We start from the raw sequence: 71,417 nt of genomic DNA on the forward strand, positions 1-71,417 counted from the left end.
GGAGGCACATAATGGAGGACAGAGGAGGCTATGCCTCCCCAAAGCTCTGCTCATGCTCTCCACCACAGCCCTGGGGGAGGGCTAGAGTGGGGCTGAGAGCTCCTCCAGGTGACCAGGGCTCGGGGTGAATTGGGTAGGTGGGCCAGAAGCAGCTGGTGAATTGGGTAGGTGGGCAGACTGGTGCTCAGGGCAGCCCAGGCCAGCCAGCTGGGGCTCCTCTAACAAGGGTGGGGGCACTTCAGGCAGATAGTTCAGCAGTTTGAGCATTAGCCTGCTAAACTCAAGGTTGTGAGTTCAATCCTTGAGGGGGCCATTTAGGGCTCTGGGGCAAAAATCTGACTGGGGATTCAAGCAGGGGGTTGAACTACATGACTTCCAACCCTGACATTCTATGATTCTGGTGACAGTGAGGGGATAGGGCCTCAGATGGAAGGGGTGGGGCAGGAGACTAGCCTCCCAGAACAGGGGGTTCACACACCACCCACAATCTGTTACTTATACACCATCATTTTGTATGTATAGTTGGGATTATTCTTTCCAACATGCATTACTTTGCAATACAGAGGAAAGCATCTATTTTCCTCTTTTCTTCATCTGTCTTAAATGCCCCTGTAAGTTTCCAAACTTTCTTCTTCCCTGGCTGTCTTGTGTAGTAACATTGTCTTCCTGTGAGTTTTAAGAGAAGGGAACCTTATGACCCTTCTCTGTACCTATATCTAGGCTTGACAACAATTCTCCCTTTCCATGTCTCTAGATGAACCAAGTCTACTGATTACTGTACTGTACAAAAGAAAGTGTTAGATGTTACATACAGAAAGGGGAGTTCAAATGCATGGCAAGGTTGAAATTTCCACAGAGACCTGAAAAGATTCTTGTAACAAAAGGTATGTTTGTATGGGAACAACAATGTAAAACAATTGCCTCTCTAAACAGGGAGGATATAGTTGTCCTAAACACTTTAAACAACTCTCACAAAGTGATCAGGAAGGCACTTATGGCAGTCACTTCCTAACCAGCAGAGAGGAACCACCACTATGGAAATGTTTTATGCTGAGGATTTTTAGCAAAAGTGGTAAAAACGTAAATCTAATGTCATTGAAATAAATAATGGTCATGGGCAACTGTAGATACACCTGGCTGAGCATCAATTTGAGTTAATGGAAAATCCCAGGGGGAATAATCAGCACCATCAGACTACATAGGCCAACTCCAGCTCTAGCGGAAGAATTGAATCGAAATAGGCTTCTTTTTGTTTCACAAAGTAGTTAGAGAGAGGGGGGGGGACACCCCCCACACACCCCTAGGGCTGGATCCAAGAAGAAACCCACTCCGGGAGCCTCCCCTTTTCCTGGGCTGCTTGGCTGCCCTGCGCCAGGTACAATCACAGATTTTCAAGTGGGGAAAGCCCATGGTGATGATCTGCTCTGATTTCCCCCGCCCGCTGGCAGGGAGCAGGGCCCCGCGAGAGACAAGCGGCGGGTGCAGCCCTGGGGTCCCTGGGTACCGGGCTATTCCGCTCGATGCCCCGCCCCAAGGCCCGCGCTGCAGCCAGGCAGCCACGCCCCTTTCCTCGCGGCCACTGCCGGCGGGGGGAGGGGGCGTCCCAACGCTGCCCACACTGGGACGCGAGGACGCCTCCTCAGCGAGGCGGGCGGGCACGAGACAGGACCGAGGCGGGCCCCCAAGGCGCCTTCCGCGCGCGCCGGGCCCTACGATTGGCTGGCGCCTGGCGGGCTGGGGCTGGCGCCAATTCGAAGAGCGGGAGCGGAGCGGCAGCTAGTCCCGTCCCGCCCAGCCATGCCCGCCGCGTCCCGTCCCGCCGCGCCCGAGCAGCAGAGCCCGGCGCCCCCGCCGCACGGGGAGCTGCACTACCTGGGGCAGGTCGAGCACATCCTGCAGCGCGGCCACCGGAAGGAGGATCGGACCGGGACCGGCACCATCTCCGTGTTCGGGCTGCAGGCGCGGTACAGCCTGAGAGGTGACTGCGCCGGCCCGGCCCAGAGCCACTCTCGTGGCGGGGACTTCCCGGCCCGCTCCCCGCAGCCTCCCTCGCCTTTGGGCCCCCTCCCCAGAACCCTCCCCAGAACCCTCCTGCCCCTCCCCAGACCTCCACCCCAGGTGCCCCTCCAGTCCCTCACCACATCCCACCAGCTGCCCCCCGGCCTGGTGACTGGCAGACCTGCCAAGCGCTGCACATCCCTCCTGAGCTGGCTGCCAGCATCCGTCTCCTCTTGCCCCCAGACTCCCCCCACATTGCTGTTTGCCCCACTCTTGCTGAACCCCCCCAACTTGTCATAGGCGTCTGAGGCAGTGCTGCTGAACCCCCTCCTGTTGTCTTCTGGGTGACAGCCTCTGTCATTCCCGCGGGGGGAGGCCATTGTGCCACATCACAGAGGGCAGCACTATCTACGGGCCTGGCCTTTGCTCTGCTGCCTCTGCTGAACTCTGCTCTAGCCTAGACCCCGTCTTTATAGGCAGGTAATCCAGATATGGGCAGGTGTAACTCCTACCTACAGGGTAGAGCCTCCAGTTGCTCTACTTCCTTACACATAAGGTCCCTAAAGCCATCTGCGTCTCTTCTTTTAATTTATTGCCCTAGGTGGGGGGGTGGCTGAGTCCCCTTGCATCTGTCCCCCATAGTTGTCTTATGGAGAAAAAACAAGAGAAGAGGATAGGCCTGATCCAGGCTAACCTCCTGAGACAGTTTTACCACTTCCCTGTCTATCAGGTATCCTAGGTCTAATTCGCCTCCATGTTAGTAAAGTAGGTTTGACCAGAACTTTATCTTGAGCTTCTGAATTCAACTGCATGTATGCATATTTTACCTTGCCATAGGCTCTTAATTGCACCCCATGGTTGAGTTTTATGAATGATCCATTTCTAATTAATCTCTGCCTTTATCTGGCAATGTACTTGGCCCCAAAGACCATTTTTTAGGAATAAGGTTGGGTGTCTGTGTTCCTTGCCCTAGCAAAGCAGTAGTAGAATTTACACTCACCACTGCATGCTTTGCTGACTATTACAGTGCTGTACTAAGTTCTAAACAAGTGCTCCAATAAACTAGGCTCTTACTGTGATAGTACATAATGCACAACAGATCAATATCTAAGTTTTAACACTTTTGGTCTTTATAAGTGAAAAGCAATCCATGGTATTTGATGAGTGAGAATTGATTTTGCTGCTTTGACACTTTAAAACTCTTTTTCAGATCAGTTTCCTTTGCTGACGACAAAACGAGTGTTCTGGAAGGGAGTGCTGGAAGAGGTGCTATGGTTTATCAAGGTATGATGTATGGTTGTTTAAATTTAGTTATGTGCATTGATAGTGCTGTCTATAGAATATATCATATTATGGACTGGTGTATTTGAAACACTTACAGATGTTTCCATTCATACAGGGAACAAACAAGTTATGACATTTTAGTATTTTTCCAACTTATAAATTTATAAGTCCATTATCTTCAAAACATTTTGTTAATTTTGGTTAAGGCGCTAGTACAATCTGGGGGGAATGTTGGTTAAATCTTACCTTGCTTCTTTTTAGTCTAATATTGTGACGTGATGAAGGACTTGTGTACACTAGAAAGTTTTGCTCCTTAAACTATACTGCTGTAGTTAAAACAGGAAAACCCTGTATGAATGCTTTTATACTGGTATAGCTTATTCCTGTTGTGTAACCAAAATGAGATACTCCAGTATAAGGGACTCTTATACTGGTATAATTGCATCTATCCTAGGCTTTTTACCAATACAACTGTTGGTCAAAAAAACCCAAAACAAAACTAAAATAAAAACCCCAACCCACACTTCTAATAGACGATCACACCTCTAACAACCATATTTTATACTGGTAAAACTTGTGTAGACAAATGCTAAGATGGTGTGTTGCCCTATAGATGTTCCCTGATGCAGTTATGAGTAGCATTTGATTAAATGCTGGTACATCGGGACTTGAAAAATCAACTTATCCAGATATCAGGTTTTTTTGAAGAACACTTTAAAAAAAAAAAAAGAAAAGAAAATGAAGGCTTATCTTTTCAACTGTAAGGGCTAGAACCTTTCAGACGGCAACCAGCACAGTGCTGTACTCTGAGACTGTAGATGTGTTTTGGTAGCAGAGAATATTTAACTCTCTATTCACTTTCAGTGCTATTTTAAACTCGGGGATTTGTTTTCTTACTATCATCTCTAGGTTTTATACAAAGTGGCAGAGTAGAATATGGGAGCCAACCATCTGCTCAGTGACTAAACAGAACTTCAGGCTATTTCTAATTGGCATCTCAGAAGCATGTAATTTAAGCTTCAAGAAAACAGAAAAAGCAAGGAAGAGAGAAGGGACTGAATAACCTTTTTCTCCCAAAATGACTTGTAAGCTTGTTCACAAAGGCTGACAGCAGGTGTATCAGGAGTAGTAGAATTGTTACATTGTTCTCGTTACATCAATCAAAAAGTAAAACCTTGTTTGCTGAAGGGCCTGTGCACAAGCAACTGTAGGCGATCACATTTAGCCTTGAACCTCCATTGGCCTACGGTATACAAGGCTAGAGATGAATTAATTAGATGACTAGAGCAGTATAATTCAATTCTCAGTAATATATTGTTTATAACATAGTTTTATTGTGTGTGCACGTACAGGAGCCAGATCCTGAGGCTTAATCCCAAGACTTCTTATCCTCTCCATAGTAACTAAAGAAATACCATATAATAGTATAATTTAGGACCACTATTTAAAGTCTAGCTCTTTATCCTGGCAAGTAGAATTGCTTTTGTATTTCTTTTACCATATAGGGTTCAACAAATGCTAAAGAGCTCTCTGCAAAAGGAGTGAAGATTTGGGATGCCAATGGATCACGTGAATTCCTGGATAAACAAGGTTTCACTGACAGAACAGAAGGGGATTTGGGACCAGTGTATGGTTTCCAGTGGAGACACTTTGGAGCTGAATACAAAGATATGAATACAGGTGAGGAAAGTTTTCCCCTGTTGAAGTTATCTTCAGTGCTTAGTGAGACTGACAGGATTACTGTGGTACCTCACTTTCAGGAGGTTATGAAGGCATGGAAAGATTGTAATGAGGACATTTATAATGGAAACTGAGAACCAGAATAAGTAGATCTTTTGGGGAGGTTATACTGAGCTTTTTGGAAAGCCTACCATTATGAAATATGCAGTATTGCAGGCAGTAGCCTATTGTAGAAGGGGTGAATCATAGGCAGTACACTGTTCTGCTCATGTGCTGGTATGATCACCTGCAGGTGGGAGAATATTTTGGTTTCCATGCCCATTTAGTTCTTTGCCTTTCTGCTTAGGCTGCCAGCAAAGGTGCCAATTGTAACAAGACACTTTTTAAACTACACTAAAATCACTCATTTCAGAGAGCTGCTATTATTAATTTGTATAATTTAGCACATTAATTTGTGCTGTTTACAGAAAGTATCATTGGAAAATCATGACTCTTCCATGCTTAGCTTTCATAATGATGACGGGGGTGGTGAACTAATGTTTTATTCAACCATCAAAAAGTATTTTCTCCATCTAAAAAGGCAAGTAAAAATGTAAAGAAGAACTACAGTACTTCACACTATCAACCAGGGCATAATTTCTTTTTTAAAGAGAGAGCACTGTTATACCAGAACAATCTCCACGTATTCATATGTTGGTATAGGACAGTCTATTGGATAGCAGGCCAGTAAAAATACAAATGATCAGCACCAAGTAACCAAAATTGTTTTATGGCCCCCTGGCCTCATATTTTATTTGTTCTTCAAATTTCTCTTGGATTAAGGTACCTTTGATTTCCCATGTAAAGGCTAAGCCTTTGTTTAAAATGACACAGAAATCTATTATTTTAATTGAGGAGGTTTAACAGTTGTCCTGATATGAACTAATAGTTTGTAGCATTCTGTTCCCCATTGGAATCTGGCTTTTGTCCATTCTAAAACACGGAACATTAAGGGTGATTAAAAATAGCATGTTAGTTCCACTCTATTTAAACTCTGTAGACTTTAAGATTGACCTGGAGGTTTTTCGCCTTCCTCTGCAGCATGAGGCATGGGTCACTTGCTGGAGGATTCTTTGCACCTTGAAGTCTTTAAACCATGATTTGAGGACTTCAGTAGCTCAGATATAGGTTAGGGGTTTATTACAGGAGTGGGTTGGTGAGATTCTGTGGCCTGTGTTGTGCAGGTCAGACTAGACGATCATGATGGTCCCTTCTGACTTTAAAATCTGTGACTCTAAGACCCACTGTCAGATATGCAGACAGACCTCTCAATTATTCTCCAAGGTCTCAGCTTTCATTTAAAGTTTTAGCTGTTGTTCTTGAGAAGAAAATGTTCAAACATGGGCTATATCTACACTATGGACACTATAGCAGCATAGCAACAGTGCTGTAGCTATGCCACTGTAGCCGCAAAGTGTGGCTGCAGACTACAGCGATGGAATGGGGTTTTCCATTCCTGTAGGAACTCCATCTCCCCAAGCGATGATAGCTAGGTCAACAGACGCATTCTTTCATCAATCTAACTGTGTCTACTCTGGGAGTTAGGTTTGCATAGTTACAGCACTCAGAGGTGTGGATTTTTCACACCTATGAGTGCCGTAACTATGTTCATGTACGTTTTAAATGTAGACCTGGCCTTGGGGTGTAAGGATGCAGACACTTATGTGAGTTTGCAGAGAGAGTGAAAGAATAGTTCTGAGGTGTGTATGACCCCATTTCATCGGGTACTAACCCTGATGCCACTGATGATGCTTTAAGTGTCAACAAGAACTATTTCTCTTCTCAAAGCATGCAAGAAAAGGGGGGATGGCAACACCACCTTTTACCAAAGCTTGGAGCACTCATCTGGGGCCCCCAAAGGACTACCCAGAAGAGAGAGGGGGAAGGCTCAGTAAATATATTAAGGTGTAAGCCTTTAACAACCCAAGGTGGGATCAGAAGAAGGCACAATTAGTGTAATTTTCCTGAAGGGTGTGGGCTTGGCTTTTAAAAGTATTTTTTGGGGCAGCTCTAAGCTATTGTCAAAACCTTAGGCTGTCTGACTTAGCCCTTGTCTACACTACGAAGTTAGGTTGAATTTAGCCACGTTAAGTCGATTTTATAAGCAATGCGTCTACACAACCAACCCCATTCTGTCGACCTAAAGGGCTCTTAAAATCAACTGCTGTACTCCTCCCCGGTGAGGGGAGAAGCGCTAAAATTTACCTGGCTGGGTCAATTTGGGGTAGTGCAGGCGCAAATCAATGTTACTGGCCTCCGGGAGCTATCCCAGAGTGCTCCAATGTGACTGCTTTGGACAGTACTTTCAACTCTGATGCACTAGCCAGGTACACAGGAAAAGCCCTGGGAAATTTTGAGTTTCATTTCCTGTTTGGTCAGCGTAGTGAGTTCAGCAGCACAGGTGATCATGCAGTCCCCCCCAGAATCGCAAACATGCTCCAGCATGGAGCAAACGGGAGACACTGGATCTGATTGCTGTATGGGTAGAAGAATCTGTGCAGGCAGAACTCCGATCAAAAAGAAGAAATGCTAATATGCCAAAATCGCACCGGGCATGATGGACAGAGGCTACAACAGGGACACACAGCAGTGCCGCATGAAAGTTAAGCAGCTCAGGCAAACTTACCAATAAACAAAGGAGGCAAATGGTTGCTCTGGGTCAGAGCCCCATATATGCTGCTTCTATGATCAGCTGCATGGCATTCTATGGGGGGACCCTACCACTACCCCACCACTGTGGATGGACACCTGTAAGTGGGAGGAGGATTTTGTGGATGAGGAAGAGGAGGAGGAGAATGCACGGCAGGCAAGCGGAGAGTCCGTTCTCCCTGGCAGCCAGGACCTTTTCATCACCCTGGAGCCAATGCCCTCCCAAGGCAGGTTCCCGGACCCTGAAGCTGGAGAAGGCACCTCTGGTGAGTGCACATTTGTAACTACATTACAGGGTTTAAAAGTAATTGTGTTTAATGTTTTGATTTGCCCTGAAGACTTGGGATGTATTCGTGGCCAGTACAGCTACTGGAAAAGTCTGTTAACGTTTTTGGGGATGGAGTGGGAATCCTCCAGGGACATCTCCATGAAGCTCTCCTGGAGGCACTCTGAAAGCCTTTGCAGAAGGTTTCTGGGGAGGGCTGCCTTATTTCGTCCTCCACGGTAGAACACTTTACCATGCCAAGCCATTAGCAAGTAGTCTGAAATCACTGCAACACAAAGCATGGCAGCGAATGGTCCTGGGTTTTGGTCACATTCAAACAACATTCGGTCTATATCTTTCTGTGTTAGCTGCAGGAGAGTGATATCATTCATGGTCACCTGGTTGAAATAGGGGAATTTTTGTAAGGGAACAGTAAAAGGACCCTGTTCATGCTGGGCTGTTTGTGCTTGGCTAAAAGGGATCATACCTGAGAATAGCCATGCAGTGTGGGGAGGGGTGAAGGGATCATCCCAGAGAATAGCCACGTGGTGGGGAGGGATGTGCTGCACGTCCACTCGAAAACCGCAGCCCCTCCTTTTAAATGGCAAACCCAACCGGCATTGCTTGCTATGGGAAAGGAGGGCACTGCAGTTTGAAACCATTCCCACATGTTATGAAGGCGGAAAAAGCCAACCCCGCATACCCTTTGGCTTACTGTGTCTGCTTGGAAACTGAATTCTGTTGCCCAGCCGTGTGTGATGTGTCACCATACTTGCAGGCGCTCAATATAAAAGGCAAAATGCAACCTTGTACCTAAAGCACATGCACTGTCTGCTGTGAATTGCTTGACTCACTGTGAAAGTCTCCGTTTTGTTCTCAGAAATGTATCTTCTTAAATTCTACTCCCCTTTTTATCCCCCCGCAGGTGCATATGTTTCTGTGCTCCCCCTATCATCTCTGTCCCAGAGGTTATTGCAGATTAGAAGGCAAAAGAAATGCACTCATGATGACATGTTTTCCAAGCTCATGCAGTCCTTCCGCACTGACAGGGCACAGCTGAATGCATGGAGACATACAGTGACAGAGGCCAGGAAAGCATACAGTGGGCACGATAAGAAGAGGTAGGAGGCGATGCTGAGGCTAATGGGGGAGCAAATGGATATGCTCAGGCATCTGGTGGAGCTGCAAGAAAGGCAAAAAGACCATAGCTGGCCGATGCAGCCCCTGTATAACCGCCTGCCCTCCTCCCCAAGTTCCATGTCCTCCTCACTCAGATGCCCAAGAACGCGTGCGGGAAGAGGCTCCGGGCACCCAGCCACTCCGCTCCAGAGGATAGCCCAAGCAACAGAAGGCTGTCATTCAAACAGTTTTGATTTGTAGCGTGACTACAATAAGCAATGTGGCCTTGTCCTTCCCTCCTCCCCCACCCCACCCGGGCTACCTTGTCCGTTATCTCAGTTTTTTTTAATTAATAAAGAAAGAATGCATGGTTTCAAAACAATAGTGATTTTATTTCCTTTGCTAGCTGTGATCGAAGGGGGGAGGGTGGTTGGCTTACAGGGAATTAAAATCAACAAAAGGGGCAGGTTTGCATCAAGGAGAAACACACAACTGTCACACCGTAACCTGGCCAGTCATGAAACTGGTTTTCAAAGCCCCACTGATGCGCAGCACGCCTGGCTGTGCTCTTCTAATCGCCTTGGTGTCTGGCTGCTCAAGATCAGGCGTCAGGCGATTTTTCCCTCAACCTCCCACCCCGCCATAATCGTCTACCCCTTACTCTCACAGATACTATGGAGCACACAGCAAGCAGCAATAACAATGGGAATATTGGTTGCGCTGAGGTCTAACCTAGTCAGCAAACAGTGCCAGCGAGCTTTTAAACATCCAGAGGCACATTCTACCACCATTCTGCACTTGCTCAGCCTATAGTTGAACTGCTCCTTACTACTGTCCAGGCTGCCTGTGTATGGCTTCATGAGCCATAGGAGTAAGGGGTAGGCTGGGTCTCCAAGGATAACTATTGGCATTTCAACATCCCCAACAGTAATTTTCTGGTCTGGGAAGTAAGTCCCTTCTTGCCTCTGTTCAAACAGCCAGGAGTTCCTAAAGATGCGAGCATCATGCACCTTTCCCGGCCATCCCAGGTTGATGTTGGTGAAACATACCTTGTGATCCACCAGTGCTTGCAGCACCACTGAGAAGTACCCCTTGCAGTTTACCTACTGGTTGGCAAGGTGGTTCGGTGCCAAGATAGGGATATGTGTTCCATCTATTGCCCCACCACAGTTAGGGAACCCCATTGCAGCAAAGCCATCCACTATGACCTGTACATATCCCAGAGTCAATACCCTTGCTAGTAGAAGGTTAGTGATGGCCTTGGCTACTTGGATCACAGCAGCCTACACAGTAGATTTACCCACTCTAAATTGATTTCCGACTTACCAGTAGCAGTCAGACGTTGCAAGCTTCCATAGGGCTATCGCCACTTGCTTCTCAACTGTCACGGCAACTCTCATCTTGTTATTCCTGCGCTTCAGGGTGGGGGAAAACAACTCACAAAGTTCCAGGAAAGTGGCCTTATGCATGCGAAAGTTTCACAGCCACTGGGAATCATCCCATACCCGCAACACTATGTGGTCCCACCGGTCTGTGCTTGTTTGCCAGGCCCAGAATCGGCATTCCACTGTATCAACCTGCCCCACTGCCGCCATGATGTCCCAATTGCCATGTCCTATGCTTTCAGGAACATCTGTGTCCATGTCCTCCTCACAATCGTCCTTGTGCTGCTGGCTCCCAGCCAGGTTCTGCACATACTGCAGGATAATGCGTGAGGTGTTTACTATGCTAACAGCAGCAGTGCGCTGAGCGGGCTCCATGTTTGCCATGCTATGGCATCTGCATGGGTAACCCAGGAAAAAAGGTGCAAAATGATTATCTGCTGTTGCTTTCACGGAGGGACGGGAGACTGACAACATGTACCCAGAACCACCCGCGACAATGTTTTTGCCCCATCAGGCATTGGGAGCTTAACCCAGAATTCCAATGGGCAGCGGAGACTGCGGGGACTGTGGGATAGCTCTGTGAGTCAATGCTAGCCATGGTATTAAGGACACACTCCACCGACTTAATGCGCTTAGTGGGGACATACACAATCGACTGTATAAAATCAACCTAATTTTGTAATGTAGACATACCCTTATTTAAATCTTGTTTGGTAACTTTCTTCAGATTACTCAGGCCAAGGAGTGGACCAGCTGCAGAATGTAATTGACACAATCAAAAACAATCCAGATGACAGAAGAATCATCATGTGTGCTTGGAATCCCAAAGGTACAGAAGTGTGTGTGTGTGTGTGTGAAGTGAATGTAGTTGCACCTTACCAAGTTGCATGCTAAGCTATTTCATTGGTGCTCATTTAGTCCTGAAAGCTTGCATAATTACCAGATCCTGTGTCTACAGCCAGCTCCGTTGGTGGTTACATTTTTGCTGCAAGAAAAGGCAAGCTTACACAACTGATATGTGATTTCATGTTCTATAAATGGGTGAATTATAACCTGGATTCTCCTGTTTCTCATGATTCTCACTGATGTGAGAGGATATTCAGGCCCCAAAACATCCTGATTTCAAACCTTTTTTGTCTTAGCACAAATGGAAGTACATGATTATCACTGCCCTCTACATACAGTCACTATTCAAAGACACTTTGCAGATAATAAAAAAATATTTAACTTGTTTTTTAAGGAAGCTCAGAATTGAAAAATATAATCAAGCAGCTGTTTTTTTACTTTGTATTAAATTATAGGATTGTACTAAAACTTAGGAAGGGAGGGAAGAAGAGAACAAAACTTAAAAAATTACAATGCTCTTTTTCGTTGTTGTTAGAATCTTTTCTGAAGATAGGAGCTTGTTTAAGAACTTTAGGAATTAAAGGTACTCGCCAGCTAGAAGAGCGGGAGATGTCAACAAGCAGCAGCCAGTTACAAAATGATTGTTTTAACTGTTTTCCCTGCTATAGTTAAAAAGCCAGTTTCCAAAAAGGCATGCTGGGGAAAGGTTCCCATTAAAGGGCAACTGTACGGTAGGTGGAGGGTTAATAGGGATCAGGCAGGTCAAAGGAGTGTGACACCTTGTGGATGTCCAGATGTCAGCTTAATATCAACAAAGCCGAAACAGGGTTCTTAATCTTCCCCCTGCAATTCTTCCCTTTTTTCTCAGGCAGTGGACACCATTATCTTCTCTGTCACTTGGCATCTTTAACTTGACCATTTCTCTAGATTCTAACATTCAGGCTGTGTCTAAATCATGGTTTCCCTATAGTGCACCATATATTCTAACATAATCTACTTGCCTTTACCGTCAGGGCCCTTCACAGCCTATCCTCATGCTAACTATCATCTCTCATACCCTGCCAAGATGTTGACTCCCACCTCCACCTTGCCAGTGACATCAGCCTTTATCACCCACTTGTTCAGTTTTCTAAAAAGTACCTTCATGCTTTCTTCCCTTCTGCCTCTGATGCATAGGAAGAGCTGCACATAAAAATCCACAAAACCACTTCATTGCCCTCCTTTAAATTCCTCCTTACAACTCTCCTTTGCTGTGATGCCTACACAAATGTGAGAAGAAGTAGGTGTATCGTATATGGAATAAATGGGCCCAAAGAGCTAGTGGTGTTAACATGACCCTGAAACTGTTCAACCATAAACAATTTTAAAGAGGTTTGGTATACAGAGATTGCAACTTGTCTGTATCAAGGCAAACGCACCATTAAAAATCTTTTTAACCTTTTTATTAAAGATACAGAAAAGAAGGAAAAATAGTTAAAGCATATGAAATGTGAAGTAGTAAATAAGGCTTCCATTTTAACAACATCCCTTGTTTCCTGGCCCTTTAGCTGGAGAGAGCTGTTAAACACGAGGGTTTTCTTCTAACAGCCTCTTTGATGGTGATAACCGTCCTTTTTTTGGGAAAAGAGAAGAAGTTAATTGAGATGGGCTGGAGCTGTTATCACTGTTATTGGTAAAGTTCAGTCCTGTTTCCTAGAAAACGAAACAAGACAAACGCTCAAGAGGGGAGAAAAAAGAACAACAAGGATAGAAAATGGAGGTCTGTCTCTGGTGTTGACTTTTACTTGAAAGTTCCCTGCTGGAGAAAGGCACAGCACACGGTCTTATCAACCATTCCAAGACCTGACAAATTTATTCCTGCATCAAGCTGTTTAGGTGATGGCTTTTAGCTGCCTCTCTGGTCACAGGCTTACAGCAGTGTTGCAGAATATGCAGTTTTGGCCAGTGAAACCAGACTCTTATTAGACAGAAGAAAAAAGGAAAGGGATAAGGAAAGAGAAGAAATACAGTGGAGAAGGAAAATGTGTGTGTGTGTCTCTCTCTCTTTCTCTCTCATGCGTACACACACATACGCATGTCCAAGTCTGTGGAGGTGGCGATGTCATCTGGCTCCCACTCTCTTGTGTGGTCTGGTCAGGACACTCTTGAGGATCAGAATAATGAAGGCCCAATGCTGTTACAGTAAATACTGGGGTCTGAAAGCGACAATGGGGGTGGGGGTGGACATGATCATAAAACTCGCTCCTTTCTTCTCCTGTCTTTCAGACAGCCATCGTTTTGGATTTTTCCCAAGTCATAGTCATCCCCTTGTTTTTTATTATCATCGTCATCATTTTATTTTATTATTTTTCTAAGGACCCCAAAAGGGGGGTGATGGGTGGAATAGCCCAGCCCTTCATCATTTTGTCCACCAGTTGAGACTGATTTCCAACATGAAAACTTTGACCCACTGCTTTCCGGTCCCACACTCCTTGTTTACCAGGCATGATGTTAACACAGTCCTTGAGTTATATCAGTAGGCCTTTTTGTTTGGACTAATTGTCTTTCTGTCTTTCTTTTGCATCTTTTCTCATCAACATTTGTTGTAATAGGTTGTTATAGCATTTTTATGAACTTTCACTTTTCACATGCAAGCTCACAATTAGGGTAATAATTGGGCCAATACATTTACAGCAGGTGGCAGGAATGCTCTGACTGCTGCTTATCATGCTGATCAGTATTGTCTCATTGTTCCCCGTACTCCCTCATTTGTCTCTGTCCACCTGTTACTTTTTGTCTTATACTCTCTGAAGCAGTGGATGTCTCTCTCAGCCCCCCCCCCTCCCCCGTGTCTGTGTAGTGGTGGTCCATGATGGATTCTGAGGTGCTATTGCAATACAAAGAATAAAAATTAGAGGCAGATACTTGTTTAAGAAGTAAAACATAGGCTGAATGACTAAAGCCCTGAATGCTGCAAACACTTGACATCAATAGGACTAATTATGTGAGTAAAATTAAGCATGTGCATAAGTCTTTGCAGTATGAGGGCCTAAAACCATTTTTCCAGTGGAATTTCTAGATGTGATTTTTTCCTCTGCCCACCAACCACCTACTGTTAACAATAGCAGTTACATAATCAAGCAATTAATATCTGGTAGTGGAAATAGCAGGATTTAAAAAATCTGAAGAGTAAAAGCATTAGAACTACAATATGTGGTTCAATATTGCTATTTGATGTATTTATGCATATTTATTTCTATATACATATGTATATTTTTTCTGCTTTTGCATGGTGTCTTAATACTGTTCTTCCCCCCTTCCCCTTACTGTTTTGCATCTCCTTAGATATTTCACTAATGGCTTTGCCTCCATGCCACGCTCTGTGTCAGTTTTATGTTCTAAATGGTGAATTGTCTTGCCAGTTGTATCAGAGATCTGGAGACATGGGACTGGGGGTGCCTTTCAATATCGCCAGTTATTCACTGCTCACATATATGATTGCCCATGTCACAGGCCTGAAGGTATAGTATCCTTTTGCTTAGATATTTATAGTTTTGAACAGAGGACTAAAACATTAAATAGACTAACATTTATGTAGAAAGAATTGGAATAAACACAACGTTCAAAAGTTTAGATATGTACAGGAATGGGCTCTGTAGATGAATTGTATTTAATGTATGTGTTACTGGGGTGGCCTGCACTGTAAGAACACTCTAAATCTCATAGTGGTCACTTATATCAAAGAATTTCCAAATCTTGCGGGAAAAAATTGTCAAAATTAAGATGTGTCCTGGCTTATTCCACCAGTTTATCTACCAAAAATCTGAGTTGAGCACATTTCCTTCTGGTGACAATGAAAAATGCCATGGGGTGTCTTTTTGTGCAACTGAAACAGCTGTCTTCAAAGTACTACCAACTTCCAGCCATTAGAAATGTCATAGCTTTGTTTTTATTTTTATTAATTGGACTAGACAGATCATTAACTCTGTGGTTGCTGTCAGATTCTAATTTGCATATTGTGATCTGCCTACCTAAATTCCTGCTATGGTTTCAATTGGATATTTTTCACTTCTGACTGTAAATGGTTGTGTAGTACTGCTCTTTTCTGTTAGCCACCTGTTGTCTTTCACCAAAGATAGCTGCATTCTTGTGACTTGACAGAGCAGGGATTTATTAAAATTAAATACATTGCAGTCTTTCTATCTTCTAAAAGCTGACTTCCTCACTTCTTAAAGATTTAATAGTGATAGTGTGAGATTTTGACCCCCCTCCTGGTGCTATCAGCAGCAGTTGCTTCCATTTTTAGCACTGAGGAGATAAAATGGGTGAGTGGAGAAAATCATGCTTTATAATAAGTAAGGACTTAGTGTAAGTTTTATATCAAAGGCAATTAAAGTAAATGAAGTTTGATGTCTCCTCCACAACTTCATTTAACTATTGCATCTCCTCTCAAAGCAAAACTCTTTTTGTGGGAGAGATCTGCAGTAAAGAACGTAAACTCATATAAGACTTGTGAATTTTTGCATAACATTCAATACTGCAATAGCACTGCAGACAAATTAAGTAAATAGCTCTGCTTTTATGATCCAGTATTTCATCACATGCTATGGCTAAGATTACTGCAGCAAAATAGTGCAGATACTTTCAGGAGCAGTAAACTCTAAGCACTAGACCTAAACCAATGATGATGGTAAATTGTCGGGCAATGCTAAGTCACACAAAATGCTTATCCAGAGTGCTAGATGCCATAAGTGAAAGAAATGTTAATGCAGACAAACCAACCTGTCAACTTTCCCAGTTAGAAAAAATACCAGCCCTTTCCAAATGTGAGGATAGCTGCAATTTGTAGCATGCCATGAAGGCCAACAGCTGTGGGCTATTTCAGAGCAACAGGCTGGGAAAAGAGTTCCAAAATTCAGGGCTCATTACGGATATCATCTTGCTAGCAGCTCCGTTTTAAACCGAGAAGACTGGCTTTCAAGTGCTTCTGCATACCATAACTGGGGCAACAATGAGGCATGTTTCTCAGCTAGGCAGGTTCAAAGCCATTTTGGATGTCTACATTGCTGCTGGGAACATGCCTCCCTGCGTGGGTGGACAGACTTGTGCTATCTCTGCTCAACCTAGTGCACTAAAAATAGCATTGTAGCATGGGTGGTGGCTCCAGCCAGCTGCCCGAGTCCAAGCCCATCTGAGCTCGGGTGGCTAGCCGGAGCCACTGCCTTTTCCACAATAATCATTCTGCTAGTTTTAGCATGCTAGTGAGAGTCTGACTACCTGGGCTGAGAGGCAGACTCCCAGATTTAGTGTAGACATACCCTTAGGCTTCAATTTGTCAAGATAGATCATGGTGCACTGGTTTCATGCTATCCTGCAAAGAACTCCTTTTAATGAGTTGCTTCAGTTTCTTAATAGAATTAAGTGCCACAAAATACATTACAGTAGTCTAAGCTTGAGCTAGAAGCATGGATCACTGTTAATATCTAAGAAATACTTGCAACCTGTCAGTTCAAGGTAGATGGCAACAGCTGTATTTTTCACTACCCCCATCTCTTTCCACTTGTGTTAACAGATAAATGAGTGCTCAGTTGCTATAACTGTTGCAAAATCTTTTCTGTAGAACTTCATACTCGGCTTAGAGTAGCTTAACATAATGATCAGATACTTTAGGGAAAGACAATATTTGAACTTGTAAGGAAAACAGCTTATCGAGACAATCTGTTGCAGGAGCTACGCTTCAGCAACAGAGGTGCTGGGAACCTCTGGCACAAGCATTGCAATGTCATACAGTTCTGAAATGTGCTACCCTGTTTGCGTGAAGACTTTTTTTTTCTCTTTCTTCAGCCTGGTGAATTCATACACACACTAGGAGATGCTCATATATATCTGAACCATGTTGAACCTTTGAAAATTCAAGTAAGTATCCATGGTGACTGGAGCCTGGCTATCTTTTTGATATATATCTACCACAGCTGGTTGAACAACTGATGGTAATCCTGCGTTTTTAGATCTGGCACTTTCATTGTAAATATTATCTTAATTTGCATTGCTGATCCTCTGATTTCTTCTCCAATACTACCCTTTACCTATGTTCAACTCAGGTTACAAGTGAAAACACACTGTAGAATTTTGATCGAATTGTACACTAACTTGGACCAAAAGAGTGGTTATCTCTCTGCAAGTCAAAGATGCAAGAATTTGTACTCTAATCTCTATCATTATTGTTACAAAATATTAGTGTCCTTATACTTGTCTTATCAAAACAAAACTATAACTGACAATGAATAAAATGCACTTTGATGCATTATCCTTAATTGTGCATATATAGTCAGTTTGCAACTCAGTAATTCTTAGTGGATATTCTTCTGAATGATAAGGCTCTACTGTACTTTTTTTGGTCTCTGACAGAGACTTGTTCACTTCATATCAATCTTTCCACCTTCTTCACACAAATATCTACATGCTATGACAGGATGGAGAATGTTATGGCAGGTGAGGTCTACCTAACCAAAAGAGCTGTCTAAATAGTCAATTTTCACTGTGTGCTGTTTTTTACTTTTGAGCGCTAATCTTGTACAAATGTAAGTCAAACTCTCTTTAATTTCAGCTTCAGAGGGAACCACGTCCTTTCCCAAAACTCAAAATTCTTCGTAAAATTGAAAACATCAGTGACTTCAAAGCAGATGACTTTCAGATTGAAGACTATAACCCCCATCCAGCTATTAAAATGGAGATGGCTGTTTAATGCACTTAACTTTTTAAACATGATAGGAGTCTGTTTCATAAGTATGTTACCTTCTCTGTACTTAAGCTCAATCTGGTGCTCTTAAATGTTGCTAAAACAGTTAACTAACTGCTTCTGAACAGTCTGTGGTCTAGAGCAGGACCCCTTTCAAAGTTAACAGTTGTGAAGTATCTTTAATGAGAAATGTATGTTAATAGAAGTGGGTTGCCTTCCTGCAACTGTCATTGAACCAAATCTTGCTGTAAAAAAAAAAAAATAGCACTCTGTTTACTAGCCAGTCTGAGTTCAGGACCTCTGTTGGAAGGTGACTTGGGGTTGTATATTGTTTACTGTCTATAAATCATTGAGGAATTGGCTGGAGCCCCTCTAAGTTGTTACTGGGTTTAAGTTAATATTTCAAGCTTTTCCTTGCTCTGCACTGTAGCCTGAGCAGTGACCAGTGAGAAGTGTTTAGTTTTGTTTTGTATTAGTTACTTACCCTTAGGTATTAGTAGTAAGTATTTAAACAAAACACTTCTTACAGCAGGATTTTTTTTAAGCTTGAAAAGTGGTGATAAGAATGTTTAATAAACTTGTATAAATATTTTTAAGTGTTTGGGAAGTGTGTTGTATCTTTAAGGTCTAGTACTGAATTTGTGCTTGTAACACTAGTATCAAGTAGAGCAAGGTAACTTTCAGAGGATTGGCATTGTTCAATTTCAGACCAAAAATCAAAGCATTAACTCTCCTAATTGGACTGGGGGCTGTGGAAGTTCTGACTCACAGGCAGGGTACTTGGTGGACTACACTGAAGCTAGGGACTGCAGGCTCCCAAATGCGGTGTCCCCCTGGGCAGGCTGTTAAGGTGGTGGGCAGGTGAGCAAATTGTCAAGAAGCCAGGCAGGCTTCCTACAGAAGTTTGTTGGACATGGATTTCAATTTTGATGATTTGGCAAATGTCTAGTCACAAGTCTTGATACAAATAAAGCATAACACCTAGCTCTGTCAACTCTACCCCCGCTACAGGTGATGTCAGGCGTTCTGGATCTTTCATGATGCTGCCCATCTTACCAAGCCATGGAAGTTTACGTACACACATGGTAGCTGAGTATTTTCATTGAGAACCGAACTTACAAACATACAATCAGTAGGACAACTCTGAATAGCTCCATCCTTAACATGCATCTGAAGTGTGTTTTTTTAACCCACAAAAGCTTATGCCAAATAAATGTTAAGTCTTTAAAGTGCCACTGGACATCTCATTGTTTCTGTACTTAACAGTACATGCAACAGTTTTTGGTTCCACAACATAACCAATATGAAGTTTTGTATATGATTAGGACAAGAGTAGACAGTAAGGAATTTTATTTTAAATCTCTAAATTCAAAGACTTTAGTATAGTGTAAGAAAATCCCCTGGAACAATTTACCAAGGGTCACATTGGATGCTTCAGTTCAAAAGGAATTATTTTGGGGAAATTCTAAGGCTTGTATTTTGCAGGTGGCCAGATTAGGTGATCACAGTGGTCTGCCCTTGGAATCTATGAAAAGATACTGCAAAGTTACTGATTTGTAGACTAGTTCTAGAAATTCAGTTCATAGTCCATCCATTAGTTACACTAAAGTATAACAACTTTGCTGGAATATAGGCCCCAGTCACTTCTTTAAACTACATTGATCAAAAACTAGACATCCTGGACTATGTGTTATGTTAATTCCTGGAGGTTTTTGCCTCATTATACAAAAGCATTCACTGGCTGCTGAAATCTTGTATCATCACCTAACAATAGTGTGTGAACAGCTTGGGATATTTAATCTTCAGCCTGAAAATTGTCAGGGTTAGGCTTAAGGCAGTTGTATTTTATGGCTTAGAAAGGATCTTCTGCCAAACTTCTCCCTGTGGAAACTGGTATTTCCTTGCAGACTCTTCTTTCATTTCAGTGGAATATCCAGCATCCTACAAGATTATAAATAGTAAAAAATAAATAAATAAAATTAAGTGATACTAGCTCTAGTCCCCTGTTCATTCAAATAATTCAACTGCTGTCATGCAATTGGAGAATAATTATTGTAATCTCTGTGCTGCTGGGGATCATGCCAGGCTCATTTGTAATACAAAAGGTATCAGATGTAACTAGTGTTAATCTCCTAACGCCTGATGCGAATGTTAAATGGAAAACTAGAGTTCTAAAGAGTCTGGGCTGAACAGAATTGTAGTTAGACCATCTTTAGTTTTGGAATACGAGTTTCAGTGAAAAACAGAATATTTTAAAGCCTCTCCAGTAGATTATCCTCCCTCATGCCGTCTTCTCCAGCTGAACAAAGAAGTATTAATACTTTTTTACCTAAGTTGATTAGCCCAGCAATGCAGATATATTAAACATCAGTAACTAGAGAATTGCTTTGGGTTGAGTTTTAAGCCAGGGTCACACTCCACTTCCTGAAGCATGTGTACTGGAATGTACACCTTTCATTTAACAGTTCTGAACCACCAATCCTATGCAATAGTTTAGTCTAATAGCACATCTCCAACTTTTTCATTCTGCAGCTGACTATGTAAGAGAGCCTTTCACACGCAATCTTAGCTTTAAACTGCTTGTAATTAAGATGCTTTCTTTACTAGGACAGTTGATTGTCTCACAGCATACCTGAGGTGGTACATAGGAAGCTTTCTTGATTACGGCAGGATATTTGAAGTGTTCATGCAAATGATCTACATACTCACACATCCTGCAAGAAAGGAGGAGGGATATTTTTCAGTTTTACCTAATCTTGTACTTATTCATGGCTATTATCCCTGACAAGGAAACAAGGTTTGGGTAAAAGTTGGACTCATATTTGTATCCAAATTATCAGCAAACTAGGAAGCTTCCTTTTAGAAGCAGAAACTACTGCTACATAGTGCTTCATACTGAAACTGGAATCTGCTTGGCATTTGAGCCTAGTGAGGACGGGTGGTCTCAATAAAATAAGCCAGAACAAGAATATAGGGCAGAAGCTGGGCCCTTTGGGCAGTATGCAGGGTTAGGAGAGCAAGATTCAAACTATTTTTTTCAATACAGACAGAGCTTAGTAAAATTACACAGAAGAGCTGTATTTACTGATTGTGGATTTTCCAAAGTACCACAAAAGCTTGATTCTTAATGTGGGCATCTAACATAGGTATTTAAAGGGTATAAACAAGACTATTTTCTGCAGCAAGGGAAGTCACTAATGAGGGCAGCTGAAGGGCTGGGTCTGCTCCTTCTTAGTTTATGAATTACCAGGAACACTGCTGAGGCTGTAGACCAGCAAAATTTACCAAACGTGGTCTAAGGCAATTTTAAATATACTGCTTCAGAGAGAGAAGATCAAAACAAGAGGAATGGGTTATGATGCAGCTGATTTTAAATGTGAGCAAAAGGTAAAGCTACAATATTTGACTTTAATATTTGCAAGACAACTAGTGTGAAGAACAGGAATATACAGCCAACAGGAGAGATTCAGGAAATTTGTGTTTGCAATAATGTGAAAAAATTGTTCATTGCCCGCAAAGAAGGCTAATACGATTCGAAACTGGTATTAAACAACACAAGGGAAGTTGTTAGATCCTTTTGGGAAGCTACACCTAGAACACTATTCAACTTAGAGCAGGGAGCTAATCCTTTGGTCATGCATGTTTTGGCCTGCCGAGGGAGGGGGAGGGGGGGGAGAGAGAGAGTGAGTGAGTGTGGGTGTGTGGTGGGGGGTTGTAGGAGTGAGAGAGATGCCAAAATATAGTTCCAAGAGTATCAAGCAGTCTTTGTCAAAAATATTCCTGGCTGTTTGCCAGGCAATTGCCAGAGTGAAGTTCACACACTTCTAACTGGTTTAAAATTCTCTGGGAGAGCCACAGAGAGGTGAGTTGGGGTGTGCTGTTTTTGTTTACTGGTTGTTATTGCATGTCAACAGCCTTTTGGAAAAATAAGCCATCACCACTATTGAATGTTACAGTAGCATTTTACATTACTAACCTGTTTTCAAGGCTTCCAGATACTGAAATATAGTCAAATATTATCAAGTGCTGTACTAACTCACAGAGTCCAACACCCCCAGCGTGCGGACAAACAGGAACTGAAATGAAAACAGAACAATCCCTGTTTAAACCAATCTGAAGAGTAAGAGCAAATGACTAGATTATTCAGAAAGTTTGTGTCCCAACTCAGCTGGTGTTTAACTGCAGCTCCAATACCACCCCACCATCAGCCCTAGGGAAACTCAGCTCCCAATAATAAGGGACCAAAGGCGTTTTGAATTAGTACTAAAGCACGACAGAAAACAAATGACTGAACCACACACACAAGCGCATGCTCGTCAGTTAGCAACACGACAGCTGAAGAAGTTGCATGGCAAACTGGCTTAGGACAAAAGAGGTGTTAGTACTGACACACTTCCAAGAGCCTTACTTTGAAACTTTTTGGCCATCAGCAACACAGACAAGTTTTCATTCACACTTCCCAGCCTGCAGCTGTCAATCTGGAGATAGCTCAGGGCCTTAGCCTGTAGGAGCTGCTTAAATATCACTCTGTTGTGACACTGCAGCAGGGAGGGAAGGGGGAAGAAAAAAAATGTTAAGCCTCAGATTCTAAGGAATTGGCAGGATATCGCAAGAACTGTTGGCAATGCAAGTCAAAACAATTGCACAATGTTCCCACTAGGTGTCCCATTAAAACCAAGTTCTTTTTGTTATACCACTTAGCTGGAACAATGCACAGAAGTGCAGAGGTTTGCAAAGCATTTTACAAACATTAAAGAATCACAGTACAGTTGTAAGGTAGAGGCATAGTAGAATTACATCCATTTTACAGCTCTCTGAACTGAGGCACACAGGAATGTCACTATTTGCCTAAATTCACACAGCAATTCAGTGGCAGAGCTGGGATCAGAACTGAGTCCTAATTCCATGTTTTTTGTTTTAATTGCCAAGCAAAACTCCTGCTCTTAATTGCATGTTACCCCTTATAGGAACGACTGGGCTACTGCAGCACTCAGACGGCAGTAGTGAACACACAGTGGTTCTGCTGGCTGTGGAAGACCATTTCTTCTCATGGACTCCTGCAGACCAGTCCAATGAGATGATTAGGGTCCTACCAAATTTACAGCTGTGAGAAACGTGTCACAAATTTTGAAATCTGGTCTTTTGTGTCCTTTTACCCTACTACACAGATTTCATGGGGAGACCAGCATTTCTCAAACTGAGGGGCTTGACCAAAAAAGGGGCGAGGGATGCCCCTTGTCACAGGGGCGAGGGATGCTGCAAGGTTATTGTGGGGAAGGGGGGGGTGTCACAGTATTGCCACCCTTACTTCTACACTGCTCTGAAGGCAGCACCCTGCCATGCCACACTTACTTCTGCGCTGCTGCCTTCAGAGCTAGGCAGCCGGAGAGTGGTGGCTGCTGGCTGAGGTAACAATGCGACCTCCCCTCAGCCCCCTTTGGGGTCAGAACCCCTAAAGTTACACCACCATGAAATTTCAGATTTAAATAGCTGAAATCATGAAATTTACTATTTTTTAAATCCTATGACTGTGAAATTGACCAAAATGGACTGTGAATTTGGTAGGGCCTTAAAGATGGATGGTCTAGTAGTTAAGACACTTGACTAACACTCAGGATTCCATTTCTACTTCTGCCACAAACTTCTTGCATAGATGTTGGCCAAGTCACTTGATCTTTGTGCTTCACTTTCCCATCTGTAAAATGGGGATAATAGTACTCCCCTACCTAACAGGGGAAGTAAGATAAATACATTCATGTTTCTGTAATGCTCGGACATTATGCTATGGAAAAACCTCTACATACAATATAGAAAGCCTATTACTCAGGAATTGGCCTTTAGTCTGCCAGGCAGGCCTGCCTAATAGTTAATTCAAACCCATTCTCCTTAACAGATGTCATTATTCACACCAAAAATTAAATGTTCTATCTACTGGCAAACAACAGCTGGAGGTCAGCATCACAATGAAATATGGTGAAAGCAGGGCTTTGCATGAGAAACTGGCAATAGTAAAACTATGCTAATGCAGTATTTCTCTCCAGCTGCCAGTGAGCAATGAGAATTTGCTAAATTATGTTGCTCTGCTCTGTAGATTTAGTAGAAGGGTTTGGCAGGAAGAGGTATGTCATTCATGAGCACAATAAAAAACAATTCAATAGTTAATTCACTTTGATTCAGAAGCTGGTTTTCTTAAAGGGACCAGTCATTTTATTAATAGCTAACAATTTGTACCTTACATCCAGAGAGGAGCTCAGGAAATGGGGTCTTTGGACTGCTCAGATACTTTTACATGCTACTGATGTCTAGGGTGACCAGACATTCCATTTTTAAAGGGACAGTCCCATATTTAAGCCCTCCTGAAGGTGTCCCAACTTTCTTAAAAATGGGCAAACTATCCCATATTTTGTGTCCCCCTCCCATCAGTACTGGTGGGTCCTGCTGCTGGCTGGATCCCTGCTCGCCAGCCGCCCACCCACAAGCAGTGAGTGGGGGGTGGTCCAGTGGCCAACAACGGGGGTGGGTATGCAAGGGCAAAGATGCAGCACGGAGGGCCGGCTGCTCCCTCTGCTGGTCCATCAGCGCAGCCCCCACCTCGTGTTGGCTCTCAGCCAGCAAGGCCCCCTTGCTGCGAGCTGCAGTGGTTGGGGAGTGCAGGCAGGCGCCAGGTGGCAGCCGGTTACGTGTCATCTCTGCTGCCCTCCCATCAGCCCTTTATGCGCACCCCCTCTCACTGTCCTCTCCCTGCTTTGCCCCTTCACCCCCCAGCCCCACTGCTCCTCCATATCCCCTGCAGGCAGGCCGCATCCCACTCCCAGCGCTGTGTGGAGAACCAGCCCCTGGTCAGAGTGCTCAGCTCACCACCGGCCTGGCCGGCAGGCTCCTTCCTTCCCCCACTGCCTCTGGCTAGGCCGGCACTTGGGGAAGCCCAAGAACCTCCAGCCTGGGGCGCTGCCCAGGAGGAGCCGAGCCCTGCATGTGCCAAAGCCTCGCACAGCGCTGGCCCAGGGAAGCCTCTTCGCCCCTCAGCTAAGCTCTGGAGTGGAGTGGAGTGGCGGGGGGAGGAGGAGGAGAGCAATTTCCAGCCTGTTTGCACCCTGACACTTGATGTTAATTTGAATGTTTGTACTGCATAGTTCTGATTGAATGCCATTGAACTCGCTTGAATACAAGTAATTTTACCAGGTGTCCCATAGGGAAATACGGTCATCTCCCACCTCTCAGGTAAGCCCTCTTACTCCAAGGCTATAGAGTCATTCTAACGCCTTCTCTGGCCCAATTAAGACTCAGTTGCTTAATTAAAGCAGAGGAACTTCAACAACAGACCCTGAGGGAGCACCTCCATCAGGATGTTTCATAGGCCAATGGTTAGGGCACTTAACTGAGAAGTGGTAGATCCCTTTTCAAACCTTCATAACAGATTCATCACAACAAAATCTTCCCAGATTGTCCAAACAGATGGGGGTGGGGAAGAGAATTCCTATCAAAAGTATTAGTTGGTCTTAAATTATGTGAAATAAATCCAAGGCTGTTTTCAGTCATGTTATTTAATTCCCAAGTGAGAAATCAGAGTGAACTTTGGCACAAATTCTCGAAAGGCACAGGCGCTACATTAAATAAACGACTGAATGAAAAAACAATTAGACACCCACTTACTTGTTCTCCTGTTGCCACACCAATTCCTAATGGCGCCAAGGCCTACAAAAATAAATAATAAATAAACAAAACAAAACAAAGGACTTGCTTCTAATCTGTAATTCCCAAATACAGCTTTTCACCAGAATGAGGGGATAGGGAGTAGAACAGCTAACGAAGTGCAATGCTCGTTACTTGCTGTGCATTTGGAAAAGAATCAAGTGTAGTGTCATTTTTTGTTAGTGCATTTTATGCGGCTTTTTTGCTACCCCAATAATATGTGAAGACTTATGTAAGAGGGTGTGTGCTGCCATAAGGGGATAAACATCTGGGGCTCTAGCATTACTATTAGCTATATCACATTATGAGCACATATCCTGGGCTAGTATTACTCTAACTTTACTGAAACACCAATCCACACAGATTAAAAGAAAGACACATTCACGTTTCAGGGCAAATCCTGGTTGCTTTACTTGTGCAAGAATGATATGGGGGAGGGTTGTGAGTTTAATCCTTGAGGGGGCCATTTAGGGATCTGGGGTAAAAATCTGTCTGGGGATTGGTCCTGCTTTGAGCAGGGGGTTGGACTAGATGACCTTCTGAGGTCCCTTCCAACCCTAATCTTCTATGATAGTTTCATGGCCTTTTATATAATCTTTGGACCATGCTTTTCGTTTAAGTGCAATGGAATACAAATACAGGATGTGCCCAGGATCTTGCAGCAAACATATCTAATGACTTTTGACAGCTGTTTCAGCCTGAACTTTGAACATTCCAAACAGCAGTGTCAATAAATGAATCACTACTGCTCTCTGGCGTGTAGTCACTAAGCCATTACTGAAATGAAAAACAAACACTTCAACCTTAGAAATGGCTGCATGTCCAAGAATATCATCAGGAGAAGTTGGCTCCTCAATCCATAATGGTTTAAATTCAGCTAATTTAGTGACCCACTCTATTGCTTCCTTCACTTCCCATCGTTGGTTAGCATCCAGCATCTGAGAGAAATTAAAGAAAATTCACTTATATGACTCTACTGAATTTTTATGAATATGAAATTGCTAAAAAATACCCATAATGTTGCTATAAATTAATGAAAAAAAGCAATTCAGACAGTGTAGATCACTTCTGTTTTCTGATTTTTAGCACATTATATGACATTATATAGCATATATTCTACAATTCCTAGACTCAATAAAAGGTAAGGATAAACTAATAGCCTAAAAGATGAACTCCGGGTGGAAATCCCAAATTATGCTTTGCTGGAAATGCTGCTTTGAGACGACACATTAAATCAAAGGCCCTGGTGCGCTGTAATCGTTAAAAGATCCCAGGAATCTTCTTACAAAAGTGAAGGTCACAGATTTGGTCTCAAACCCTTATTCCAACTGAGATAGTTGTATTCTGCTTTTCTGAATTTCCTTAGCAGGTTTCAAAATATCATGAATATGAGATTGTCAGCTTCTCTCCTGAACTTGTGTAGTGCTCTTGCACACCATTAAAGAGGTGCCACACGGAACTCCAGAAGTGACTGTTTCAGTAGCAGGCAAAACAATTCCTATATAGCAACTGAGTTAAGCTCTCTGGAACTGGGCTGGTTGAAATTTTTCAGCAGAACTGGGTTGGGGGGGGAGGGAGAGGGGTGTCAGAAAATTGGGTTTTTGACTAAAATATGTTCACAAAAGATGTGTTTTCTCTATGGAAAGTTTTGACTGTGTTGAAAACTGAACATCTGAAAACCACAAATTTTGATGTGGAAATGCTGCTACCGTGCCTAATAGGAGTTGTAGTTTGGGTGCCTCATGTCCTCACTTTCCTGTGTGGCAGCGGTTTTCAACCTTTTTCTGAGACTCCCCCAACATGCTATAAAAACTCCACAGCCCACCTGTGCCACAACTCTTTTTCTGCATAACCAATAGATTAAAAGCCAGGGCTGGCATTATGGGGTAGCAAGCAGGGCAATTCCCGGCCCCATGCCAAAGTGGGCCCCACAAAGGTAAGTTGCTCAGGCTTCAGCTTCAGCCCCAGGCAGCGAGGCTCGGGTTTCAGCTTTCTGCACTGGGCCTCAGTGAGTCTAACACCAGCCCTGCCCTCTGGTTTATTTTGGCAGATGCCCCGAAACCTGCTCATGGTCCCGCCCCGGGGGACTCCAGACCCTGGATTAAGAACCACTGCTCTATGGGCCAGGCTCTCCACCCAGACTAGAGTTCCCATGATGCACTATAGCCATGAAGCCCCCATAATACACTGCATCAGCTAAGCAAGATGAGAGACTGTGGTGAGTCATGAGACTCTGGTGAGTCTGGTCAAGGATCCCAAACTCTAGAAAACTCTCAAATTACAACACCTGATATGCAGCACAGCAGTTTTTCCAAATAAAAATTTATCACTTTAATCCAAAAGTATTTGGCTGAAATTTTTTGGTAATTTTTTTTCAGTTTTGTACTGAAAATTCAGTTTTCCAACCAGCTCTAATTTGCTGTAGTTCTTATTCAGGCAACACTCCCACAGAGTCCAGTGGGAGTTCTGGCACAAGAAATACATGATTGATCTCTTAATCCATATGTATTTTGGTGATGCCATTTATTAACTCTCCTGGGTGTAAGAGTAGTATGTGAAGACATCATTATTCGTGGAGGGAAAAAATACCTTTCAAGAATGCCATGTAATCTCACCTTGTACCAATATCTACATGAATAGACAGCCATTTTATATTTAAAATTACTTAATAGTGTAGTCATTAAAAAATATTCACCAATGTCTTGTCAGGGCCAATCATTTCTCTTATAAGTCTGCATCTACGAATGTCATCTGGCAGATCAGCACCAACCTTTACTTTGAACCTAGACAAAACATTTATAATGAAATGTAGGTCACTTCACCATGATTAATGTAGCAGTGATAACTTTCCTCTACGAGAAACTGTAAACTCAAATTTACAAAACACCAGAGTCAGTGTTTTATGGTCAGTATTTTCTTATCACATCTGTCCCTTTTCCAGCACACCACCTCCTAGCTTAACAAAAAAGAAAGACAGCAAATACTTTTCCATGAATCAACAGGAAAGCAGTTACCTTTGTCAGCTACTAGCTTGCCAGGAGGATAGCTCATTTTGCCATACATTTACTTAGATACCTACTGTAATAGTACGTTACGGAATAGCAGAAAGGGAAAATATTTTAAAAAAATATCAGAAGCAAAGACATCTCTTCTCAGAATGTAGAGATTGAAAAGACCTATAGGGTCATCCATCTAGTCTGTCTTTGTGCCAAATAAGGACCGATCTCGATAGTATATTTCTACTTGCTACTAATCATTAAACAGAAAAGTTCAGCATTTGAGATAATTGTTTACTATACCTTGTCCAGCCATCCTTCAATGCCTCCGTGCATAGCTGTAGAGAAAATTGCATCTATTATATCTCCAAGTAGCTGCACTACTCAATATCCAGACTAGTATTTATTTACAGGCTGTCTAACACAGGATGAACTTTCTAGCCACTTCTTTATTGGCGTAACTGTAGAGCAGACAGTAACTGAATAACATCCAGCTGAAATGTAGGATCCAACCTCCTCAATCTATGTAAAGAAATACTTTCTGCATTTCTTTATTTTCATGTACTATGCACACGTGACAGTCCTATGATCTAACAATACTATTTCCAGATTCACAGAAAGCTGAACTTTTCCAAAAACTAAACCAGATGATAAACAAGTATTGTATTAACCAGACCTCAGATTCCAGAGCTGTGAAGAGCCTTCATGATATTTCACTTTGAAGGAATATTTCGCAACAGCAAACTAAGGTCACTTTACTTCTGAAGGACAGTGTCCACACAGGGGTTTAATGCGCTTTAACTTCACACCTTTTGTTAATTCAACTTCACTTTCCTGAGCATCCCCATGCAGACAAAGCCCTTTGTCTGCACCAACATAGCTGCACAAGTGCAATCCTATAGTTATACACAATACATCAGTGTAAACTGGCTTGCTGTGGTCCATGCTTATCCCCAACAGCTACACCTAAAACCCCAAGTAGACAAGGCCTTAAAACCCTTCCCATTGCAGCTAACACAAAAGCCAATGAATGACTAGGCCCACAGAACAGGGCCAGCTTCCCCTCCCACACACATATGCAATGCATAATTGTTTCACTTTGCATCTGAGCCCAAAACTAAGCAATCCCTTGAGTGCTGAATCGTCACCTGTTGGCATTCCCCACCAGATAGAAATGTTTAAAATCTTACTTCTGTAATCTAATGTCAAAGAATCAAACCTGTTTTAACTGCTGGTCCGGGTAGCCCAGCCAGGCACAAGAGGTGGTGTAAGCAGGGTATCCATGCTTTAACATTTGCTCTTCTACAAAGCCAAAGAATGCCACCAATGAACATATGCTGTTTTCTCTTTAACAGATGATTAGATTGTATGGTAGTTTTAGATAAGCTGTTACTCATGGAAATGAAAGGAGTTTAAAAATCAATCTCATTTTAATCAGGGTAGATGAAATTTGCTGAGAAAAACCCTTCCTACCCTCCCCTTCTTTCCAAAACATGGGAGAGCTTCAGCTCAAAAAAAATACCTTTAGGCTGTAACCAGCACCGTCACCATGCCATTGTGACTGACACAAACATTCACCGAGTGGTTCCAAAGCAAATGGCCAGCAAGACAGCTCAAGCCCTCTCTCTGTGTACACCTACCACCTCCCCAATGACTCATAAGGAGGAGACATCACACAATGCATTCAACCTCACCGAGAGCCTCAATTGTTACATTCCACTTCCCAGTGACTAGGACACTCTGGGATGCAGAGTGCCACATCAATCATGTGGTGTGTTCAGTCCTTTATTCTACTACAAGACAGCGAAAGTAAACTTGGTTTAAACATACCTCTATCCTTCTTCCCAAGTAGGCCATTTTGGAGTATTTCTATATGGGGACAGGGGAGAAAGAGAGGAGAGATTATTGCATTAACCAAAGTTCAATTCCTCCACATCTCCAGATCCTACCACCACACACTGCTGTTTTCATAAAACAAGATTCTGATCCGTTCACCTACAAAGAGTAATGCCCTACTGCTCGAGTAGACCCACTGAAATAAAAAATAGGTCAAGGAGTAAGGGGATCTGTCTCAACAGAAGGACGACTTACCATGAGCTTCTTCTTCTGTTAGTGCATCAGTAATATACCTGAAATCTATGCAGGATAACAACTGCTTTGGGTCCTGTTAACAAAATATTTAATGTAAAACAAACAGCAAAGAATAATAAAACTACATGATTACAAAAAGGCAACACTAAGGTAACATATACATCCGCCATATGAGTCACCTATCAGCCTTTTCCCTGTCACAGACAGTACTGCGAGTGGATTCACGGCTTCTAAAATCAAACTGATTAACTGACTCTGGCAAACTTTAAGGTTCTAATCCAACAAATATTTAGACATGTGCTTAACTTTAAGCATGTGAGTAATCCCATTTAACTCAATGGTGCCATTCACACACTTAATGTTAAGCATGTACAAAAATATTTGCAAGATCAAGGTGTAATTGATTAACAAACATTTTTTAAAAAATGACTAACCCATTTGGAATGCTCCAGGTGTGCCAGCACTTAAAAAAAAATAATTTACTGCTATAGATGGGTTCCAGTTGCCATATACAGTATTGTAGCTGGACAGGGCAGAGTCTGTAACAGTGCTCCCAGGGGTGAAAGTAACTTACAGGACTTACCGGTACTGCCGGAGTCCTGAGGGGGGCGTGGCCTCATCCAGAAGAGGTGTGGCCAATCAAGATTTAAAGGCCCTGGGGCACCGGCTGTGGCTGGGAGCCCCAGGGCCTTTAAATCAACCAGGGGCTCCCAGCTGAAGAGGTGGCTGGGAGCCCCCCCGGGCTCAGGGGCAAATTAAAGGGCCCGGGGCTCTGGTCGCCGTGGGGAACCCCGAGCTTTGCCAGGCTGGGGCAGGGATTTAAAGGGCCCAGAGCTCCTGCCGCTGAGGGGAGCCCCAAGCCCTTTAAATCTTGGCCCCAGCCCTGCCGCCAGAGCTGTGGCCAGGATTCAAAGGGCTCTGGGCTGCCCGCAGCCGCGGGCAGCCCAGAGCCCTTTCAATCCCCGCCATGGAAGCCGGTGCGGTCCAGCACGGTGTACTGGCTCTTGCCGGTACACCGTACCGGACTGGACCAGCTTACTTTCACCTCTGAGTGCTCCCACTAACAGGGCCAATTTGCACAGCTGTGTGGGGCCAGAAACAGACACCTTGGAAGGAGAAGAGCCCTCCAGAATAAAATGTCACATCCACAGCTTGCAGAACCCTCTGGTTTCTACAGCCTTGGAATGAGCTACATGGCCATAGAGGTAATTTTAGCCTAGATACTGCCTGAAATTTTTACTCTTCTACTGCATCAAAAACATCAGTGTGGAACAATGGTAACAATAGCCCACACAGAAGATGATTTTCTTACCATGTCAACTAGTAACTTCCACAGAGGCTAAAAAACAAAACAATTAAATGATATGAATTGGCTGGAGATCATATAAAAGCAGCATACAGGTGCTATTTGTATCTTGAAGTGATAAAAATAAGTGTCGAAAACATTTACATTTGACGCCAAATGCATCTGGCAGATGTGGTTCCCAAATCAAGACCAGAGATTCAAGATGTCAAGCCCCAGACTGAATTACTTTAACAGGATCATCTCTCTCAGCTCTGCCTCATTATGGCCAGGACACTGATCCTGGACCCACAAATAGCTGGTGTTAACTCATTTTTATTATGTTAAATTAGTCAGACTTGAAATGCTGACGTAACACTACTACTGGAAATGTTGTTTATGCTGCAGAAATTGATCCGTTCTACTTTTAAGATTTCCGTGACATTACTTTTCTTATGCCCCTTATGTTGGGGCTGTGTCACACTCCTGGATGCTGACAAGTTCAAAAGGTGCCCATTACTTTTTCTTTCCTAGGAGAGGGTATCAGAATAACTCTATAAGACAATTGTTTGCAGTGTTGTCCTAGCTGTCTTGGGCCCAGGATATTAGAGAGACAAGGTGAGTGAGGTTATATCTTTTACTGGACCAACTTAAGACCGCAGCAATGATTTACTAGTACAGTACTAGTATTATTTACTACTTCTATTGTGGTGGCATCTAAGAGCCCTAGTCACGGATCAAGACCCCATTGTGCTAGGTGCTGTACAAAAACAACAAAGCGACACTCCCCACCCTAGTTATTTATTTTACAGCGTCTAAGACCGTGCTACATGCCTCAGATAGAAATATCTGATATATGCGCCAAACAGCTTACAAGATCATATTAGACATGGAAGTGATTACAAGGAATTCATAACTTTATGAACAGTCTGCAAAGGAAGAAGAAAAAAAGAGGAAATCAAGAAAAAATGAGTTGTTAAGCAGAGCTGGTCAAAAGTTTTTGTAAAGATGTCATCGTTGGTCAAAATTCAAACAAAAAATGTTGCTGAAGTTTTCCCCCCATGACTAGCTCTACTGGTAAGTGGTGTATAAATGTCAGCTACTAAAGCCTCAGTCCTACAAAACGAATAGCCCCACTGAACTCAGTTGTGTGCATCCATGAACTTAGGACCAGGGCCTAAATCTGCAAAAAGCATATCAGGAGTAGGACACACTAACAAATACAGGGACATTTTTTGTCCATGTGCTCTAAGTACATCACCTTTCCCTCCTGCTTAGCCCACAAATCCCACACGGCATTCAGAACAGCAGCGGTAGCCAAATGCACAGCACCTTTTTCTGGACCAATCTGTTGAAAAAAATCATACAGTTACCTATAATGGTTTAGCATTCTTTCGTGTCTTCATTTCTAGTTAATGACCATTAGCAAATGTATACATCTGGAAAACACAACAAAGGAAAAACCACTGGAATTAAAAAGAGAAACCCCTGTTCATTAGAAACTGAGAAAAATCTGAAGTTGGTGTGTATTAAGTGCATTGTGAGATTACTACAATGGCTATACTGATCTCTAGTTCCTCTTAATACCAGCTGAGTTTTCAATTTCCAAGAATACTAGACACTGAATAGAAATAATATTTTGTGAACACTTGCAAGTCAAAAAAAGGGGGAAAAAACAGGTAAAGACACAGCTTTTGGGCTCTAAACACAGGGAAACAAAGAATCTGGACCCCGAGCCCCACTTCTGCTATTGGATCTATGTGGGTGGATACTTGCATTTGTCTAAAGCTGCCTTGAAAACAACAGGGCTCTGGATGGGTTCTCTGTGCAGATCCTATTGCAATGTTAGGGCCCTGGTTGCGAAACAGAAATTTTCTCTCTCCCCCCATAACTGCAGAGAGATTCTTATCTAAAAATACTTTTACCTGTACGTGTCCTTACAGTGTGTTCATAACACAAATTCACGTTTGTTGCCATCCACTTCACAACAACACTCCATAAGATACCCCTTACCCATCGGAGCTGTCCGTCACTGGTGAGCTGCCTGTAGAATCCTCTAAAATCGCTGACAATTTCTTCAAGGTCTTTATTAACCACGTGAATGGAGAGAGCATTAACTGCACAAACAACTGCAAAACACACCAGAATTTAGTGCTTTAATACCACACAGTGACTGGAACAAAATCACTAGAACACTAGTTTTATTATTCAACCATTTTAGAATTTCACCTTTCCTCCATAGGTGCTGGAACTAGGGGTGCTGCAGCACCCCCTGGCTTGAAGTGATTTCCATCATATACAGGGTTTATGGTTTGGTTCAATGGATCTCAGCACCCCACTATGCTAATTGTTCCAGCCCCACCACTTTTCTGAGAGGGGCTTGGTCTCGCAGATTGAATACGTAACTGGGAGCCAGGAACACCTGACATGCAACATTGGCTCTGCCAAGGATTCAGTTTGTGTGGCCTCAGATAAGCCACATAACCTCTCTGCATCTCATGTTTCCCTATTTGGGAAAGATAATACCTGCCACCAAGAGAGGTTGTAAGGCTCAATTAGTTAATAACTGAAAGGTGTTTGAAGGTGAAAGGTCACTTGCGCGCCACCTTTCACCCCAGAGAAAAATCTTGCTGCCAATGTAATTCTCAGGCACACACCACAGTAGTGGTCAGAGGGGGCAGTGTTATGCTGTTGTGAGCACTAGTAAATACAGAAGTTTCCCTAAAATGCTGGGAGAAGACTGTTTCTTTGAATTTGATAGACCTCACCCACAAGACCTGTTGCATCTCATGCAGTATATATGGTACCTACAGCCATGTTACATTTCTCATTTCCTCATAAGGGATTTTGTTTTTGGCTATAATATAATAGTTGTGATCCAGTTGTTTTAACTCCTCTAAAATCTACCACTAGTGATTTCAACACAAGCTCCAGCAGAGGCTTTTGTTAGAGCAAAATACTAGCAAATCAAGAAAGTATCTTATACACCACCATTATCTAGCAGGCTGGATAGGATGGAGGCAATCACAGAAAAGAGCAGACATGTCAGGAATTTTAGCATCGTTCAACCATCATTTTCTGACACAGAAGAAATAAGAGAGAGAGAGCAGCAAACTGCCCGGGAGACCGTGGGCCCAATCCTGTTAGGTATGCCTATTTAAGGCATTAGCCTGAGATTTGGGATGGGTGGGTTCAAGTCCCTGCTCCATCACAGGCTTTGGTGACCTTAGGCAAGTGTTTGGTGACCTTTCTGTACATCAGTTGTCCTTCTGTAAAATGGGGAAATATTTCCCTCTCTCAGAGGGGTATTGTGAGGCTAAAGACTGGGAGGTGCTCAGATAGGTAGTACCAAACACCCTCAACTCTGATGAACTTCGGGGAGAGTGGAGGCTTGTCAGTGCTCAGCACCTTCCATACCAGGTCCAAAGTACGCACAAAGGACCATATCTTTATTGACGATCTTATCGAAGGCAATGGCAAGACTCTCGACCCAGGAACAGATCCCTTTATCATGGAAAGTGGGATTATGTACAGTACACTGGAATATTTAGAGATTATTTTGCCATTATACGGACCAAAAAACCCTGCTGTTTTTGATGGAGAAGACTATCAGTTGTGAATACTAGACAGTGGTGTCTTTATGCATTCAATGATACTTTTTTTCCTTTTAAAGAGTAAATGGAAATTTTTTGTAAATGTTTTATAAATATGGCTATAAAAAGGGAAAGACAACATAATCTGATGTAGGGTATCACCTCCAGGAGGATGATTCTTGAGAGTCTGTAACATATTTAGTATTTTACTATACTTGAGTGGCAAGGTTTTCATGGATTATGATTTTGCGACTGTCATATGGTGATCTGACAATGCTGTTAGCTGAAGGTTTCCAGGCAATAAAGCACTTATGAAGAGTTGCTTAGAGACCTACTTAGCAATTTTCTAAGAAAAAGTGGTGTCCAATGGCTACATTACTACTTCATAAAGGCACAAATCTTACAATTGTTCAGAATGACCCTGGAAAGATACAGGTTTGGTCCTGGATTGTAAACTTCCTCCCCCAAATCATCAGGCAGTATGTAACGATTAACACATTACAGGATTTGCATGCACAATGCTTCTAAACCGCTGCTAGCTTCTGACCAGACGGGGGATACGTGCAGTGCAGATGCACTCCTGGGCCCTATCTGTGTAAGAGTCTGAGCCTTCAGTTAGCTATGGACATGTGTAACTAGATGTATCTTGAACGTACAGAAGAGCAGGAGGTGATTTTGCAAAGATAAATGCGTAAATAAATACACACAGATCAAGCCCTAAGTATCCATTTAGACCTATCCTTCCTTCCATTTTCTTGCTAAGACTAATGACACCTATGTTTTCTTTCTCCAAATATTTTCTCCCTGGGGCAATAATAATAATATAAACTGAGCTACACAGTTCAGATCATTTCACTTAGAACAGTGGTTTTCAACCTTTTTTCATTTGCAGGCCCTAAAAGATTTCAAATGGAGGTGCAGACCCCTTTGTTAGTCTTAGTCTGCGGACCCCCAGGGGTCATGGACCACAGGCTGAAAAGCACTGACCCAGAGCGAGCCCACAGCCTTTCTTACCCTTTCACGATTTCATTCCACCCTTATAAAGAGAGTGTTATGGCTGCAAAGGAACATTCTCCATGAGCAAGGGAAGGCAAAGCTGCTATTAGAGTGAAGCAAGTATCACTGTGCGAGAAACCCAGTCATTTTGTGTTTGCTAGACCTCATCACCTCAAGCTGTGATCTCAGCTGTGCCTTGCTGCAATACGTCTTCTATATAAAAGAGAAACTGCTTAGGCCTGAAACCTGGTGAACACTTAGGGGACATGGATTTTCATACTGTGCTCACTGCACTGAGCGAAAATGCTATTGATTTCTGAGAATATGGACTTGTTCTTGAAAGGTGCTGAGCACTCTGGCCCCAATCCAGACAAGCACTTAAGCATGTCCTTAACTTTAAGTGAGTGGTTCCTTCAACTTCAGTTGGGCTACTCAGGTGCTTATGTGCATTGCTGGAGTGGAACCAGAGTGTTCAGCATCTTGCAAGATGAAGTCCTTATTTCATTCATAAGGACACAGACATGTCTCTAAGGGTCACCCATCAAACATCTACGGCAATGGAGAGGGTCTTGGAGACTAACATTTAAACTTTAAATTACTAGGATGGATGAAGAGCCTAGGCCCCTGTCTATAGCAGGGACATTTTCTAAAACTTTCTCACTGTTCGCAGTGGTGGCAGTGTAGACAGGCTCCCAGCACTTTAAACATCAGATCAATGAGACCTGCTCCTGGAGGGATTACATGACACAGTGATAAAAGGCTGACAGCCCATCTATACTACACTAGGGTAGTGTAAAAAGTTTGTCTCGCTCACGAACAGGAGTTGGTCCAATATTACCTCACCCACTCGTATCCTTGGCCCACCATGGCGACAACGATGCTGCAGACATTTAAGTGCAAGATGCATTTGTCACTCCTCTTATTGAGGATTAAAAATAACTTAATTGTACCAACTATATCAGATAGGGCATACAAAGATTTCTTGACCTTTCACAGTTAATAAGTGCAATAACTTCTCAACTCAAGTAATCTGGAGGTTCATATCTGCAAATGTCCATGGACATTTATACACAGCAGAGACACCCCAAATCCAGCCATTATTATTTTGACAACTTACGCAATGCACCCAAAAAGTGTGCAGATATTTTACAGATTAAAACAGAGGCATGCTCCATGCCTTTACCGTCTATGGCCCTGATTCCGCAAAAAGAGCTGAACAGGTGGATAAATGGGTCAGGGGGCTAAGTCAATGGCGCTGTGTGGGTGCAGGGATTTGTTCACACAGTTCTCTGAAGAATCAGGATCTAATTTTCAGAAAAAAATGTAAATAATTGATACTACTCAAGTAAGTCTACATGGCTAATGAGGGACTTAGCAGCATGGGAGGTTATTTGAACTTGCACAACTACTGAGGAGGGAAGGGGGTAGAGAGAAAACATATTTCCCCCCACCCAACTTTTTATTGTTCTGTGAATGTTCTCACTGATGTCCTCTCACTGTTCACATCTTCCTCCAGCTCCTCAAAATGGTGGTTGTTACACCAATGACCAGAAAGAGCTGTAACCCATGGTAAAAAATTGCATGGCAACAGCAATTTCAAAACAGTCAGTCCTGTTTTCTGTTTCTGTATGGGGGAAGTTGGAGGTGGGGGAAGGAGGAGAAGAAAGCAAACAAGGGCTGTTAAAAGCTTAAAGCATTTACAAGTGATGTATTGGAACAAAAATCAAGAAGAGGGCTTAATAGCCTCTACAACCCGATAAACTGCCCCAAGACCTATGGCTTTTTTTTTTTTTAAATTCAGTGATGGTAAAATGGCCCTGTATTTCATTTTCAAAAAAGGAGAAACTGCATTAGGCATTGAACCCAATGGTTTTAGTGCGACTTGGGGCCCATTTGTGTTTAGGGACAGGATAACAACTTACCAACTTCTGTGCCTTTACCCAAAGTAAATGTTAATCCGTAACCTTTGAGTCCATCACGGGCATCAGTTTCTATTACAACATAGGCAGCAGAATAGTCAGGGTCCGGGTGCTAAATTAAAGACCAAAAACAACACCCAATAGCGGAGCAAGAAACTTACAAAGGAGGATTGACAGGGATTCACCCACCATAGGTCACATACCTCTTAGAGCAACAACAAGCACTGGCGTAGAGGGCAGCAATCGAGGTAATTTAAGATTTGTGGCAAAATAAATATAAAAGTCTAGATCTGTGGGACTAAGGTAGGTCATCTCTCACTGAGCGGAGCGAATCATTACAGGGAGTAGCTGACAGACTGCATCGCTAGCATCGGATCTGAGTGAACCGAAAAGATTTACACTCAAGGCTCAGGGGGTGGGCGCCTCCGCTTAGCTGGGCAGGTGCCAGCTACAGCCGCTGGCGCTAGCCCCAAGTCCCCCTGCTCTGTTTAATGCGGTATCCCCCGCGGGCCGGCGCTGCGGCAGATCGGCTCGTTGAGCCCCGCGGAGGGGCCTGGGGCTAGTGCAGCGCCGGGGAGCCAGTCCCGGCCCCAGCCCCCGGGAGCCGCGGGCGGCGCTTACCATAGCATCGGAGCCATGGTGCCCCAGCGAGGTGGGGAAGCGGACGTCGCTCGCCGCCAGCCCGGTGATCCTGCCCCGCACCATGCCCGCGAGCCCCCGGCCCAGCCTCCGCCCGCGAGCCCGGCAGCCGCGCGAGGAAGTAACTCGCCAGCGAGAGCTCCCCCCGCCGCCCCGCCCCGGAGGCCACTCTCAACGCTGATTGGTGCGCGGCTCTCGGAGACTGGAGGTGCGATTGGCCGCTCGGGGCGTTCTCGAACGTGGAGACCGGGCGTTCCGCCAGGCGGGGGGATATGGAGACTGGATGAAGCGTTTGGGGCGAGCCGACGCCCCAGGTGGCGCCGGCGGGAAGGACGCAGCGGTAGCAGGGGGCTGCTCCCCTATTAAACGGATATTGGTACATTACAAAGTTGTGGGCGGAATCTAAACTGTCACAAAACTGGGACTCCAGAGCGGAGCTTTGGTTTGGCTTGGCATGAAAACGATGGTCAGCGGGGGAATTCAGCCCAAAGCCCATTCCCGAGATGTTTGGACCCAGAGATGTGGTCTGGGGGTCTTGTCCCAAATTGCACAGCAAAGCAAAACTACTTTATCATAGTAAATTTTAACAGAAAGCATTGGTTGTTATATGCCATTTTAAAAAAAAGTATATGTTGTCAACACTTAGTTGCAATTGTATCATGTGACCTTGATAGGCCTGGTCTACACTACACGGTTAGGTTGATGTAAGCTGCCTTGCGTCAACCTAGCTGTGTCTCTGATTAAATTTGGCTTCCACCAATGTAAATGTCTCTCTGTGGTGGTTAGTAACACTACCTCCCCAAACAGCATAGAGTCAGGGTCAGTATAATTAGGACAACAGTGTCAGTGTAGACACGGTGTTGCTTACCTTGACTGTAATTGGTCTGGAGATGTCCCACAAAGACTCACACTGAAACTACAAGCAGTCCTGGTGAGGACATGCACTGCTGACACAAGGAGCGAAGCGTGCATATGCACAAGTGAATTAACATCTACAGCAGCTCTATGCTGACAAATTAAGTCAACATAATTTTATAGTGTAGACATTGCTTTAGTGTTTTTCTTAAAGCCCCTGCTGCTGGAGTCATAGGACCACATGAGAATCTTAGCTTTCACTTAAAAGTAAGTCTCTAGCCTTCATGATTGTAGAGAAAAGTTGCATTTTTTAAACCTAAGTATGCCCTAAAGGTTAGACAACCAGAAAGCAAATCAAAAACACCCAAAAGAAACATTCTAAAGAGTCTGTTTATTTGGGGGAGGGGGCTGACTCAGTATTTTTGAATGCTTGGGGTTGGCAATACAAGGACGAGCAGTTTATGGGACTATTTCCAGAGGAACCAAATTAAAATAATTACAATGAATGGCAAATTTCTGATACATGGTTTCTTGTCCTTCCTCTGAACCCTCTGGTTCTGGTCACTGTTAGAGACAGGATACATAGGCACTGGTCTGATTTCATAGAATCATAGGACTGGAAGGGACCTCAAAAAGTCATATAGTCCAGTCCCCTGCACTCCTGGCAGGGCTAAGTATTATCTAGACCAGTGGTTCTCAAACTTTTGTACTGGTGATCCCTTTCACATAGCAAGCCTCTGAGTGCGACACCCCTCCCCCTTATAAATTTAAGAAACTTAAATATATTTAACACTAGTATAAATGCTGGAGGCAAAGCAGGGTTTAGGGTGGAGGCTGACAGCTCACAACCCCCCATGGGGTCCCAACCCCCAGTTTGAGAACCCCTGATCTAGACTATCCCTGACAGGTGTTTGTCTAACCTGCTCTGAAAATTTTCCAATGATGGAGATTCCACAACCTCCCTTGATAATTTATTCCAGTGTTTAACTACCCTGACAGCAAGTTTTTCCTAATGTCCAACTTAAACCATCTTTGCTGCAATTTATGCCTATTACTTCTTGTCCCATCCTCGGAGGCTACAGAGAATAATTTTTCTCCCTCCTCCTTCATAGAATATCAGGGTTGGAAGAGACCTCAAGAGGTCATCTAGTCCGACCATCTGCTCAACCTTTGTAACAACTTTTTATGTACCTGAAAACTTATGTCCCCTCTCAGTCTTCTCTTCTCCAGACTAAACAGACCCTTTTTTTCAGTCTTCCCTCATAGGTCATGTTTTCTAGATCTTTAATCATTTTTGACATTTGACAATCATTCTAGACAATTTAATCATCTTGTCTGGATTTTACTCACCAAATTTTCTGAAATCAATTTGTCAGCTCCAGCTGTAGGGGAGGGAGGAAAGGGAAGATCACCCTTTGCTGCTAATCCTGATGTTAGATTGCACCTAAAAGAAATATCTATTTATAAGTACCACATGCACATTGTATCCACATTACTTAATTCAATAACAGCCTGTAAAGGCTTTGAGTGCTGAGACTATTTTAATGGCAATGGCTCTACAGGATAAGTTACGCTTTCCAATAATCTACTCATTTGTACGTTAACCCCAGCCAAGCAGGCTTTGCCTTCATAAATCACTCTCTGCAAATAGTTTCTTTCTGACATGTGTTGAGAAGAAGAAATGTAATGTTTTCACCACAGTGTTTCTGGTAATTATGGCACTTATGTGTACTAAATGTTTAAGGGGCCGTCCATAAATTACATAATACTTTTTTTAATGGATCTGCAAGACCCATCCACCACTTTGTAATATTAAAACAAACTCACATAATTAAGAACCCACCCATCTCTTAATGCATTATCGAATTTATGGACAGCCCTGAAGTACTTCAGGGTTGAACATTTCCCCTCCCCCCGATTGTGGTTGTACAGGAAATAATGAGGCACCCAAGAAAGCCATCATGGAATCCCCAAAGATTGTTCAGGAGGACAAGAAATAGTATTTCCAATAAAATGTCTACTTTTGATTTAAATCCAGGACCTTGAATACTAAATTAAAATGGAAATACAGAAGAAAACCTCCATTTATTGCACTTGAAACTCTTTATTACAGAACAATGAAGACACATAGAAGTAATAAAACATTAAAATGAAAAATGATAATCATACTGAAAGTGAAAAGAAGTAGAGGTGTAATACAGACTCAACTTGCATAAAACAAAAAACACACCATTGCTCTGCTGACAGCAATAGAGGGGTGACCTTGCTCCTCTTAACTTCAGTGCTAGCAGGAATGGCCCCTGGCTCTGGAATTTAAAAGTTTTCAGCATGCCACTTATTGAATTGTAGCCCAGCCCTGAGGTGTGACTGCATTCTCCCCTTCCTCCTCAGGGTTATGGGTACTCATTTCACCTATAAGGGTTCCTGGTGCCTCCACCCAAGGAAACCCCTTCATGCAGAGAATACAGAGGGCTTGTCTCTTGGCAAAATATTTCACATAAATCTCATACAGAGGGGGTGTCAGAGCACACAAAACGAAACTAGCTATCACAATTCCTGGAGTAATAAAACAGTAACTGGGTCTTTATTAGGTATGGGGAGTTCAGGATATAGGACAGTGGAACAGGGGATTAGGATAAAGAGACAAAACAACAATACCTAACACTAGCCCTCCCAACATTAACAGCCAGTACAAACCTCCCAGCACCTGCATAGGCAAATAGCGAGCTTAAGCTCAGTCTTTCACAGAACCATAGAAGATTTGGGTTGGAAAAGACCTCAGGAGGTCATCTAGGTCATCTCAAAGCAGGATCAACCCCAACACCCATCTTTAATGGGTAGTGCAGTGCTGATGTCCATGGCGGGCTTAAAACAAAATAAAGAATAAACCAGGGTGTTCTCTCAAAGTATGTGCACCAAGGATAGTAAGATCTTCCTTGGCACTCTGGTCTGGATGCCAATGTGCAGTTAGGCTGGCTCTTGGTAGCCTAACCATGGCTCTTCTCAGTCTCCAGAGTTTCTGGTCTCTACTGAGATGACACAGTTTAGTGACCCAGAAATCCCAAAAATCTTTCCTTGGGTAGGAATGTGGAGAGGAAATGTAAAGGGGCCTCTCTGGCAGAGATGCATCTCTCCCTGCTATACTTCCAACACAGCTAACACCAAAAGTAAAACCAAATCCTTTGTCTCCAAGTTCTGGCTTATGATTCGTTCAGGTAATGTTACAAGGCAGCTGCATAGCTTTTGATATCAGAGAGCTGTTGACATGCACATAAGTTTTCCAAGATCATTTACTTTTGAGGCTGTGTGTAAATCAGAATTTACCCCTCCCAGTTTGCTGCTAAGAGCCATCAATAACTCTAGGCTTGGAGTTTATGCCAGCTATGAACCCTGCATCATCACAGGGAGAGCAACAAGAAAAACTGTAGCACGGCCCCTCTTCCTTTAGGAGGAATAGGAGAAGAATCTTAGATGAGCTGGAAGTGAAGATCCTGCCTCGCCCCCCTCCTTCCTGGACCTTGCTGGTGATGTTTGCGGAGTAGATAGGAGACAAGAGAATGAAAACTGCCAGGTAATCACCACACCCTCTTGATTTCACATAACAGAAGTGTGTGCACATCTGTGTGGCTTCCCAGCAATCATGCCAGGCTAACTCTTGTAGCATAGATCTTGCTAGCCTCTTTAGGATTGTGAACTTCCTAGCAGATAACTCTTTCCCTGATATAAAGAACCCAGAGATGTAAAACAGAGCCTCAGCTTTCATTTAAATAAAAGGCAAACATTTTTAAACTTGAGTTAGGCTAACTTGAAAAACAGATATTTAAATTTGTTTGAGAGATGCTGAGCACCCATCTCTCCCACTGACTTCAAATGCTGAGCACCACTGGGAAAAACAAAGTTTGGCCACTTATTTCAGTGCTGGATTTAGCTTTCTAAGTTGAAGCAGTGGAGTTTAAAACTGTTGTCCTGGCTTTCCCTTTTACTTGCCCAAAGAGCCCTGAAAACAAAGTTGCCAACTAAGCAGGAGGGGTGAAAGCTTGGCACTGATTTCCCTAAGGATTACAGATTATTCACCACCCCCCACCCTACGGATGTCCAGGGGTGGGCTGTGATCCTGACTTTTTGAGGACTCTAGATCAATTTGGAATTGCATTACTGCTGATGGCAGGAGGAAATTTGTGGTAGCCCTAGTGCCAGGTAGCTGCTCACAGCTAGGCTGGCACATTCACTGAACACACAATGCAACTGATAACAAACATGGAAAGCTCAATAGCATGTTAGACAGCAGGAGCTAGTGGGCTATATGTTAGCCAAGAACAAAGAACTTTAGCATTTAACATCTCCCTCCCTGCCCATTCTTTTATATAAAAATAAATGTTGTGTTGGGAGGTTAAACAACCCTCCCACAACAGTCACATTAGCCCTGGATAGTGGTGTGTTCATGGTAGACAAGTCAGTTAGGTGTAGTAGAAAGAGAGGCTGAAGCATTGGTTCAGGCTTTGCACCAGACCTAAGTCAGCAAAAAGTTATGCTATGAGCAACAGTCAGGCCCTGTCAAAGCAAATGTGTGCCTGCAAATCAGTGTTCGGTACACGAACTCAGCACCGGTACTGCTAGCATTGCTAAAACACACACTGAATAGATAAACACATTCCAGCAGGCCAGCACAGGAACATCCCAACCTAGCACATGACAAAATGTCATGACAAAAAGTGAATAGTGATATTTTGTTTGAAACATCAGGAGAAAAGTACAAGGGGAGATAACAACCGTGTCATGAAATGCGTAAGGTGATACGCAAGTTATTGATCCCAAATTGTTTGTCTCAGTCTATTAACATTGGGATACGTTGCCTTAATCCTTCATCTGGTCTAGGGGGCAGTGGAAAGTCCCGCTCCTGACCGAGCTGGTCCATTGTCAGAGGTGTAACATGTGTTAGTGTACCTGTAACCATTGAGCTGGCGCATTGGCACCGTGCTTCGTTGGCAATAAATCTGGCCGGGTGCCTTTGCTACTAAACCGAGTTTTGTGGTCTTAGTGGTCGATTCTGTCGGAGCCTGCTGTATGGGCTATCTGGCCAGAGCTAGTACGGCACACAAAGAACACACATACGCAGCCGAACATCTGACAACATTAGGTTTCTGAAGTAGTGATGAAAAACTATTTGGAAGACCCACCCAAAACCAGCAAGGTCAGTTCTGGTGACATAGCTTGTGCTCCTTATCAATTTATTGTACATGCCATCAGCTGTTGAGGAGCTAGCAGCTGCCTGAATCCACTCTGATGTCTTCAAGGTTGATCTCCTCGTTTTTGAGAAAGCCGCGTGGTGGGTGTGGGTGCGTGTGCGTGTGCGTACGCGCGTGGAGAAGAGATGCAGCTGAGGTCAAGGAAAAATAAAAGTTATTACCATTTAATGGATATTCATGGCCTCATGCAAAATGTACTAGTAGACACATCCACATCAGTTAGTGTACAGTTGTTGACAGTTTCAGCTGGAAGCCCAGGAATGAAGAATTTTAAAACAAAACAAAAAAACATCCCTATTGCCAGGGCAGAGGAAAAACTTTCAGTGCTCCCATGTAGCTATCCTATGGATAAAGAGAGGACTGCACAGTTGTCAAGCTGGCATCTGTTTGCAGCATTATTGCAGCCCTATTTGTCCCAGAATATTAGAGAGAGACAAAGGTGGATGAGGTAATATCTTTTATTGGACCAACTTCTGTTGGTGAAAGAGACAAGCTTTCATACTACACACGTACCTCTTCAGGCATCTATCCACCTGTGAACAGAGTATGTAAGTTTTTATTCGGGTCCTCTATAACTTCTGATTTCTCCCCAGGCCCCATTGTATACAATCTAAAACTGGCCCTTAATTTTTTAAAAAGGAAAATGGCATTTAGGGACCGTATGTTTTTTCCTCTCATCTAAAATAAGTCAGAAACTCAGAAGAAAAAGTGGCAGTGTTCAGCAAATGTAGAGGAGGGTGCAAATGATCTGAAATTTTTATACTGTGGAGTTTATTCTCATTTAATACAATAGTATGACTGAAAGAAAAAACTATTCTGAAAATAGATATACAGCAGAAATAAGTTTGTACACACAAGCGACTAAAGAAAATTTAAATCCTCACTGTTTTGTGATAAACTTAATCACTTACAATAATTTGATTAATTTCCAACGAGAACTCCCAGTGTATTCTGCAGCAAAGCCGTTGCATTTTGTGGTAGGTTGGTGGAAATGCGCAGTTCTACAGCACCTTTAGATAAAATATTTAAAACAGAAATTTCATTGGGTTAAGCATGAAAATGAACAATTCCTTCACTATACCGAGGTACTTATTTTGATATTAAAATTTAGTTATTTTTAAGTTCTGTCCACATTTCCAGTTTTTAACTTGCCACAGATCACTACTTTTAGGGTTAACATCATCTTAGATGAAAGGGGAAGGTCGCAGCTCTCTGAATTGTTTCAGACTGTCTGCAAGTTCATGAAGACAACACTGCATTGGTTTATAGTTTGTTTACCTTTTCGAGGTCCTCTTCACAACCCATGAGAGCTACAAACAAGAAAAAAACACACTATGGCACAATACTATATGAGGGGTACAAATTCCATAGCTGCAGGACCCAGGAATATACGAGGCCCTTTTTATAACTACGCTAAAGTAGCTACTTATTTTCTCTAAAGAGTAGGCACATACACAACGTTTGTACTTTTGGAACTTTAATTACTCAAAAGTAATATAAAAATATTTTTAAAATACTAAAGCTTGAGAACACTGCATGATAGAAACAGTTTGAAAGTCTTCCACAAAAGAAGTATATGACAAAACTGATGAACAATTATTTGAGTACAGTTTTTACCAGAAATATTACATAATTGTTCCCATTTAAAAATCAATAATAAAAACAACAATGATTACACTACAGGAAATACTAAAAAATATGGTAAGCTTCGCAGCTTATAACTTGTGTAGAAAGAATCTTTTGTTTTGTAATTTTATATTAGAATTGTTGGATGTAGCTTAGAAAACATTTTAAGTAGTACAGTCTTAATATACAGTGGCCCTCCTCTGCCATTGGGAATTTGGGATTGGCTGTAAGTGCCCATTGAATGATAGTGGTCAGGGTGACAGCTGATGTTTCTTAACTTTAGGAACACTTATGTCTATCAGAAGAGCAGATTTATGACTTCCAAGAACAATTACACAGAAATCAATAATGGCTGTTAACAGATAAGGTACAAGAGAGCAAACAAATGCTTGTCTGTAGTAAGGTGATGCCCAACTAGAGGATTTTGTTTACTTTGGAATTTCTCTTATGGGAATTCACATAATACCCATTTCTTGTATGGGGCCAGAGTGTAAGATTAGATAGGATTCATTCTAAATGATCACTACTAAGGAGTTCTGAAGTACTCTAGAAAAATCTTCACTTTCACAATAGGATTTAAACACACAATTCAAATCTCTCAAAAAGTATATTACAAATAGCTTCAACAGAAAAACAAAACAATCAAAACTCAATTCTCTGCAGCTTTAAAAAAAAATTTCCTCCAAAAAGCAGCTAGCAGATGAAGTAGTTTTGAAACCAAACTATTTTATCTTTTTTTAAATAAAGCAGGCACAATGAGGGAGGCATTTATTTTAAACCAATTCTGCAAAAGAATTCCACAATGCCATACTTTATAAAAATACTTAGTTATATAAAAAGTGTGAATGTGAACTTTGAAAACTTTTTGTTAGGGTAAGATCCATATCAATGTCTTGAGGTGAAAGATGATTAAAAATAAAAAAATCATATATATACAGAAACTCTTTCTGGAGAAGTTCTATAATACACAACCGTTTACAATGAACAAACTCATTAAGTTAGTGTTTTATTTCTTTACTATACAAATGTTATTACAAGGAAAATTGTTCCATTCAGTCATTAAAATCCAATTAATGCCAGCACCATTTTCTGGCATTTTTATTGTAACTGTATTAATACATAAACTTGTATGATTGTGTTACCCATTTTAAAATATTTAGAAAAAAAATTACAATTCCATAGTGTTCTTGGTTTTTTACATAAAGCCCTTTTAAAATTTGATAATCACACGTGTATAGAAGATAAGGGAAAATGCAAAATGATGGCACTGTTCTTACAAAGTTCCATTTAGTGGAGAGATTCAGTATGAAGAATGTAGTGTAAACATGTGAAAAACAATTTTTAGTACCAGAACTATATTGCCCACTTGCATGAAATTCATTTGTCAGATAGTGTTACACTGATAGTATGATCATCATGATACTAGAGAAAACCATTTAGTTTAATAATTAAAGTATGTTAGCTTAATTTGAAATTCCAAACTTCATGCCACCAGATGAACAGAGGACATGAAGTTATTGCTTAATATGTCAGTAGTTGAAGAAAATATCATAGATGTAGTGTGAGCTGAGCTGAAATGCCAGCAAAGGTTTGTCATCACTGTATGATGTCAATATTAAATATACTTTATCCCTCTAATTTTTAAGCCTTCACATTTTCTTCTCCTATTTAGTCTCACTTAAATAATTCTGTGTGTAAGAGTCTTTATAGTCAAGAAAAGCAAAAGTGCAATCAAATCCCTGAACCAGTGTCATTTTACATTTGTGGCACCCATCACCGTTAACACATACTAGCCACATCTCACAGTACCAAATCTGTGTTTTAATGTGTACTGTCTAAAGGTGACCATTTACCAGCTAAGATCTTGATCTTGCAATGAGCTTTGTTTAGGTAGTCTTCCCACACAGAGCTCATTGTAGGATTGGAGCTTAAAAGATTAGAGAATTTTCCCTCTGATTGTACTGTATGGTTTCAAGTTCAAACTTTATCATATTTTATCAACACAACTTTATAAAATATTACCTCATTTTCTAGTTATCTTCATTATTCTTAACTATGCAGAAAAAAAATAAAAATGAAAAATCTCTCATGCTACTTTCCAGTTACATTAATACAAATATGAACACAGTGCATTATGCTCTCCAATTCCACTACTGAGGTCTAGCATTTAATCAAGTTTGTCATACACTGTTTAAAATTTCTGTTTTAACCTTGTCTATCCTAATTAAGTCCATGCAAGAGGAAGCTTAAACTGAAGATTACTATCAGTATCTCAGATATGGCTGTACCATCTTTAAGGAAAAAGTCCATCTAATTCTGAACACGGGAAATTTTATAGAACTGGAATGGAATTGTTTGGTCCCATAAAGTTCCTTTGTTTAAAATTTTTTCCACCCCAAGCTCGCGTGTAATTTAAGACAATTCTCCCTTTAACAGAATGTATTATTAAATGCTAGGTAAATAATTTAAAATGTTAGGGGTTTTTTTTTTTTTTGCTAGTAATTGTCATGCCAACACTCACTTTACCACTGAGTAATTTCAGCAAACTCCTTTTGGACCCTGAAAGTTTGTTTGTTTGTTTTTTTTGGGGGGGGGGAGAGGGGAAATCACATCATTGGTAAATTAGGGTATAACAGTTTAAAAGTGGTTTTGTGCAACTGTAGTATGGAATTCCAGTTTGCCATTAAAAGCATGCAGAGTGAAGATTTTCTTTCCTTTGATTCCTTTAAAGAAGCGAGGAACCCACTGAAAGTCCTTTACATTTGGCAGATTTGTGCATGTTATGTAGGTTGTTGGCTTATAAATTGTCTCCAGGTTGGTACTGTGGTTCTGTAGCAGTGAAGTAATCTTCCAAGAAAGACTGAATATATTCAAATGTTGGTCTTTCATCAGGGTCCTTCTTCCAACACAGTTTCATTAATTCATGGAGCGACTCTGGACAGCCCTGTGGGCAAGGCATCCTATACCCACGTTCTACTTGTTCCAGAACTTCACGATTCACCATCCCTACAATAAATAATTTAGGTGTTAATGACATCACACAAAGAACAGTTTCCAAAAATCCCTCAGCTTTTTTCTGGCATCAGACCACCTGAGAGTTAAATTTAACTCTCAAGATAACTGTACTGCCACAAGAGACTCTTCACTATAGACCAGGGGTTGGCAACCTTTCAGAAGTGCTGTGCCGAGTCTTCATTTATTCACTCTAATTTAAGATTTCGCATGCCAGTAATACATGAATGTTTTTAGAAGGTCTCTTTCTATAAGTCTATAATATATAACTAACCTATTATTGTATTCAAGTAAATAAGGTTTTTAAAATGTTTAAGGAGCTTACTTGCATTTTAATTTAATTTTAAGAGCCCCCTGGACCTGGGCCAGGACAAGACGGTTACTCACCGTAGTAACTGTTGTTCTTCGAGATGTGTTGCTCCTATCCATTCCAGTTAGGTGTGCGCGCCGCGCGTGCACAGCATCTCGGAACTTTTTTACCCTAGCAACTCCGGCGGGCCGGCTGGGCGCCCCCTGGAGTGGCACCGCTATGGCGCTGAATATATACCCCAGCCGGCCCGTCCGCTCCTCAGTTCCTTCTTGCCGGCTACTCCGACAGTGGGGAAGGAGGGCGGGTCTGGAATGGATAGGAGCAACACATCTCAAAGAACAACAGTTACTATGGTGAGTAACCGTCTTTTCTTCTTCGAGTGATTGCTCCTATGCATTCCAGTTAGGTGATTCCCAAGCCTTACCTAGGCGGTGGGGTCGGAGTGAGACGTGGCGGAGTGTAATACTCCGAAGGCTGCGTCGTCTCGAGACTGTTGCACCAACGCGTAGTGGGAGGCGAAGGTGTGGACTGAAGACCAGGTGGCCGCTCGACAGATGTCCTGGATGGGGACATGGGCCAGGAAGGCGGCGGACGAGGCGTGCGCTCTCGTGGAGTGAGCGGTGAAGCGGCATGGTGGCACGCGAGCCAGCTCGTAGCAGGTCCGGATACACGCTGTGACCCAGGAGGAGATCCGCTGGGAGGATATCGGCTCGCCTTTCATGCGGTCAGCAACTGCTACGAACAGCTGGGGCGAACGCCGGAAGGGCTTCGTCCGCTCGATGTAGAAAGCGAGCGCCCTGCGGACGTCGAGGGTGTGCAGCTGTTGCTCCCGAGGCGAGGCATGCGGCTTCGGGAAGAACACCGGGAGGAAGATCTCCTGGTTGAGGTGGAAGGCTGACACCACCTTTGGGAGGAAGGCCGGATGTGGTCGAAGCTGCACCTTGTCCCCGTGGAAGACGGTGTATGGCGGACCAACCGTCAGAGCGCGGCGCTCAGAAACTCGTCTCGCTGACGTAATGGCAACGAGGAAGGCCGTCTTCCAGGAGAGGTAGAGCAGGGAGCACGTGGCCAAGGGCTCGAAAGGAGGACCCATCAGCTTGGCCAGCACGAGGTTCAAATCCCAGGTCGGGGCAGGATGCCGCACAGGCGGGTACAAGCGGTCCAGGCCTTTAAGGAAGCGGGAAACCATCTGGTTGGAGAAGATGGACCGACCTTCCACGGATGGACGAAAGGCAGACACTGCTGCCAGGTGAACTCTCAAGGAGAAGACCGCAAGACCTTGCTCCTTAAGGCACCAGAGGTAGTCCAGGATGGTAGGGACAGGGACCACGAACGGATTGAGGCCTCGCTGGTCACACCAGAGCGCGAACCGCTTCCATTTCGCCAGATAGGTGGAGCGAGTGGAAGGCTTTCTACTCTCTAGGAGGACTTGCTGAACTGCCACTGAACAGTCCCTCTCTGCGTGGGTCAACCACTCAGGTACCAAGCTGTAAGATGGAGGGACTGCAGGCTCGGATGGCGGAGTCTGCCGAAGTCCTGAGTAATGAGGTCCGGCCACAACGGGAGGGGGATGGGATCCCGAACGGAGAGCTCGAGCAGCAGGGAGTACCAATGCTGCCTCGGCCAGGCCGGAGCTACGAGAATGACGGAAGCTCTGTCCCTCCGAAGCTTCTGTAACACTCGATGGACGAGCAGGAACGGAGGGAAGGCATAGAGGAGGTGATCCTTCCAGGAATACAGGAAGGCGTCCGACAGGGATCCCGGCGCGTGACCCCGGAACGAGCAGAACCGGTGGCACTTCCTGTTCGCCTTGGATGCGAATAGATCTACTTGGGGAAACCCCCACCTGCGGAAGATCGTGAGTACGACATCGGGACGGAGAGACCACTCGTGGGAGAAGAAAGACCTGCTGAGATGGTCGGCCAGCGTGTTCTGCACTCCCGGAAGAAAGGACGCTTCCAGGTGAATGGAGTGGGTCATGCAGAAGTCCCACAGGAGCATCGCTTCCTTGCAGAGGAGGAAAGAGCGGGCTCCGCCCTGCTTGTTCACGTAGAACATTGCCGATGTATTGTCCGTGAACACTGTCACACAGCGGCCTTGCAGGTGGGTGCAGAAGGTGCGACAAGCCAGACGGATCGCTCGCAGCTCGCGGACATTGATGTGCAGAGCGTGCTCCTGGGGCGACCACAGGCCTTGGGTGTGAAGATCGCCCAAGTGAGCTCCCCAACCGAGCGCCGAGGCATCCGTGGTCAGAGTGGCGGACGGGCGAGGAGGCTGGAACGGAACTCCCGCACAGACAATCTCCGGGTCCAGCCACCATGTGAGGCACTCGAGTGTCGGCCTGGAGACTGTGACCACCATATCGATGGGTACACCGACGCTAGCCAAGTCTGGAATGGGCGGAGATGAAGCCGCGCGTACGCGGTGACGTACGTGCATGATGCCATGTGGCCCAACAGGCGGAGGCAGGAGCGCACCGTCGTGGTCGGGAAGGAGATGAGGTCCCGGATGAGGGAGACCATCGTCTGATGTCGAGATCGCGGTAGACAAGCCCGGGCCAGCGAGGAGTCGAGGACCGCTCCAATGAACTCTACCCGCTGCGACGGGATCAAGGTGGACTTCTCGGTGTTGATGAGAAGACCGAGTCGTCGGAAGAGGGACAGTATGTCTGTCAACTGGCCCATCACCAGTTGTCGAGATTGTCCGCGAACTAGCCAGTCGTCGAGATACGGGTAGACATGTATCCGACGACGGCGGAGGGCTGCGGCAACCACTGCCATGCACTTGGTAAACACCCTTGGTGCGGTGGATAGGCCGAATGGCAACAGTGCGAACTGGTAGTGCGCGTTGTTCACCACGAAACGTAGGTAACGTCGATGTGGAGGGTAGATCGCGACATGGAAGTACGCGTCCTTCATGTCGAGGGCGGCAAACCAGTCTCCCGGATCCAGAGAGGGAATGATGGTCCCCAAGGTGACCATGCGAAACTTGGGCTTGAGCAGGTACTTGTTCAGCTCGCGAAGGTCCAGGATAGGACGTAGCCCTCCTTTCGCTTTGGGGATGAGAAAATAACGGGAATAGAATCCCCTGCCCCGCCTGTCCTGAGGCACTGCCTCTATGGCACCCACGCTCAACAGAGTCTGGACCTCCTGTAGGAGGAATTGCTCGTGAGAGGGGTCCATGAAGAGGGACAGGTAGGGTGGGTGGGAAGGGGGGGGCGAAACAAACTGAAGGTGGTATCCTGACTGGATTGTTTGAAGCACCCAGTTGTCCGTTGTTAACTGGGACCACGCCGAAAAGAAATGGGAAAGGCGGTTGTAAAATAAAGGGGAAGGATCCGGTAGGGAGAATGATGGGTCGTCCTCGAGCGTCCCATCAAAAGGCCTGCTTGGCCCCCTGAGGGGCCTTGGAAGAGGCCTGGCCCTGGCTACGCCGATTGCCGGAAGGACGACGGCAATTTTGAGCCGGTCGGTGGCTATTGTATGGCCGATAGCGTTGCTGGTAGAAGGGCCGGGAGGGTTGCCGCCGGAAGGACCTGCGCTGAGTTGCCGGCGTGTGCATCCCTAGAGTGCGGATGGCAACGCGACCGTCCTTTAGGGTCTGGATCCGGGAATCCATCTTTTCGGAGAAGAGACCCTGTCCGTCAAACGGCAGGTCCTGCAGCGTATATTGGACCTCCGGCGGCAGGGTGGAGGACTGCAGCCAGGCGATGCGCCGCATCGTCACTCCGGAGGCTAAGGTCCGAGCTCCGGAGTCCGCAGCATCGAGGGCGGCCGTGATGGAGGACCTAGATGATCTCCTTCCCTCGTCCAACATCGCCGCGAACTCTTGGCGGGAGGCTGTTGGCAGGAGCTCCGTAAATTTTGCCAGGGACGCCATGATGTCGAAGACGTACCTGGCGAGGAGGACCATCTGATTGGCGATACGCATCTGCAGACCGCCAGCAGAATAGACCTTGCGGCCTAGCAGGTCCATACGCCGTGCCTCCTTCGATTTGGGCGCAGGGGCAGGTTGGCCGTGCCTTTCCCTGTCGTTGACCGACTGCACGACCAACGAGTCCGGGGTCGGGTGAGTATATAGATACTCATAGCCCGTGGGAGGGACAGAGTATTTGCGCTCAACCCCACGCGCCGTAGGAGGGACGGACGCAGGCGTCTGCCAGAGCGTGGTGGCATTCTTTTGAATCGTCCGCACGAATGGCAATGCGACGCGCACTGGAACCTCTGCCCCAACGACATTCGTTATGGGGTCCTCGTCCTCCTGGACCTCCGCCACCGGTAGAGCCATAGCCGTCACCACACGGCGAAGTAGGTCCTGGTGAGCCTTCAAGTCTATGGGCGGAGGCTCCTTGGTCTATGGGCGGAGGCCCCGGCCACTGCCTCGTCGGGTGAGGACGAGGAGGATAAGCCCTGGATAACCGCTTCCGACGATGGATCCACTGCCTGCTCGTCAGGAGGGTCGGGCTGTGCATGCCCCTGGGGTTCAGGCGGTATGGAACCCACGCCTGGTGGCGAAGGGGCCGGTCGGCTGATTGTCGCCTCTGGTACCCTGCGCTCGGACGCTGGGGCTCTCGGGGGGAATGGCACCCCCTGAGTCTCATACTGGGCCCAGGGAACCCAGAAGCCCCACGGCTGCGCCCCTTGAGGATGGCCCTGTGGGGTGGGCAGCAGGTGGCCGTAGCCTTCCGTCCCGGAAGCGACCGACGCGGGGCGGGATGGCCATGGAGGTGCCGAGGCGCTGACGGAGTGCGCCGCCGAATAAGGCAGTCTGTCCCCGGACGGCAGCGACGATCGACGCTGGTCCGCTTGGTACCGGGATGGCGACTGGGAGCGACGTCCGTCACGGTGCCGGGAGCTCGACCTGGATCCGGATCTGCGGTGCCGGGAGCGGCCGCGTGAGTCGCGGTGCCGGGAACGGTGCCGGGACGGAGACCTCTGCCGGTGCCGACGCGATGGCGACCTGGACCTGGTGCGACGCCGGGAGTGCGACCGGTACCGCGATGATGAGCGGTACCGGGACTGCGACCGACGTCTCGACGGCGATCGGTACCGCGATGGCGAGCGGTGCCGAGATCGCGAGCGACGGGACGGAGATCTGCCATGGGACCGGGAACGTGATCGGGACCAGGTGTGCCGTCAATGTCGTCTGTCCAGAGAGGGCGGCCGGGTCATTCTGGCCGGCTTTCCCGCCGACACGACAGCCCGCACCGGCGGTGCCGGGGGCCGGAGGCTCGGTGCCTCTATGAGCTGAATCAGCTCCCGCGCCGAAGAGAATGTCTCCGGCGTCGACGGCAGCCGGGGCTCAACCACGGTCGGTACCGGGGAGCGTGGCGGCGCCGGACTCGACGGGCCTTGCGGCGCCGGAGTCAAAGGCCCGGTGCACGACTTGTGCACGGCCACCGCGGGGGCCGCAGGTGGCGCAATCGTTTTCGCCGAGTCCTCAGCGCGGGCCTTAGCAAGCGCCTTCGCCAGCTTATGTCTTTTTGAAGGCGAGAGCGAGCGGTGCCGGGTCTTCATAGCCGCCTTCTGAGGCTGCGGGGCCGCGGTGCCTGAGCGGCTTGGTGCCGCCGGTGCGCTCTGCACCGAGGAAGCTCGCGGTGCCGGCGCGGACGGTGCCGGGGGCTGGAGCGACGCTTCCATCAGGAGCTGCTTTAAGCGGATATCCCGCTCTTTCCGAGTTCACGGTTTGAAGGTGGAACAGAGCGAACACTTATCTGTTCTATGTCCTTCGCCCAGGCAACGGAGGCAGGCGTCGTGCGGGTCTCCGACAGGCATCGGCTTCTGGCACGATGTGCAGGGTTTAAAGCCCGGTGCTTTGGGCATGAGCCTGCACCGGGGGAGGCAAAGGGGGAAACCCCCCTTTTAACCTTATCTAAACACTAACTATCTAACTAACAAAACTGTAAAAACTAATCACTAAACTAACTATGTACAAACAAGTAGCGAGAGCTAGGGTTGTGGAGGACAGAGAGCACTCCACAGTTCCAACTGGCCGTCACGGGCGGTAAGAAGGAACTGAGGAGCGGACGGGCCAGCTGGGGTATATATTCAGCGCCATAGCGGCGCCACTCCAGGGGCCGCCCAGCCGGAGTTGCTAGGGTAAAAAAGTTCCAAGATGCCGTGCACGCACGGCGCGCACACCTAACTGGAATGCATAGGAGCAATCACTCGAAGAAGAACTGGGCAATGTGAGTGCCACTGAAAATCAGCTCGCGTGCCGCCTTTGGCACGCATGCCATAGGTTGCCTACCCCTGCTATAGACACAGTATGTTGGATTAATTTTGTAAAATTTTAAAATAAATATGTTTTCTGAAATACTCAAATTTTACCCATGTTTCTCAAATAGTTAGTACTGGCCGATCCTCATGCTTATTCAAATACTTTTGCTACAGAACATTTCCTATTTACTTAGGGAAAATTCCTGCAAAGGAGATCCCCACAACAAGACCCTTACTCTTGTCTGGAGTTCTATTCATTGGCCACTTGATCTGAACAGAATAATAAGAGATTCTATATACTAAAGTTCAGTTGATAACTTGCCCAGAACAAAAGTATTATATAAACTCAAATGAACACATCAAAATATTTCATATTATTTACATTTATTGATCTAAAACTGTGGAACTCTGCCATAAGGCAGCCATTTTCAACACATACTATACAGATTCTGGCTGCAGACAGCATCAGGTTGTTCTAAGTCAGGAAAGGCCCAAATCTGAAATTTCAGAAGTGAGCAGATAGAAAGCAAGTTTAATATTCTCCTGTACTCAGTACTCTTAAATCTTATCAGTGGGATTTAAGATACTATGGGGTCCTAAAGCACTTTAAATTTAACCACGCAATAATTAAACTGTAAGGCAAAAAACTAGATAGATGTAATTAGAATAAAAATTATAAAATACATTTTACATTTCAAAAGGAGTAAGAGCAGGATTTTCCAAAACAGGAGCTTAAAGTTAGGCTCTTAAGTCTCTATTTATCTGCCTAAATGAATAGTGGAGTTTAAAAAACAAACCAAAAAAACCTCAATTCCCTCCCAGCTCCCACAATTTTCTGTTTTTGAAAATGAGTCCTTCAAAAGCCACTGTTTATGAAAATTATCAAAATATTTCCCTAAAAACAAACCAGTTCAAAATTTCAGAATACACTTTATTAGATAAATAGCCGTCCTAGTTCAGGGAAGAGGTGTTTGCTGAGATTTTCAAGAGAGCCTACAGGAGCATGGTGCTCTAAACACACTGAATTCCATTGAGTTTGAATGCCTAACTAACTCTCTTAAGCTTGGTCTACACTTGGGGGGGCGGGGGGGGGGAATCAATCTAAGTTACGCAACTTCAGCTACATGAATAACGTAGCTGAAGTTGACGTACTTATATCAACTTACTGTGGTGTCTTCACTACGGTGAGTCGGCTGCTGCCGCTCCCGTCAACTCTGCCTACGCCTCTTGTAGGAGTTGATGGGAGAGCATTCGGAGATCAATTTATCACATCTAGACTAGACCCCATAAATCGATCCCTGCTGGATCAATCGCTGCCCACCGATCCAGCCGGTAGTGAAGACATACCCTTAGGCTTCTTTGAAAATCTCAGCCATAATGGTTAAGTGATACTGCTTAAGCAATGCACTTTGCTTTCTCCCCTACAGCCATAGAGATCCACAACAGTCCAAATGGTGTTCTGCATAGGAGACTGCTGTAGGCAGTACATGTCTGCATGCTGTGGACCCTTACTTTTTAGGAGCGCCCTGCACTTTGTTGCACATTGTGATTGGTGGAAGGGCAGAGGCAGTGCACCAAAAACAGAGTTAAGGCTAGAGGATCTGCCCCTCCATGATCTAGCTGCATTGTTTCCTGCACCAATGGAAGCGTTTGCTACTACAGTCTCAAGGCTGCAGGAGCAGTAGCAGCAACTGCCAGAATGGTTCCATTGCTTGGGGTACTACATACTGAATGTAAGTTTCACCTTCAGTCTCTATAAAACCACTAGTGTTAAATCCTGCTGCTTGGACTTGGCCTAGAGAAAAAGGATTGGGTCCTAAAGAAGCATGACTAATTATGACAATCAAGTATGAGTTAAAATATTTTACTTAAGACTTGTCATCTTTTCCTCATAGCGTTTATTCATACTGGATCACTGAAATAGTTTTTTGGAAGTTATTGGTATGAGTCACAACAGCATTAAAATCCTGCGGTATCAAAATTATGCTAAAAAAGTGAGTGTTCTGGACTTGCCTACATTCTGAGAGAAGACTCTTATTTGCAAGTCTTACCCTTGACACTAAAAATATTATGCCTTCTTTAGGAATAAATGTTGCACCCCTGTCTTTTTGGTTGGTTATAGCCTGGTAAGCATTACAAATTGGTGTGGTTCTGATGCACAGGGATGCACAATGTATTCTGATGCAAGAACTCCGCTAGTAGGTTCTATGCCCTCACATATTAGAATGTTATGCTCTGCAGAGTCCATCCATAGCAGCACCCAGGGAAGATTTTGAGGACATGGCATGGCCAATGGATGCTCAATTATGCAGGTCTGCTGATCTCCTCCTCCAACAGGTGGTGGCAGTAGCAGCCACAGAACACTGTAACCTATGGTGTAAAAATACTCTACCCTTGAAACTCATGGCATTCACCCATGCGCAAGGAAGAGGATTTGGCATGTGGCAATGTAATGTAATGTATACTATGTTTTTTACAACACTGGCAAAAAACACAAGAGCCAACAAACAAAAACCCCACATAACCAACAAAAATCCAAACAGAGCAAAACCACAAACCAAACCGAACATTTAAAGTAATGAATATCAATCAACAACACTGATTAAACATCCTTAGGGCCTGAGTCAAGACGACTTTCTGTGATTGAAGAAAAATTTCCTGGTTTCTCGAATTTATTTATTAATAAGGCCCAAGCTGCATGTAGTGTTATAGAAACAGGGCTTGACATTTCTCTTTTTGCAACTTTATATAATGGAGCACTATATAGACCATTACTGTCCTCCTGGAAAATCATTTTACTCCTCTAATATTCTGTAAAAGGGTAGCTTTGCTTTCTCCAATAAGATCTGAAGTGGAGCATGTTAAAATGGCTGTCTAACAGTCGAATATATTAGGAGAAAGACAAGTTTCTTCTGTTAGAAGCAGTTCATATTTCCAGTATTCATTATTCTACCTCTGATTCAGACATAGGAGAAGTAGAAAAGAAAGGAGCAGGAGGAAGATTTCAACCAGCTTTATTTAAGATTATGCTGTAAACTGGAATAGGATCCAAATGAGCAGTTTGAGAAATTAGGACTAAAGGAATATCTTTTTTGAGTTTCATTACCTTAACACCAAACTATATAAATCCCATTATGATTATCATAACATAATGGTGTAATATCTTCTAATAAAGGCTTGTTTAATGCTTTCTTACCTGGATATGGCACTCTACCCTTTGTTACCAGTTCTGTCAGCAAAATTCCAAATGACCACACATCAGATTTGATTGTAAACCGACCATATAATGCTGCCTCAGGAGCTGTCCATTTAATTGGAAATTTGGCTCCTAAAACAGTGGAGAAAAAAAACAGACATTTTTTCTAGATACAGTTTGCTCACACTTTGTGTACACACACACACACACACACACACACACACACACACACACCGCTGTGTTATCTGGCCCTGTATGAACTGGAAAGCTCCAAAAACCGGCATTTTTCTAATCTTCATAGAAAGTCTGGTTTATAGTCCAGTTGGTGCGGGGCCGGCAGGCTTCCTAACTGGCTCCATGTGGCTCCCTGGAAGTGGCAACATGTCCCTGCTCCTCCTAGGCAGAGGCGTGGCAGGAGACTCTGTGCACTGCTGCTGCCCCCGCAGCTCTTGGCATGTAGGGAGCCGCTTGAGGTGAGCACCCTCCGGATCCGGCACCCTACATCCCCTCCTGCACCTCAATCCCCTGGCCCAAGCCCCCTCCAGCACCCAAACTCCCTTCCAGAGCCCGCTCCCCACCTCCCAGTCCCACACTCCAACCCTCAGCCCCACACCGCCTCCCGCACCCAAACTCCCTCCCTCTTAGTTAACCAGCATTTTTCACTTATCAGAACTTAATTTTTTGCTTTGCTAGTTCAATTAGTTGGATGGCTTAATACCTTTTAGTATAAAGGGATTTTTCAGACTGGAAAACATTAGAGCAATAAATATTGGCCAAGATTTTCAAAAGTGACTTGGGATTTTGGTGCTCAGCTTGGGTCACTTAAAAAGGGCCTTATTTTAAGGAAGAGCTGAGTACCCTCCCTCTGAAATTCAGACTTCTACAATGTGCCTGAGTGGTTGGGCACCCAAAATCACTAGTCATTTTTGATAACTTAAGCCATTATCACCAAATAATTTTCAGAGTTTACCTGTTAGTGAAAGCTGCAGTAATTAAAGTAGTGGGGGTTGGGACCAAACATATACGCCTTCAAGGGTAGGATTATTACATATATATGCATAAACTTTCAGAATGTAAATAAGTACTCTGATACTCCCCTAAATTTGATATTTGAGCAAATACCTCAAAGTATATAGATTTATTTATACAGTAAATAAATCTGTCTTACCTTGTCTGGCAGTGTACTCATTGTCTTCTATTAACCTTGCTAAACCAAAATCTGCAATTTTACACACAAGATTGTCTCCTACAAGAATGTTAGCTGCCCGAAGGTCTCTGTGGATGTAGTTCATTCTTTCAATGTACGCCATGCCATCAGCAATCTGAAAAAGAAAGGTTTTATTTAAAAGCTTTTTTTGGTGACCAGGCTCATTTCTCCAAAAAACATAACATATAACAAAGCAGTCTTTTTGGAGCCAGTTCTGCTATAAAATATATCACAGCTGACCATTATAGCTTACTGATTATTAATAAAGTGTATTTTACTCCAGGACATCTAAAACAGAGATATTTCTTGTAGCAAATTATAAAAGTTCAACAGAAGCTGTAAAGAGTAAAAGCATATAGAACATTCAGCTGTGATCTTCGGTTGGTATATCTGTTTCACATTTTTAACATGTTTTCTATGTGGGAAATACTCATTTGTTGACTTATACACAGTACCTGAGCAGCCATGTCAACTAACTGTGGAAGTTTTAAGCATTTCCCTTCTCCTTCTTTAAGGAAGTCTAGTAAGCTACCTGTAAAAAGAAGATAAATATAATTTAGGAAAAACACAGACACAATCATTAAGGTCTAGCTGAAAGCCTCTAAGAGGGAGTTTTTCAAGACACAGATGGGATTTAGGTACCCAACTCCCACTGACTTTCAAAGTCCCAGTGCCTTTGAAAATCTCCCCCTAAATATTTCCTTCTCCAAAATGTAATATTGGGTTTGCACAATCTAATAGTGTTCTTTTAACTGCACACGTGAAAATTACTAACAGCAAGTTTCATCCAATTCTGCATGCTCCTCTGTTTAAAATAAAAAAATTGGTCATAAGAATGTCTCTCCTCCTCCCATATCTCTATTACTTCACCACATTCCAGAAACAAGTGCTCACAAGGTCAAGATGAAGAAAGCAGACATTAGGAATAAAATGCTGCTGTGTCACTTACTAGTACAATGCCTTGGATGCTCATGGGAATCCTTAGAAGGTTTAGCCTAAACTTTAATTAATCTATACAAAATCTTGACATTAATAGAATGTTATGGTTGCATGAGGAAGCACTTACAAGCCAGAAACTGCCCAAGATAACTTTGCACATGCCACCTTAACAGCGCTCCTTATTCACATGCTTAATAGTCTATCTGTAAAATGGGGATCATAATATTGACCTCCTTTGTAAAACACTGAGCTCTACTGATGAAAACTGATTTATAAGAACTAGGTATCATTTCTCAAATACATTATATAACCTTAGATACATGTGCAGAATCTTGCAATCCTGTGTGCCACTGTATATAGAAAGTAGTGTATGCAAGTAATTTATTGAGAACATAATTCATTACACAATATTTAAATATAAATTATTTCATAAAAAAGTATATCAAAAGAACGTTAAGATTGCAAAAATCAAGCACTCTGAAGTTCAGAAACGTGACTTAACTCAGTTAACTTATGCATGTGCATTACAATACAGTCTTTAATTACATGATCCCAGTATTTTTCTACTGGACCATCCATCTCTTCCCACTTCTCATCTCTTTGTCACTGAACAAGCTAGGCTGTTTCCTCCCTGATAAATGGGAGACAGCAGGGGGAGCACTGAGAACAAAGGAAGAGTTTCATTGCCCTCAGATCTGGTAACAGTGCCAGAGTGGCAACCAGCAGCAAGAAGAAACAACTGCAGGAAAAGGCTTGCTCAACCCCTGCAGCACTGGGATGGTGCAAGATCAGTCTGGTAGGCACATAGAAACTGTGTCAAGATGGAACATGTTCAGTACAGAGAGAATCTTTGAAGAATAATGCTGCCAGTCACTAGCAAACATGTTATTGGGCAGGTGCAAATTGAAATGATCAGAAATGTTTAATTTGGCTACATTTGGGTGTATTTTTCACAGGAAGAACAAGAGATAAGCTCCTGTCAGCAATGTAACACCTTTGCCAAACTTCAAGTCCCTACTCTAAAGCATAGATATAGGACAGCTTTTCAATGAAATGGTTGTAATTAACATGGGCAAAAATAGTATTTTCCTATAACCTCATTCAAGGAAACAGCAAAACCATTTTGCTGAAACATCAACAAAAAAAAAAAATATTTTTCAGCCAGAGGCAGACACTCTCAATGGAAAATTTCTGCAGGAATTGTTGAAGTTTGCCAGATTAATGAGGAACTGAAAATAGGGTATTATAATGGAAAGCATCAGGCAACCCTAACTATATAGATGTCTCTATCAGAGCTATTTATAACAGTATAAAAGTGAAATGTGCTGGCATATATAAAAGAATTAAAATTACAACATTAATTCTTTCGATGACTATATCACTATCATCAGTGCTTCATTAATACATCTGGCCATAAATGCACTATTAAATATTTAGCACCTGGAAACTGGAGCACGATCATTTTTAGCTACACAGTACCCTTTGCTTTCATCAACTTAATTTAAAAGCATATATGTATATGTATAGGAAACATTAAATTTGATACCAAAGTGAAAATTTATCCAACCAGTGTACCAACAGTGTTGTCTATGGTTTGGAAGCAGCTGGATTAAATGAAACAACATCAGAAGGCTGGAAGCAGTAGAGATGAGAGATCTTCAAAAGATAGCAAGTGTAAAGTGGAATGATTTCAAGACAAATGAAGATGTTAGGAGAGTAGGATATAAAATCAGGATATGGGATTGGCTACAAATCAAAAAGGTTATGATGGTGGGAACAGATGATACGATGCCAATATTTTTTTTTTTTTTTTAACACACACACACACACACACACACACACACACACACACACACACACACAGTCAGACCTAGAGGTTGACAAGTTACCAGATGGCAGGACATCATACACAGGGACATGACCAGGCAGGGTTTAATGGAGGAGTGAATGAATGGCAATGCTATACAGTTCCCTGTTCCTGCAAAGGAGCTCCAGGATTAGAAGAAGATAGGAAACATTCTATCTGCCACTGAAATGCAATAGCTCCTTACAGGAAATATCATGGCTATTTGTAAATATAAATAATATTTACAATGAGGACAGTAAAAGTAATAGGGCACACACATCTTATATGGACTATGCTGAGTACCCTTAACACTAGCAAAATGGACTGCTACTGGGCAACTGGAATTGTTAATTTTGTTTGTTGTACGTTCTTGAATCCAAAATCCATCTCCCCTCCTCTGAGACACATATTTTAATAGTCTTTCCTCAACTACGTATCACATTTATATAAAGAACACTAAAACATTAGTACTGCTTGAAAGGAGTTGCAGTGATTTAATAACTGCTGCCTTTTAAGGAGTACAAATTATGGTCAATCTTAAATCTTGGTCTCTGATATAGTAGCTTGCCCAGCTGTAAGCATACCATAAGGGTTCAAGAAAAATGTTCTCTTTAGTATGAAAATCTGTTAAAATTCTAAGAACTGGGGTAATTTAAGAAAGTCACATCTTCCAAAATGGTAAAGACAAAAATGGAATGAAAAATGTTAAAAATAAACATGTCTCAGACTTTTCAGAGCAACCTCATCATTGTAACTGCCACAAGTTTAAATACATCTGATATATTTATAAATCGCTTGCAACAATTTTCTGTTTAAAGGAACTGTGATGGGCCAAACCAGGATCTCGGAGGTTGATGTTCTGCACTAATTCATGAGACACGAGATTTCCATATCCTGTTTCTTGAGGAACGAGTATTGTGGAGGAACAAAGATCTTACTCCAGCTTCTAGTAATCTGCCTGACCAGGAAAAATGCTGTTGGGCTCTATGGTGCTTCCATGCAGCTCTCTTTTCCTTGAAGAAGGTTGTTTTAATGTTGGAGTCTCTGAGGCTAGCTAGATGAACCGTGAGAGGTAGCACTGGCAATTCTCTTGGGGTTGGGTGGGAAAAGCAGTGCAAATAATGAAAAATAATTACAAAACAAAAACACACCAAAACACAAAACCCATCAACCTGATTTGATTAAAATGCCACAACCTTATTGTTTCAATCGCTTTGTGCTACTGGGGGTAAACATAAACAAAACAGTTTATGCACTAGTATCAAACTGATTCCCTCCCCTCTCCACTGGCTTTTTACATTTTCAGAAAAATAATGAACAATTTGTCTCAGATTAAAATGGAGTTTTACATTTGTAATATCGACAACTGTACAGTAGATTTTTGTAATTCTTTACAGTAATCTTACTTTGTTTTGGCAACGTTCCAATTCAAGTTTTAATCTTTGCTTTGTACCATTCCATCTCCAGTAAGTACATACATACATACATAAATGGCTTATTCTAAACAGTGAAACCTGACTTCACAAGGCTGTTTTAAGATCTGCCATCAGAGAGACTGCTTCATTTCATTCATTTCCATTTTGTTTTTATGTTTATAGTTTGAAATCTTCAGTTCCTCTCCACCCTATTTGGCCTGATCCAAAGTTTTAAAAATATTTTATATGCTATATGTTCTTTGATATAATTTGTAAATTTTATAATTTCAGTTTCTGACTTCAATCTGATTTCTGTCATCCTAACATTGCCACGACTCTCTCCAAGATGAGCACAAGAGATTAAATTCTTCAAAAAATTAAAGTATTTGATTTGGGACCTATTCTTTTTAAAGATTGTTTAATACTGGAAGTAAACATTTAAAGCCTATTACACACATCCTGAACCCTTAAACTTCTCTCTTTTTGGAGCAAGGGGTAGACTGGGGAAAAATACGAGGAAAGAGCACAGCAAACAATTTTAGTTTATAGTTTAGTTTGCAGAAACTATTCCAAGTAGTTCAAACTTTTGACCTACTAGCCTCAACAGTGTTTCTTTTAATTTCAACAACAACTTTTATTGATTCAATGGGATGATTACAAAGACTTCTGCCACTAACAGGCATCTCTGCCAGTTAGTTCCTAGCAACTAAAAATCTGGATCCTTTGTAAAACCCATCTGGTTGAGTTCAGTAAAGAAATAGGCTATAGCAGATTTGAACAAATCATGGTAGCACAAAATTAAGAATAGAAAAAAATCAGATCCAACAAAGATGATTTCAGAACCTATCATACATTAAAACCTAATCAAAAAGTCACATGCTGGGCTAGGTTTACACATCAGTATTCAACATGAATCAAAATATACTTTTTTTGGTTACTGGGACTTTTATTAACTTTTAAACTTAGTGCCTTCCAGTTAATATCACATACCTTTTGTCATGAATTCAGTGACTATGAAGATTGGCTCCTCAGAAACAACAGCATATAGCGGAACAAGTTTATCATGTCGTAATTTCTTCATGATCTGAGCCTCCTGCAGGAAAGCTTCTGGCATCATTGTACCAGGTTTTAGTGTTTTGATTGCTACTTTTGTGGTTCCATTCCAAGTTCCTAGAGAAACAAATACATTTTATTGCCTGAGCTACGCTTATAAGAGGTTTTCAACTGAAACTACTTTCATTCTTTGTTTCAATTTTTTTTTAAGGGGATAAAGCAGTAAGAACTATACTGAAAATTAGCTTTGAACTTTACTATATATAAATATACAGAATTACCAAATACATATGAGGGCATAATTTAATTATGGAGATCTAGTAAGTTACAAAGCAAAATTCTTTGTGTAGTCACATGAACCACTGAGATGGAATTATTAAAGCTCATTTTTCAAATGAGCTTTATTCTGATTCCCCTCACACTTCTTGTTGGGATCTCCCTCTTCATTTATTACTTCTTGTAGCCACCTTTTCTCCTCCCAGCACACTTGCGATTGCTATTCCCTCCTCAATCTTCCTTTATGGTGACTGGACTGCTTCATACCCCCTAATCGCAGATTCCTTGCTACTGGCTAAAGCTCATAATTCATGGTGTGAATTCATATCTAAAAATTACAGGGGATTATGCATTGAAAGCTCGGTCCTTGACACATATCACTGCTATTAGTAATTTTGCCTTCAACTCTTCATCAGATTATCTTTCCAGACTATAATATTTTAGGTAAAAACAAATAATTCCAACAGGATAGGTGCACATATCATACTCTTACCCATCCATACTTCTCCAAAGCATCCTTGGCCCAGCTTAACTTCTAGCCGCAAAGACTCTCTAGGTATTTCCCAGGCATCTTTTGATAATCCCTGGGTCTGGGGTTTCACAGTTGGACACACGGTCGTTAGTTTATGACACAGGCCATCAGCATGTTCTGGATAATGGGAAAATGAAATCATTTAAGTTAAATAATATGCAAAAGACTACAATAAAAGGAAATAAAATATAAAGAATGTCTATCAAAAAGTTATGTTGTATTTTTTTTTGCCATAGCTAAAAAGAGCTTTATTATTATAAAAAAAATCAGCACACTTACTAAAAGAACTATCAGACATATAGGGTATGTCTACATTGCAATGCAAGCCCAGGGTTGGTGAGACTCAAGTCAGCTGACCTATGTTAGAGAACTCTGGGCTTCAGCATCCACACTGATCCTTAATCCGTTAAGACTTCTCTAAACCAGGCTTGAACGTGGGGCTCCAACGTCTATGCTGCAGTGTGTAGACCCAAATCAAAATCAACCATATTCCAGAGTCCTTAGCACCCTCCCGAAATGTGGCTGCTTAGCCCTTTGACCACAGTGCATGGTGGGAAAACTTTATTGCCCACCCTGCATATTACAGGAAGTTTGATCAGCCCAACAACACAGGCTACTGAGAAGACTTTGTGGTTTGTGCACTCCTAGCTACCGAAGCCAGCAACATGGAGGCGGCACCTTTTGAAGAACTTCTCTGGCTTGCGCTTTCACTCCTGTGTCAGGAAACAGATAGAGCATCCATGAGGTGCTGGTGGACATTTTGGGGGTGTTTTCTGAACCACCAAAGGCATCTTACAGGGCTTAGGATAGAGCAGGTGGAGGTATACCCAGGCATTGTGGACTTGCGCTGGCTGATGCTGCTCAGTACACTCGGTATAGCTGCTGATGCCCCCTACGTAGACTGACGGTTCTTGTGCAAGGCCATAAGCGCAGACCGGTGGGATCACGTCATCATGCAGACCTGGGACGACCAGCTGTGGGTCCTGAACTTTTGCATGAAGGTGGTCACATTTCTGGAGTTTGTAGGCAGCTTGTCCCAATCCTCCAGCGTAAAGACAGATCCGTTGCCAACCAGTTCGATGTCAGAAAGTTGATTGTGGGTAAAGTGGTGGCGGAAGTTTCTGAGGAAATCAGATGTGTGGTTTACCCCATGTGGGCATAAAAGATAATCCTGAGGTAAATTGCTGACTTTGAGAGAATGGGGTTTCCAAAGTGCACCGGAACCACACATGGGACTTATAGTTTGCCCTCCTCAAGAAACACAAGTACATAAACCACAAGAGGTACTACTCCATACTCCATGCCCTCATGGACCACAGAAAATGATTTATGAATGTCAACAAGAGTTGCATTGGGAAGTTCATGATGCCAGGGTTTTTCGCTCATCGGGAGTCTATTTATGGACAGGCTGGGACACTCTTCCCATCAAATGACATGGTCATAAATTGAGTTATTGTCCCTACCATTATTCTGGGGAACCCCGCCATGCCCCCTTTTGCTTTGGCTTATGAAACTATACTCTGATCTCAGAGGTCCTGGCAAAAGACGGCTTAATTACACTGTCAGCAGGTGTAGAATAATTGTGAAATGTTTATTTGAATCCTGGTGGAGATGTCGGTCTACCGATCCATTTGGATGTCAGTGTCATCAGTGTTGTCCAAATTACCGTGCTGTACTCTTTTCAATCTTTGTGAAACCAGAAGTGAGCCATTTTCCCCTAACTGGACCTATGACAGCAAGGGGCCACCGAATTGGCACACTCAGCCAGAAAGTGCATCTACCACAAATGAAGCTGGATGCACCTGGGCAACAGAAGTTGGGAATGGTTTATGCTCTCACATTATAGACTTACATGACACAACTGAAGAGGGGAACAGTACCTTTCTGAATGTGCTTGTGGAGGGGTAGGGCTGCAGGTCATCAACTGTGAGGGGTTTCAGTGCTTGGGGAGCAGTGGGAATTTGATTGCCATGAAGTGTATTTATGAATAACATGACCATTTATGAAATTGGGGCCAGGGGCTGATTCACAGTATGGATTGATGTAAGCAAGTGGTTGAAGTATAGATTTATGTAGATAACCATACTGAGGAAGTGTGTTTGCAAACTAATTCCTAATTGCCCTGATGTGTTTATCTTTATTATTTTAAATACACATTGTATGATGTGATGCAGTGATCGCAATACACTTTCTTGATGAAATAAAAGATTTATAAACAAGTACAATATTCACCCATTGCCAGGCAGCCAACTGCCATTACCAAGCCAAACATCAGTAACAGAACTTGTAAGAAAAAAACAAAAAAAACCCAAAGTGCCTGAACAAGTGCAAACAGTGAAACCATGTACAAGACAGAAGCCCCCTACTGTTGCATGTGCCCTGCCCCCCATTGTCCTTTCCTTGTTTGCCATGCACTTGGCAGTGGGGATGGAGGCATCCATATTGGAGGGCAAACTTACCCTGCCTAGCTGTTCATGGGGTCCAACTGCACGGGCCACCCAGCCATGGAGTTTTCCAAGCTGTTTCTTGACTGCATCACAGGGTACCACACAGGGGCCTCAGACTGTGGCACTGGTGATGCAGCAGGAGCCACTACTCATGACCATTAGCGATATCAGCTGCTCAAACAATTCTTTTTGCTGGAGGTCTGTCCTCCATCCTTAGCTGCCGTTCTTGTTCCAGGAACTGCGAGGCAAGTGCTTGCTCTCTTACTGAAACCCTACCCTCAAGCTGTGCAGCCAGCCAGAGCCTTTCCTCTTGCCTCTCACCATGCCTTTCCTCTAGTCATAAGTCCCTCTCTGTTTATGGTATTGGACCTGCTTGTTGACCGTGTCCAGAACTTCAATCACAAATTCATCACGGAAATGGTTCCTCTTGGAACAGTCCGTGAAGGCACACTGGCCCAGGTGTCTGCTGCAGTGTGGGTGAGCTGTGAAGGTACCAGAGCCAGCAGAGATCAAGGGGCCTGGAATAGGACAAGACACAGAGTGCTATTGTCTCAACAGCACACTGCAGGAGCATAGAAATTGTAGAAATTCAAGGACAGAAAACTTTACTTTTCCAAACTGAACTTTAATATATTGTAAGAGGAATGCTTCAGACCACAGAAGTTCCCTGGACAGAGCCTGGTTAATCTCAGCAAAAGAAGTGCAGAGACAATGGTAAGTTAAAAATTCAAAAGATGTTTTCTGTTTTCTAAAAATTGCAGAACTACTTGGGTTAGCAGGGTGCCATCAGCAGCCATGCTACAAAAGCTTTTTCTATTATTTCAGGACTTCCACATTTTGGGAGAGATAACAGTTGCTGTGGTGCCCAATTGGCAAAGGAGATTTTATTTCAAGCTGCTGGTGGGACACCTGCAGTGTATGCAACCTATATATTCAAATGTGTAGTGACTGAACAGCTTATCTATGAATTAAGTGGGCTGGTCAGCTACTGAGGTGGCCATAGAAAAATATGTCCTTCCCCAAAATGTGACTGCCTATCTGGAGTTCCTGCTTCAGGAAAAGTTTGCAGCTATCAGCATCTGGGATTGGGTCAGAATTCATAAAGGGGACTCAACAGGATGATGTATTAGCTTCCATATGGCTTAGCCTGTATGGAAATACACAGAACTCCACACCCATCCTCCTTGTTTCTCCTCCCGTCCCCATTTCCGGACAAAATTTCAAACCCCAGTTGAATTTGGGGCAAATGATTTTTTCACCTATGGACTACCTTTATCTGAAATGGACTAGATTTGTAAATGGAACACATTCATTTCCTCCCACCCCAGCCCCACCCACCCACCCATCCAGATCACTGTTTCCAGGCAACTCGTTACACTGTTGAGTGGTTACAAAGCCACATACTTACAGGCCTGGCAATGTAAGGTTACTTTTAAGAAATAGAAATGCCCTAGTAAAAATTCACTTTCAAGGTGCTTTTGCCATTTGCATGCCATTTTGAACTCCACACAGTAGAAGGTAGGAAGGGGGGAGCCAAGCCACTGGTGGCATACAATCTGCCATTAGTGGATACACACTACTAGCTGGGTCTTTTAATAATGAGTGCATTGGTTCATAGGATGGAAATCCCTCCTATCCCTATAGTAATATAACATTAAAATGGAGCCAAAAACTTACCAGGCCCAGGGGCAACTTCTGTCCCTTCAGTGTTTGCTGCAGGCTCCGCAGTGGGCTGTGCCTCCAGGGGGGCGGGTGGGTGGGGGAAATCAAACAGCTCCTTTCAGTATGGCTCCAGGATGTGCTGCTGCTTCTCCTGCTACAAAAACCTGCTTCTCCTGCTACCAAAACCTGCTCTGGGACCCGTTTCAGTGAGAGTCACTTCACTGTCCTCACTCGGCACCTGCTGCTGGCTCTTCTCAGTCCCCATGTTGGATTCTGGGGCTAGAAGGGCGCCATTCTGGCTGACCAAGTCATGGTGCACTACTGTTGGCTCCATGTTCAGTGCAGTGCCCAGCATCCAGTCAAACTCCATATAAAACAGGAATGAT

The 71,417-nt window shown here is 43.6% G+C and overlaps 3 protein-coding genes across 5 annotated transcripts in view; 1 reads left to right on the top strand and 2 right to left on the bottom strand.

Annotated features, from left to right (window-relative positions):
* The first annotated feature begins 1,642 nt into the window (after nucleotides 1–1,642).
* Nucleotides 1,643–18,579, top strand: TYMS (thymidylate synthetase). Its single transcript, XM_045004425.1, has 7 exons — nucleotides 1,643–1,978; nucleotides 3,209–3,282; nucleotides 4,788–4,962; nucleotides 11,147–11,248; nucleotides 14,590–14,765; nucleotides 17,089–17,160; nucleotides 17,852–18,579. Exons 1-7 carry the CDS (start codon nucleotides 1,798–1,800, stop codon nucleotides 17,987–17,989), a joined length of 918 nt encoding a protein of 305 aa, XP_044860360.1. The 5' UTR covers nucleotides 1,643–1,797; the 3' UTR covers nucleotides 17,990–18,579.
* A 737-nt stretch (nucleotides 18,580–19,316) lies between these two features.
* On the bottom strand, nucleotides 19,317–39,329 carry ENOSF1 (enolase superfamily member 1). Of its 3 annotated transcripts, XM_045004423.1 has the most exons (16): nucleotides 39,174–39,328; nucleotides 38,556–38,664; nucleotides 34,058–34,173; nucleotides 33,306–33,392; nucleotides 32,075–32,101; nucleotides 30,763–30,835; nucleotides 30,502–30,540; nucleotides 29,891–29,973; nucleotides 28,975–29,009; nucleotides 28,371–28,458; nucleotides 26,479–26,613; nucleotides 25,637–25,678; nucleotides 22,392–22,521; nucleotides 21,960–22,059; nucleotides 20,616–20,697; nucleotides 19,317–19,924 (listed from the first exon to the last, which is right to left on the bottom strand). In XM_045004423.1, exons 1-16 carry the CDS (start codon nucleotides 39,255–39,257, stop codon nucleotides 19,829–19,831), a joined length of 1,326 nt encoding a protein of 441 aa, XP_044860358.1. In that variant the 5' UTR covers nucleotides 39,258–39,328; the 3' UTR covers nucleotides 19,317–19,828. The 3 variants fall into 3 exon arrangements, 2 of the variants coding, with proteins under 2 accessions (XP_044860358.1, XP_044860359.1); XM_045004424.1 differs by lacking the exon at nucleotides 38,556–38,664 and having other exon boundaries at nucleotides 39,174–39,308; XR_006576763.1 differs by lacking the exons at nucleotides 19,317–19,924; nucleotides 22,392–22,521 and having other exon boundaries at nucleotides 20,610–20,697; nucleotides 39,174–39,329.
* Nucleotides 39,330–49,506: 10,177 nt separating this feature from the next.
* Nucleotides 49,507–71,417, bottom strand: part of YES1 (YES proto-oncogene 1, Src family tyrosine kinase) — a 37,639-nt gene continuing 15,728 nt past the window's right edge. The window contains exons 7-12 of the mRNA XM_045005896.1: nucleotides 66,884–67,039; nucleotides 66,052–66,231; nucleotides 61,317–61,393; nucleotides 60,823–60,976; nucleotides 59,655–59,786; nucleotides 49,507–49,924 (exon numbers count right to left, since the gene is read on the bottom strand). Of these exons, the coding sequence (XP_044861831.1) occupies nucleotides 49,716–49,924; nucleotides 59,655–59,786; nucleotides 60,823–60,976; nucleotides 61,317–61,393; nucleotides 66,052–66,231; nucleotides 66,884–67,039 (908 nt within the window). The 3' untranslated portion in view covers nucleotides 49,507–49,715. The remainder of the gene's footprint in view (nucleotides 49,925–59,654; nucleotides 59,787–60,822; nucleotides 60,977–61,316; nucleotides 61,394–66,051; nucleotides 66,232–66,883; nucleotides 67,040–71,417) is intronic.

This window comes from Mauremys mutica, chromosome 2, assembly GCF_020497125.1.
Source record: "Mauremys mutica isolate MM-2020 ecotype Southern chromosome 2, ASM2049712v1, whole genome shotgun sequence".
NCBI classification, from domain to species: domain Eukaryota; kingdom Metazoa; phylum Chordata; order Testudines; family Geoemydidae; genus Mauremys; species Mauremys mutica.

What these genes read in the sequence shown, in the direction of transcription:
- TYMS (XM_045004425.1), top strand. Translation starts at nt 1,798, where the DNA reads ATGCCCGCCGCGTCCCGTCCCGCCGCGCCCGAGCAGCAGAGCCCGGCG. An exon ending in GGCGCGGTACAGCCTGAGAG is followed by an intron (nt 1,979 to 3,208) that starts GTGACTGCGCCG and finishes ACTCTTTTTCAG; the next exon opens with ATCAGTTTCCTTTGCTGACG. An exon ending in AGGTGCTATGGTTTATCAAG is followed by an intron (nt 3,283 to 4,787) that starts GTATGATGTATG and finishes TTTACCATATAG; the next exon opens with GGTTCAACAAATGCTAAAGA.
- ENOSF1 (XM_045004423.1), bottom strand. Translation starts at nt 39,257, where the DNA reads ATGGTGCGGGGCAGGATCACCGGGCTGGCGGCGAGCGACGTCCGCTTC. An exon ending in GTGACGGACAGCTCCGATGG is followed by an intron (nt 33,393 to 34,057) that starts GTAAGGGGTATC and finishes TTTTTTCAACAG; the next exon opens with ATTGGTCCAGAAAAAGGTGC. An exon ending in CTTCCTATGTACCACCTCAG is followed by an intron (nt 19,925 to 20,615) that starts GTATGCTGTGAG and finishes ATAATCTTGTAG; the next exon opens with GATGCTGGATATTCCACTGA.